The following is a 71,828-nucleotide window of genomic DNA, read 5'->3' as shown; positions in this document are numbered from 1 at the left end:
CGGCTTTCTAAGTCCTGCTTCAAGAAGGCGCCAGCCTGGGGATTTGGCTCAGTGGTAGAGCGCTTGCCTAGCAAGCGCAAGGCCCTGGGTTCGGTCCCCAGCTCCAAAAAAAAAAAAAAAAGAATAGAAAAAAAAAAAAAAAAGAATCTTTGGGGCTGGGGATTTAGCTCAGTGGTAGAGCGCTTACCTAGGAAGCACAAGGCCCTGGGTTTGGTCCCCAGCTCCGAAAAAAAGAACCAAAAAAAAAAAAAAAAAAAGAAGGTGCCAGCCCTGGTTCCTGTTATGAACACCTGACTGAACCCCAAGTCTACACCCGAAGCCAATCCCACTGCAAAAGACGAAGGATCAGGGACAGCTGGCAGCACCCCTAGCCAGAGCCTCTCTTCTCTGCCTGGAGAACCCACGCCAGGGCCTAGCTCCCAGTCCAGGAAAAGTGGGCTTTCCAAAGCCAGCCGATGGCTTTGCAGATCATTTTAACTCTTTACCTGTGTGATGGTTTGTATCTGCTTGGCCCAGGGAGTGGCACCGTTAAAAGGTGTGGCCATGTTGGAGTAGGTGTGGCCTTGTTGAAGTAGGTGTGACCTTGTTGGAGTAGGTGTGGCCTTGTTGGAATAGGTGTGTCACTGTGGGCATGAGCTTAAGACCCTCGCCCTAGCTGCCTGGAAGTCAGTCTTCCACTAGCAGCCTGCAGATAAAGATGCACCATGCCTGCCTGTATGCTGCCCTGCTCCCACCTTGATGGTGATGGACTGGACCTCTGAATCTCTAAGCCAGCACCAATTAAATGTCCTTTATAAGACTTGCTTTGGTCATGGTGTCTGTTCACAGCAGTAAAACCCTAACTAACTTTCACCCACCCAGGGCTTTAGAATTGGCATCTGAGCCCAGGCCCAGGCCCCACAGTTAAGCATTTCCTTTCTTTGGCCCTGAAATGCATTAACAGCAAAGCTTTTACTTTCAATGCTCAGGGCTTTCCCTAACCCCACCTGGCCTTTGAGGAAACTACATTCCTTGGGCTGGTTCTCTTTGATCTTGAAGTCGCTGAACCCAGCCCTCCCAGGAAGGTCTTCTGGCCCAGAATCTCTGCTGTCCTGGAGCTAGGCTGCTGAGGAAGCAGAGAAGGAGCACAGAGGACTGTGGTCTGCTTCTTCTGGGCCTCAAGCTCTCTGCGACCCCATGACACAGTAGCCCTCTAGTCCACGGGCATATATCCTAACAGCTCCATAGAAGATTGAAAGCACAGGCAGCATGAACCCTAGACCCACACATCTATGCTGAAGTTTTAAATGAGGAAGGGTAGAACATTAACTATAACAGAAAGACAGAAACAGAACAATCCTAACGGAATAAAGTCGCTGAAAACTTTGGGATTATTTATTTGTGGAATTTTCCGACTAATGTTTCTGGACTTCAGTCGAGCTCGGGGAATGAAAATGAGAAAACAACATTGAGGACAAGGAGAGACTGCTGTTCTCGGGAGGTGGCAGGCAACGGGCCCCCTGCGGGTACTGAAGCTGGGCATCGCCCCACCATGCTGTGCAGCACGGCTCAGCCATCCATTCACAATCCATTCACCCAGCATGAATCTATCGAGTCCCTCTGGGAGCAGGCAGTCTTCTAATGCAGAGACTGGCTCTGGGGACCACAGGCTGAAATTCAGGGGAAGCTCAGGACTGAGCGAAGTGTCAGTCACTCTGCTTATTCCTGGAAACATGACAAGTAGTTATTTACAGTCCCATGCTGGAGGCCAGAGGGTGGATACCATGTCTAATTCTCTTTTTAGTTTCCAGAGCTTATCTCACTTCTAGTAGATAAGGCTTCCACACGAAGAAAGGCAGACCAAAGGGACGATAGCACACACAGGTGAAGGAGGCTCTGGACCGTGGCTCTTGTCCATTGGGAAGGAGGGAGGGAGGGAGGGGAGGGGGAGGGAGGAGGGGGGAAGGCATCAGCTGTGGGTTGGCAGACTGTTAGAAGCAAGAAGTCTCATGTACAGGAAATGCAGGGGAAAGTGACAGTGGGGGAGGGGAGGCTGGCAAAATGGCTCAGTAGGTAAAGGTGCTTACCGCCAAGCCTGATGATCAAACTCCAGTGCCCACATGGTAGAGGAGAACCAACTCCAGCAATTTCCCCTTTGACCTTTGACCTTTTATCTATTGGCTAGAGAGAAGGGGTCATGAAATGAATAGTTTTAATCGTCAACTTGATACAACCTGGAATCATCTGGTGGGTATCAGGTTGCCCACGGGCATGCCCGGTGGGGGATGGCCTTGATGGCTTTAATTGTTGTGGGGAGACCCAGCCTGAAAGTGAGCAGCCCTTTCCTTGGCTTGGGGCCCTGGGCTGTGTATGCAGAGAAAGCTGGTTGAGGGCTAAGCGTGTGTACTCTTTCTTCTCTGCTCTGTGGATGTGACCGGCCAGCCGCTGTGACCTGACAAATAAGTGTGGATTGAGAACTGCCTCCCAAGAACCAACCAAGCAGACAAATCAGATAAAAAAAATCACAACAACTGGCCAAGGGAAATAGAGCAATTTGGGGAGCTGTGGGATCACTTTAGCCTGGGATTTAAGGGTAGGCGACTGTACCTGCTGCCCCAAACCAAGAGAGTGAGGAAAGGAAGTAGCCAAGGAAGGCTCTTGGAACCCAAAGCTGCTACAATGAAGGGCCAGAAGGGAAAGTCAGTCCATCTCCAGAATAGGAACCACCTAGAAGGGCAGAGGCAGAGACCGAGAGTGAATCCGAGAAGTCCAGCCTCCAAACAAGAACATAAAGGCAGAAAAGTCGATAAAGAAATAACAAAGGGCTGGTTGCAGTGGCCTCGCCTTTAGTTACAGCACTCAAAAGGCAGAGGCGAGCAGATCGTTATGAGTTCAAGGCCAGCCTGGTCTACTTAGTTCCAGGTCAGTCAGGACTATAGAGGAAGTCCTTCTCTAATAAAAAAAAAAAAAAAGAAAGGAAAAGGTTTCTAAATCTGAAAAAAAACAAAAAACAAAATAACACCACCAACAACAAAAACAAACAAAAGACAACTTTCCCATTAAAGGCCTACTCACGATGAAATGGGTGATTCAAAAACTCACACCACAGTCACGTCTTCAACTACTCCCATAGGCAGACATACCCAGAAGTGGGTTCATTAGCAACTTTGGTCTACTGCATTCCTAATGGTGGATGGCCTTGGGGTGTGTAGAGCTTCTCTGTTGTGGGACGAGGCAGAATCAGGCTGTGTAGACTTTCCTTTCCCCTAACATGGTTCTTCTAAAGACGATACAACTAGGTCGGTCACAGCTTACTGGTCTACTCATGCTCTGACTGCCCTGTACCTACAACCGTTCCCTGCCTCCAGCATGGACTGATTAACTATCTTTAGACAACTTTTCTCCAAGGAGAAAAATGTAGATTCTGGAGCCACACCGTCTGGGTTTGAATCTTATTTCTCCCTTTTATGAGCTTGGACAAGTTACCCAACCTCTCTGTGCCTCAGCTTCCCCATCCATAAAATGGGAGCCCAAATGGGGCCACTTCAACCACAGTGAAGAGTCAGCCTTTAATATGTCCAAGGTGCTTAGAATAGTGCCTGTTCAAAAATGAACAGTAGGGCCCTGCCCCGTGGCCATCTTGGAGGCTGGAGGTGACATCTGGAGTCGAGCTCTGGCGGCCACCCTGCCCGCCATCCTCCTTCCACAGCCGTGAGGGAGACCTGGGCTTGGCTGCACCAGAGCTTCGAGTTACAGAATGTCTGAACGGGACACTGTTGGAGACTCTGTCCATGGGAAGCCCTCAGTGGTATACAGATTTTTCTCGAGGCTTGGACAGATTTATCTGTCCTGGCTGGACAAGTCTACCCCCTACACAGCCATCCGGTGGGTGGGCCTGAGTCTTGTCTACATGATTAGAGTTTACCTGTCACAAGGTTTGTACATTGTGACCTACGCCTTGGAAATTTACCACCTAAACCTTTTCTCCCAAAGTGGACCCTTCCTTGATGGAAAAGACTCAGATGACGGCCCTTTGTTACCAAACAAAATGAGGAACTCTGCCCCTTCTTTTGAAGGCTTCCAGGCTTTAAATTTTGGCCTGCAGCGACAAAAGGCATTCCTGCGGCTGTGATTTCGACCCTTCTTTGAGGCTCTCAACGTCTCTCCGAGTTCTGGCCGATCCTGGTGCTGTAATTCATCAGGCAAACAAAGGTAAAGATAACAACGATAAAACCCCACAAAACATGAACAGTAGACGGGTGGCTACTGATGCAATTCAAAGCCTAGGAGAAGCCAACTGAACTGCAGAGCGAAATCAAATTAACCAGAGAGGTGGAAGGGGTATGGGGGCAATTAGTGAACGGCCATAAGGGAGAAACCTTTCCAGTGCCCCCGGCCAGGCACCTTTGGGCACTGGTGACTGGGTCAGTACTTGGTTACATCCCACGGCTTGCATTCATGGAGGGAGGGAGACCTGGACCCCCTGGAGAGGGTTCCCTCTGGTGATGGGATGAACTAGTGGGGAGGTTTCCTGTTTCCGACCCTCTCTGCTGTTTGATGTTCCGCCACACAGATATACTACATATGCCCTTAAAAACAGGTCCCCTTTGACGGATATACTACATCCGCACCTAAAAACAAGTCCCCTTTGAGTCACAAGCCACTAGCTAGGGCTGCCTTGCCAGGGGCATCTAGAGAACCAAGGGGTGAATCCATAGGTCCCAGTGGGAATATTTACACCACAGGAACGGGCAGCTGCTATGAGCCAGGATGCTGTGAGCTCTCCAGGTCTGTGCTCACTTAAGAGGAGATTAAATTCATCCCTCTGCCCTGTGGTGCTTCTGGTTTCCCCAAGTTCCCAAGGACTGAGTCAAGGTGTCACCCTATGGACAGAACAGAAACTTGAGAAGAATTCAGGGGCCATGGATGTCTTTGTTCAAAATATGTGCATTGAGTGTTTGAATACAACCCAGGGACTATACAGGGTGAGTTCTGGTCTCAGCAGCAGGCAGCCTCCTGCCTCTTTGATAAAGTCAAGATCCTGGAAACTTAGCAGCAGCTGTACAGGTGGGGCTGCCTGGGGGGCTTGTTAACCCCACAGCTGTATCCCACATGCTGGGGTCCTGATTCAGTAGAGATTTTCAAGTAAGCCCAGAAAATCTGTCTCTAACGCAGTGATTCAGATGCTGGCAAACTGTGGACCACATGAAGGGTGAGATCAAGGGTTCCTGGGCTGTCTGTGGTTCTCCACATAGAGGCTGTAGAGACACTCGGTGGGTGGTCTGTTATCTCTTCTCTCACTCTGGAACAAACTTGTTTAAAGTCTCCTAGCAGGCTGGGGAGAGAGCTCAGTAAAGAGGGCTTGCCAGGCAAGTGTAAGAACCTGAGCTCCTTCCTGTCACCCATGTTAAAACAACAACAAACAAACAAACAAAAAACAAAAAAGTAATCTGCCCATAGTGTCTTAGTCACTGTTCTATCACCGTGAAGAGACACCATGACCGAGGCAACTCTTAGAAAAGGAAGCATTTGGCTGGGGGCTTACATACAGTTTCAGAGGCATGGTCCGGGTCAGGAAACATGGCAGTATTCAGAACAGGGGCTAGATCAGTTTTACATCCTGATCTGCAGACAGAGGGAGAGAGACTGGGCATGGCACGGCTTTTCTCCTCCAGTGACATCAAACAGTGGCACTCCCTGATTACTAAGCGTTCAGATCCAGGAGTCCTCAGGGGCTCAAACCACCTCAGGTGACAGGAGCTTGTGATATAGTGCAGGGAAGGTAAGGGACTGGTTGACCACTGAGCACCAGGTCCCAATAAAAGATGCTGTTGGTTCCGGAGAGATGGCTCAACGGTTAAGAGCACTGACTACTCTCCCAGAGATCCTGAGTTCAATTCCCAGCAACCACATGGGGGTTCACAACCATCTGTAATCTGATCTGATGCCCTCTTCTGGTGTGTCTGAGGACAGCGACGGTGTACCCACATAAATAAAATAAATAAATCTTGAAAAAAATTGAAAAAAAATTTAAAAAGACCCTGTCCAGGAAAAACAAGGAAGTTGGATGTGGCGTGCCTTTAATCTCAGCACTCAGACAGTGAAGATGGCAGAGCTCTGTAAATTCAAAGCCAGCTTGGTTCCCCATGCCCTCCACTGCTCTCCTGCATCTGTGACTGACTTTAGCCTGTGATTGAGGTAGCCCTGGTGAACTAGGACACTTGAAAATGGATCCACATCTTCACTTACCCTCTAGCAACCCCAGGCCTGGTGGCACAGACACAAGTCCCATGTTGTCAGCATCATGGGTAGGTCATCAAGTGTAAGATCTGTAGCCTCAAAGTCTTGCCTTCATGCTGGCCCTCCTTCTAGCCAGCTACTGGTTAGACTCTGGCAGATCACTCTACACAGTGAGCCTTGTCTTGCCATCTGTCAGGTGGTGCAGTGATACACTGACCTCACAGGACTGTTCTGGGGCATTTGATAAACAGGAGGATGGTATGATGCGTTCAGGACACAGAGCTTCCCTAACACCTTGTGTAAATGTCACATTTATTTCCTCAGATGATCGGATAAGATGAGAGTCATACCAAAACTGTGTCAATACACAGTTTAGGCTGAGCCCAGAGCATTTCTTTCTCTGTTCTGTCTCCAGCTTAGGCCTGAAAACTTCTGGTCTCAGTATAATCTAATTTTCCAAGTCAACTGATAGATCTGGCTTCTCTTGGCCTCTCACTGAATTTCTCTGCTTGATCTCATACTAACTTTGGCAATATGTTCTAATCTTCTGGTTCTCTCTCATTCTCTAGCTCGTTCTGTCTTCACCTGTGTCTAGCTTGTTTTCTCTGCCACTTGTCATTGTAAAACCATCCCGCTAACACACACACACACACACACACACACACACACACACACACACACACATACACATACACACACACACACACACACACCTTTCTCTCCCTGCACTACTCTTCCTGTCCTCATGTGAGTTGGGCAAATCCTATCTCTCATTCTGTCACATCTTTCTCTGATTAATCACCCTGTCTGCTCCCCAATTAGATGTCACTTTCAAACATGGCTGCTTCTTTCTACAAACTAACCTTGCCTTCATTCATCGTTAGGGATTAAAGATGTATACTAAGGGCACTTCTGTTAATGTCCAGTCAGATCATACTGTAATCCAAGATGTGTCTGCATTCTGGCTGGATCATATCCTTGCCAGAACAGACATGTTGCTGGATTAAAATTCCTCTATAACCTGGAGGCCACCCGCACGCAGCTTGAAAAGAAGCAATGGTATGTTTGTGTTGAAGGTAGTTTTATATCAGGAGTAGGTCCTGTTTTCCTCACCAGATGAACAATTGAGGCTGGAACGGTCACCTTCCCTTCCCTGTGGACTTTGTCCAAGAAGATTCCTCAGAGGCTCTGGCCTGGAATTTCCCTTCTCTGTAACAGTGTGCTGTTTTTAAATTTAAATTTAAAATTGTGTGTGTGTGTGTGTGCATATGAGTGAGTACATGTGTCCATGCACGCATGTGTGCATGTGTAACTATGTGCAGGTGCATGTATATATTAGTAATTGTGTGCACATGTGTGTGCATACATGTGTACACATTCATGTGTGTTAGTATGCATGCATGTGTGCTTGCGTGCATCTGTGTGTGTGTGTGTGTGTGTGTGTGTGTGTGTGTGTGTGTGTGTGTGTGTGTCTCATGTACGCTTTACTCTTGGAAGCCAGAGGAGTCATCAAATCCCCTGGAGCTGGAGTATAGGCAGTTGTAAGTGGCCTGGTATGAGTATTAATGCGTCTTAGGAACTGAACTTGGGTTGTTGAGTGTCTGAAATTGCTATTTATTTGTTTATTTATTGTTTTTTTTAGACAAGGTTTTTCTACAGAACTCTGTCTATCCTGGAACTTATTTTGTATACTCACAGAGCCTGCCCCTACCGCCCCAGTGAGATTAAGGTGTGTACCACTCAGCATAGCTTTTTACTTAAAGGAGAAATTTTGTCTGTCTGTCTTTCCATGCACTTCATGTTCCTACTGCTACCTACAGCACATATTCTGTCAAAGTTTTGTTTTTAAGACTTACATACTTTTAAATTGTTATGCATGCGGGTGTTTTGCCAGCATGGGTCTCAGTGCACTATGAGCATGCAGTACCCAAGAAGGTCAGAAGGGGGCGTTGGATCCCCCTAGAACTGGAGTTGTAGCTGCTATCTGCCACATATGTGTTGGGAACTGAACCTGGGTCCCCTGTAAGAGCAGCCACTGCTCTTGAACCCCTGCAAAAGGTGTTTTGAAAGGTGCAGTTATGTCAAAGATTATGTTTATCCCAGGGGCCACCACATGCCCTGGGCCACCCCAGAGTCTAGTCCATGAGAACCATTCAGGAAATATGCTATACCTCCTGAATGGGTACTGGCCAGAGGGAAGGGTGGGTGCAGGGACTTGGAAAGGAAAGGAGAACCCAAATACTTGTCTAGATTTCCCCAGCTGACAATAAAGTGATCCTGGAAGAAAGAGAAGTCACCATAGCCAAAAGCCTGGCTGGCTGGCTGGTAGACTGTGACCCCAGCCAAGCCAGGGCCTGCCAGTGAGAGCCGATTTGACTTCTGGCTGCTCCTCACTGTCCACAATCATCCTTTGCCTCGTGTACCTGAGCCCCAGTTTGCTCTTTGTGTCTGTTCTTTCCTGGAATTGCCAGATGTGTGTGTATATATCCATGCTAACCTTCAATGTGATGTCTGTCTGTCTGTCCAGGCTAATGAATACCTTTCAGGGCAGGCAGGTCTCACGGGGTTGACATATAGTGAAACTTACTCATGTACACGTTTGTATTTAACTGGGTGTTCTGGGTGTTTTGTTTTGTTTTACCTGAGCAGGCAGTGCCCTCTCCAGATCATCCAATGGACAAATTCTTGTCCAAATGTCATTGCTGCTGCTCGCATGCTCCCCACCCCAAAACACACACACAAGCCAGGTGTGAAAACACAGCGCAGTTGTGGTGAAGGGTGGGACCCTTTACCAGGCAAGCAGACCGGGAAGATTCTGCCCTTGTGGATATGACATGGCTGCTGTCTTGAGAGGTCATGGATAAGAATGTGGTCTTGTTACAAAGTTAAACTTCCCTGCTGTTTCCCAAGTCCTGTGTTTTGTTGTTAGGGTTAAGGGTTGTTAGGGTTGAAGTGTGAGGCTAATGGTTAGATAATTAGAGGGTTCGGGCTAGGGGTTAGGATTAGGTAGGGTTGGGCTAGGTAGGGGATTGCATTAAGGTTAAAGATTCAGAGTTGGGGATTAGGATCAAAGGGTTAGGATATTGTCAGGGTTATGCTCAAGGTTGCCTTTGCGGTGAGCTAACCCAGTAAGGATGGACTTCCCAGCTTCCAGATATGAACCAAACAAATGTCTGTTTCCTTTCCGGGCCCTGTCACATGCACTCGCGCGCGCGCGCGCGCGCGCGCACACACACACACACACACACACACACACACACACGCCTGAAATAGGGCTTCTCTATGTAGTCCTGGCTGTCCTGGAACTCACGCTATAGACCAGCCTGGTCTGAGAGATCCACCTGCCTCTGCCTTCCAAGCGCTGAGATTAAAGTAGTGCACGACCCCTGCCCAGGATCTCTTCTTTCTTCCTCCCTTTTTCTCTCCCTCCCTCCCTCTGCTTCTCCTAGACATCTTTCTCTCAACAGAGTCCCACATAGCCATCCTGACCTAAACTCACTCTGTAGCCATATTAACTCTAAACTTCTACTGTCCCTGACTGTTTCCTAAGACTGCTGGATGACGGGTATATACCACCATGCCTCATTTTCGGTACTTCCGGGAATGGAGTCCAGGGCTTGTGCATACTGGGCAAGCCTCTCACTCACTGGTTCATATGTTCATCTATATAAGCATCTCAGCCTCTGGCATTCTGCTTTAGCAGCACAGAAGGGAAACCTTTCCGGAAACTTCTCTATGATTCTCTCTGTCCAGACCATCCCACTTTGAACCTGGGACCCGTCAGGTACCAAGTCGCGGCTTAAGGCTGGTCATCTCTCTCCCAGAGTGTTCCACAGCACGCTCTGGTGGCCCTGTACCTTCAGATTCTCAATGGAGAGACAAAAGAGGACACTGGGTGTGGTTTCTATCTCTGTGATAAAACACCGACCAAAAGCAACTTGGCTAGGAAAGGCTTTACTTCAACCTAAGCCTCTGAAGCCACACTGCAGAAATTCAAGCAGGGCAGGAATCTGGGGGGCAGAAACTGAAGTGGAGGCCATGGAGGAGCCTGAATACTGGCTTGCTCAGTCAGCCTTTATAGCACCCAGGACCTCCACCACAGAGGTGGCACTGGCCACAGAGAGCTGGACCCTCACACATTAATCAAGAAAATGCCTACAGGACAATCTTGTGGGGCATTTTCCCAGTTGAGGTTTCCCCTCGAAAAATGTCTTTGGTGCAAAACTAGCCAGTCCAGGGACGTAGATCTGCAAAGATTTTGTTATGAGGGAACTTGAGCAGACAAGGCGCCTAGAAGCTAGGTCGACAGGCCGTCTCCGTCTTTACATTTTCAGAGTCTTGGTGGAGGCCTATGGCTCTCTGGGGTCTGGCCTCACGAAACCCCTCTCACAGATCCTTCTGAAGCTGTAGGTGGCATGCGGCATGTGTCGGATGTGTTCCGACAGATAGGCAAGGCTGCAGCACCCTCCCCCCTCCACCACGCATGAGTCATCGGCTCTGAAGGAGTAAGGCCGTGGTATCAGCTCTGTGGGGCTGCTGGGTAGGGAAGCTGCTGTCTTATCTCCACAGCCTGGCTGCTCATCCCATGACAACAAACAGCCAAGAAGCCAACTTGTAACCAAGTCACCTTCCCTTGGCCTGCTGCTTCTGGGACAAATTTTGAGATTGTTCTCATACTGCTGGAAGGCTTCAGAACTAGAAGTCTCCAGAAGTAAGGCCCAGGCAGGCAGGGCCCACTAAGCCTGCTGCACTCCCAGGTTGAGGATTCAAAGGAATGCCTTCCAGAGCAGACACCTCAGCTACGGGGGAGGGGGAGGCATCCTCCAACTGCAGGGATTGCCGGGAAGACGCTAAGTGGAGGGGAGTTGGGAGAGGGTGGGAATGATCTTGTTGGTCAAGTGCCGAGAACCCTCATAAAGGACTGTGGGGGTGTCTAGTCTGCCAGCTATGCTGGAAGGGGGGAGTGGACGAGGTCTAAGGGAGGCGGATAAGGTGACTCCATGATGTAATTACATGCCTAATTTCCCCAGCAGTGCCAAGGCCGCGAGGCCTAGCTGCTGAAGCTGCTATAATTAGTGGAGATAATAATAATAATGATAATAATAATTCCTAGATACATGTTGCCACTCGAGCAGAGCTGCTGAGAGAGTGGGAAGAGGGAAAGAAGAACACATTCTCCAGATGGGCTTGCCACATTCCCAGATGGGTATTCCAGGGCCCAGACAGGGACAGCATCTCATGTTGCTTCCCTCGCCCAAACCAAGGAGTCTTTGAGGGTACGCAAGAGAAGTGACTTAACCATGCATGGGTCTGTACTGTACCTAAGTGCTCACAGATGGCCCCTGTGAGGAACGTGGACTGTAAGGGAGCTCTCCATACTCTCTCCAATCCTCCTTGGGATGAGAACAGGTTGTGCCCAGATATGGTCAGCAGCTCCAAATCAGAACTAGGAACTCTTGCTGCTGAGCCTTGACCATGAGTCTTACCTTTCACACCCCTGTCCCCAGCCTGACTCCTGGCTAGCCCCGAAGAGAAGCAGAGGTGACCCAGGAGTGAAGCAGACCCTGTGCAGACACATTAGGGACATTCTTCTTCCTTGGCAGGAAGTCAAAATATAGGTTAGAAAGTCTCAGTCACAGAGCCCCAGGGAGGTCGGTGAATGTGTGAAGGGAGACTTCTGGGTTCTTTGGAAAGTCAGTTGTGTCAGATGGTGTTTTTCTGGGGCAGGCATGTGAAGGAACATTTTCTGAACTGGACACAGGTGAAAGGATGTTCTGTTAAAGCAAGCAGGTGAAAGGACTCATGATACATGCATCAGATGTGTTCTGACCGATAGGCAAGGTGCAGCACCCTCCCACTCCACCACGCATGAGTCATTGCCTTCGCTAACAACACGATGTACTGATTCGCCTTACATTGCATAGTGGAGCTCCATTTGTTGGGACTCCACAGAGAGAAAGGCACCAAAAACCTTCTGGGGGTGTGCTGCAGTTTCTTGCTGCTTCTGAGGACTTGGGCTGATTGGCACAGTGGTGTCAGCTGAGGCAGCCTCACATGGAGTTTTGCTAAGACAGACTCATGTGAGGAGACAAGACATGCTGAGGCCAGACCTGTGGAGGACACATGATGTTTGGAGAGAATAGAAATAGGGCTCAACAGGCCGCTTGCATAGCTTGCTTAGCAATGCTTCTTGGTCTCGAGTCTTCGAGGGTCTGATCTATTTGTTGAGAGAGGCACGGCGGAGAGCTTCTCCTGGAGTCCCTGGTGGTCCTAATTCCTCCCATTGACTCGTGCCCATTCGGCTGAGGCCTGGCTGTCTCTGCTAGGTTGTGTCACTGCTGCTGATACCCCGACACTATTGAACTGGACTGCTGGTGTATATATATATATATCCGTGAAGTGTTTGTGAGTGGACCAAGCTGCTGCTGCTGACCTGTGAACTGAACGACTGATTTTCTCACAAAGCAGATGGGAATCGCTGCAAAGAACCATTTCTAAACAGGTCTGCTTCCTCTTGGACTGAGTGCACACCACCCTTCCCAGGCCTTGAGACCTTCCTTAGAGTCCCCTCAGTCTCTTCAGCAGTCCTGGAAGTCTTTCCCTGAGAACCACCGCAGTAATGAGGAAGTGAGGGTCAGGGCAGTAGATAACCTGCCACAAAGGATAGAGGCCTAGAGTAACTGGATGGGTCTACCCTTGGGGCACAGCAGGACTCCACCCTCCACCCCGGACTCCATGATCAGATTCAGGCTCTCTTAAAACACTTACATGTTGCGCCCCTTGGGTGGAATGAGAGGGGTCGCTGGCCACAGAAGGAGTCATGGCACCCTTCTGCAATGTGACCGTCAAACTTCATGCCTTCTAATCCTGTAAAATGACCAGTGTATCTGCTGAGAGTCAGACCCTGGGGAAAGCAGGGAAGAATCTTCCCACCATGCCTAGTTCAAGGCACTCCCTGCCTTGCCTCATGGGGCACATGGAACCATGTCTCCAGACAGAAAAACTGGCAAAGTCGAACAGATTAAGGAATCCACCATCTCCTTGGGCCTGGGGCCATAAAACTTTGTCCAGACACATCGTCTGACTAGATGAAGACTTTCAAGACAAACAGACGCTGAGCTCCACCGATGACAGCCTTGAGTCCTTCCGATGACAGATAAACTCTTTTGCCAGAGCCTAATGGCTACCGAGCTCGGAGAAACTTACTTGGGAGTAAGGAAAGCATTATGTCAATCAATTAAATGTTGTTTTAGCCCAGTGTTAATGCCCTTACAAACTCTGTACAAACTCACTCTCAAGTTTGATCCACTGAGCAATTAATTGGTTCAATAATTCCCTGTCTTCCCAGCCCCCACCCCTCACTACCCCTCTGGCTTTTATTGTGTTTTCTTTTAATGCTTACACCCCACTCCTCCCAAAATGTGTACTACAAATAAATAAGAGACAGTCACTCTGGGGTTGGGGATTTAGCTCAGTGTTAGAGCGCTTGCCTAGCAAGTGCAAGGCCCTGGGTTTGGTCCCCAGCTCTGAAAAAAAGTAAAAAAAAAAAAAAAAGACAGTCACTCCAATGACACCTCCCCTTTAAGAAAAAGAAAAAAAAGGAGGAGTAGGAGGAGTTGTGGGTCAAGTGTCACCAGATAGAAAAACTGGCAAGGTCAAGCAGATTAAGGAAGCCTGGCAATTCTCCCGAACTCCGCCCTCCCCACCCCCACCCCTCGCCCCCATCACTTCCCTCCCCTTCCCAACTCCTTGAGGTTCCCAGAGGCATCTGGGTACTCAGGAGTTTGGGAACACAGCCTCAGCCCCAGTTCAAGATGTTTCTCATGGGGAGAAGCACAGTCTGGGGTCCCCATCTTAGGTTGCTTTCTGCCTCCCCTGAACAGGTGTCAGCGTGCCTCACACCCTGATGGCGGAAAGGAAGGAACATAGCCTAGCATCTCTGTGCTTCCTCTCCTTGAGCTGTGTTCACGTACCATAGCAATGAGGTGAAACGAAGACCCACATTGCCTCAGTTTCCCCCCTTTAAAAATGAGAGTGGTTTCCAATACCTTTGATCCCCTTACCTTTTACCTCATCCTTCCTGGTGTTGGGGTGGGGAAGGACACAGAAGCCTGTCGTGGGGCTCCTGTACTCAGAGGTCTCAACATGAACCATGGGAGGCTGTGGACTTTGAGGTCTCCAGTCAAAGAAGACAGAAGCAGCAGCCCACCGCTGTGGGAGGAGGTACCACAGTGACCCAGAGTACTGCCTAGAGAGTATCCCTAAGGTTGAAGAACAGACCCCCCGGAGCATCTGTGGCGTCAGAGAAAGCACTGCAGAGGCTTCTGGGAGAGTCTGCCACAGAAACACATGGACGGGCTTGAAGAGCAGCTCTGAAGCCAAACCCACTCCAAGTGCCTCTCAACTTTGGAAGGAGAGCCACTGCCAAGCAACAACTAAGCTCTGCGTTCCTCCAAGGCTCAGAAATGTGTCCATCAGCTGCACCAAGGCCTGTCAGGGGCCGATTCCACCAGGCTGGGCAGCAAGGCAGCAGAGAGAAGCGTTGGGAAACAAAGCTGGAGGAGAATCAAGAGTCCTTCCCACAGTCCCACGCATGGCAAAGCTGCCAGCAGCTCCCTGCTTGGCTTCTTCACTGGACAATAGGAGGTAGAGCAAGCTACCCAACACTCCCTTCCTCTGCAAACCCAACCAGATGTCCCCGTGTGCCCTTGCATTCCGCCCAGCTCCCTTGCTGCAACCTGTGGAGTCTGCTAACCAATGGCGGGGGACCTGGGAGCCAAGGTCAGGGGTGGACCAGGCTGAGAGTAACCTCAGCTAGCCAGCGCTATGGCCCAGCCTGTCAGGATAAGGCAGGAAGCTCACCAGGGATGAGCTGACAACCTTCCCTCCCTTACCTCCAGGACTCTGCAACATGGCTGTCCTGCAGGGACAAGAGCAATGAATGCCTTGTACCAGTGCAGGTACTGACATGCCCTGTGTTTTGTATCTTATAGACACCCCTGGCCACACTCTTTATCTTGGGCTAGAGTCCCCTGAAGTTCTCTCTTCACCCATAGCCAGAAGGATCCAGAGGTCCTGGGTCCCTAAAGAAGACAGTCAGAGATTGGTGACTCCATAGCATTGGGTCCCTAACTGAGGCCAGCGAACAGGCTGGCTTGCGGCTGCCTCAGCTCCAGCAGCCCCAGCCTCTTGACTCATGTAGCTAAGACTCCGATAGACAGATCTCCAGCCATCTGTCTGAAGAGCTTAGTACCAGCAGTATGCTTACTAACCCAAGCTCTCCCAACCCCAGGCTATTCACTTCCCCCGAGGCTCTCCCTTCCCTCTCCCCCCAGGCTCCCTCCTCCCTCTCTCATTGGGGAAAGTAGGGCTTAGTTCAGGAGTCACAGAGCTCAACCAGTTGGAGCTGGAGTCTCAGCTCTACCACCCTGGTGTGACCTTTGGAGAGCAGCACGGTCTTCACCAGATCCCATTCCTGATGTCAGTGAATGGGGCTAACACCGACTCACCCATAAACCGGCTCATGGTGTCTCACATGTGGTAGGCAGCTCCTGAGTATGAACTCAGTATTGTGGTTGCTGCCTCTCGTGTGAGCTACTGGGATGACAGATGGAGGTCAGGGTTTGTGGCAAGCACCCTTACTCCCCGAGCCATCTTCATGCCTACGGGAGAGCTTTTAAAGATAAAACTGAGGAAGATTGCATCAGATATTTTGAAGCAATAAGTGTCTGCCACGATGATTAATAATGGGAGTGATGTCAGTCAGAGGCTGAACAGTCTTGCTCAGTAGGCATCCCTGAGGTGCAGTGGCCTCTGTGCAAGTTCACAGTTGGCCTGAGACAGAAGCAATCATGCTGGAGCAGTCCTTCCAGGTGACCGCAAGGCTCCACTCTCTTTCCTTTGGGTCTGGTTAGAATTGACACAGCAAGTCCATTCTGACAATATTTACTTTGACCCATTCTACAGATGAAGAAACAGGGGCCTAGGGACCATTAGATTTTCCCAGGGTGACTCAGCTGGGAAATATCCCAGGGCTACACAATTCAGTTTGTGACTTTTTTCTCTTTCTTTTCCCTTTTCCTTCTCTTCTCTTCTCTTCTCTTCTCTTCTCTTCTCTTCTCTTCTCTTCTCTTCTCTTCTCTCTCTCCCCCCCCCTCTCTCTGTGCATAGAGGAGAAAGGTTAGCCTCAGGTGCCACTCCTCAAAACCCCAGGAGTCTGCCCATCTCTGCCTCTCCAGCTCTAGATTTATAAGCATGTGACACCATGCTATTTACACAAATCAAGCTCAGATTCTGAGTGTGTGTGGGTGCTGGGAATTGAACTCAGGTCCTCTGGCAGAGCAGCCAGTGCTCTTAACCACTACACCATCTTTATAGTGTCATAATGTGGTTGGTTTTTTTCCCTAAATTTCCACACAGAACTTACACAACAAATGTAACGGAAAACCCTAATTTTCCTTTCAGTCAGACCTTGACGGTCAGTATTGGTGCTGTGTGAGGAAGAGGACTTTGTCATGTGACCCAGCCTCCTGCTCTCTTTCCTCACCGATCACGGTGTTAGTCACTCGAGCGCTGGACAGAAGCCATTCACGTTCATACACTTACTAAATCTCGTTCAACATGTTTTACTTCCTTCTTTCTTCTTCTTCTTCTTCTTCTTCTTCTTCTTCTTCTTCTTCTTCTTCTTCTTCTTCTTCTTCTTCTTCTTCTTTTCTTCTTCTTCTTCTCATGTGGTTCTCCTCAGTTTTGTTTTCCTAACAAAACCAGAGGCTTCCTGGGAAAGGTATCCACTAGCAGGCTCACACTAAACCGAAAGAAAACTCTTTGACAAGGACCCCATTTCAGGCCGAGGCTCAGCTTGAGTCTGAAAGTCTGTTCAGCTGTTCCCCTTCACTCCCTGGCTTCCTTCACAGGCAGCCCCACTCCTCAGGAGCAGAGGAAGGCCACAGTGAAAAGCCAAAGGGTTTCAGGAACTCATCCTCCATCCATGAGCTAATGGGTAGCTGTTAAAGGCCAAATCAAAGGCTCTGTGCATGTTAGGCACTGACACGTGTCCCCAACTAGGATCAATGATAAGCGACATATAACACGTAATATAGCTTCTGTTCAGAGACAGTCTCATGTACCTCAGGCTGACCTCAGATTCACTGTGTAGCCAATGATAGCTTGTAACTTAATTTTTTTTCAAAGCCTACTTTTAATGATGGTTCTTAAAGGCTTTAACCTTTCTGTTTGCCCACCACCCACCAGGGGTAGTGGAAAAGAAAGGATACAGGAAAAGGGGCCCTGTTTAGAAAGGTTCTTTGAAACAACTCCCATCTGTGTGGTCTGGAAATGGGCAGTTCAGCTCACAGGTCAGCAGTGGCAGCTCGATTCACTTGCAAACACTTCACGGATACACCAGCAGTCTGGTTTGCAACAGCAGTGACATGACCTAACAGAGACAGCCAGGCCTCAGCCTTGGCACACGTCAGCAGGAGAGAACCAGAGGGACGCCAGGAGAAGTTCTCAGCTGTGCCTCTCTCAGCAAAGCAAAGTGAAGATCAGCAAAGATGAAGGACCAACAAGCTTGCACAGCCGGCGCTCTAAGCAAGTCTAGCTCAGCCCCTGTCACTGTCCTCCGAGTCCTATTTATACCCTCCAAACATCACACGTCCTCCACAGTCTTGCCTCAGCATAGGGGTCTGTCTCGGCTGACATCACTCTGCCAATCAGCTCAGCCCAAGGAAGCAGCAAGAAACTGCAGGACACCACCAGAAGTTTTTCGGCACATTTCTTTGTCTGGAATCCCAACAGATGGAGCTCAACTACGAAATGTAAGGTGGACCAATGCATGCACTCGTTATCAAAGAATCCATTGTCACGTGCCCTTTCACATGCTTGCTCTAGCATGTCCTTTCTCCTATGTCTGCTTCGGTGAAACCTTCCTTCAGGAGTCTGCCTTACACCTGTGTCACTTTAATAACAAAACGTTCCTTCACACGTTTGCCACAGAAAAACACCATCCAACACAACTGACTTTCCAAAGAACCCTTAAGTTTCCACTTCAGTATATCTGAATGCCTTGTCCTCCTCCTTCTATCTCTGGGATAGGATTAAAAGCATGCACCACCATAGCAGTTTTTGTTTGTTTTATATTTTTTTTTCTTTTTCTTTTTTTCGGAGCTGGGGACCGAACCCAGGGCCTTGCGTTTGCTAGGCAAGCGCTCTACCACTGAGCTAAATCCCCAGCCCCTTTGTTTTATATTTTAAGACAAGACCTCACTATGTAGCCTGCACTGGCCTAGCATTGATAATCCTCCTGCCTCTGCCTTGACCACCTTGTACCACCTTGCCCAGCCAGGATCAATCAATCTTAGAGTAACAAGTAGCGATGCTTACTTGTGCATAGACATAGAACATAGCTATGTGGAACTTGTAGGCATAACCCATTAGTGTCTCCAAGGGGACCAGGTAAGAGCAAACTGAAGCTGTGGAAGTTACTCTGAAGCAATAATCCTTAGCCCCAAAAAAGAATACCAAGGTGTCCAAGGACCTGTGACAAAGGTGGCCGCAGACCACTGTGGGCACAGATGTCACAGTAGACATCCCTGTCTGGTTGCTGTGCTGACAAACCGTCTTCAGCGATAGTTCATCTCCTCAAGCACTTCTTCATGCCTCCTGCCTTTATTTTTTTAACGCATGTACTTTTGAAAGGACTTGACATTAGCAACTTCATTTTGCTTCTGTTGTAACTTCCACAGTACATATGATGGAAGTCTTTGCTCTGTATGCTTCCCATAAATATCTCTCTTTCTGTGTGTGTGTGTGTGTGTGTGTGTGTGTGTGTGAAAGAGAGAGATCGAGAGAGCACATATGTGGTGTGTGTCTACATATCTGTATGTATACATGTGTTTGTGTGAATGTGTATGCGAGTATGTATGTGTGTGACTGTGCATAAGTATGTGTGATTGTGTGTGTGAGTGTGAGAGTGTGTTCTCAGATGTGGTGTGTGTGTGTTTGTGTGTTTGTGTGTATGTGTGTGTATGTGTGTGCATGTATGTTTGAATATGTGGTGTGTGTACAGGTGTGTGTGCATGTTTGTGTTTGCATATGTGGTATGTATTTCTGTATGTGTGTACATGTGTGTGTGCACATGTGTGTGTGTATATATATATATATTGTGTGTGTGTGTGTGTGTGTGTGTCCGTGCATTGCATGCCTGCCACTGCCACAGCACAACTGTGGAAGTCAGAGAATCACATGTCAGAGGATGAGATTTCTTCTACTATGCAGGTCCAGAGATTGCACTCAAGTCCCTGGTCTTGGAAGCCTATGTCTTTACCTGCTGTGTTGCTATTATTGCCCCTCATGAAAATACATGTTGAATGCTAAGGACCTTACGCTGTGTGAACAAACACAGTCTGAATCCACTGCTGTGAGTGATCCAAAGTCCACTTCACAGAGATGGGAAATGAGGTGGAGTTTGTCAGGGCTTGGTTGATACAAGTTCAGTTTGGGCTGGTGAATAAGGTCTGAGGTCATGTGACATCATGAATGGCTTCATGTCACTGAACTCAGCCAAGGTTCACTAATCCCAGCACAGGGTATGCAGAGATAAGAGGGTCAGAGTTTCAAGGTCATCCTAAGCTGCATGTCCAGATCGCTGGTCTCTTTCTTTTATGACTACTGGGGCAATTCTGGGGAAGACTGGCCCCAGGTTGTAGCAGCATTAGGAGGTGGTGGAATCTTTACTAGACTGAGATATGGGGCCAGCATTCAGTGACAGAAAGATGCGTAAGGGAAATGTGGTGTACACACAATGGGATTTTTTTTCTCAGTCCTAAAGAAGAATGAATATTAAATGAATTGAGTTAGTTATGTTTTCTTTTCTACAGGGTTCCTGGATTTTAGAGAGATGAATAAATCAAGTATATGACATGGAAACAGAAATTAACTCTCTGGGAGATAAAGGAGACATGTTTGTTTTCTGAGATAGTCTCCCAGTATAGCCCTGGCTGTCCTGGAACTCACTCTACAGATTAGGCTGGCCTCGAACTCACAGAGCTCCTCCTCGTTCTGCTTCCTCAGTGCTGAGGGTGCATGTACCACTACGGCCAGTTTAAAGAACACACTTTTAATGCACATCTTGGCCTGCTTTCTACCTCCCCGACCCTCACTATGGTTGACCCTAGAACACAGAAACTAGAGTCTTGGTGTTTGTGCAGGGGGTGTAGAAAAAGTGTAAATGCAGTGTGTGTATGAAATCCTAAAACGAGAAACTTGAAATAAAAAACTTAAAGTAAAAGGTTTGGGGGCTGGAAAGATGACTCCATAGAGAGAGGCTCCGGCTGCCAAGCCGATGACCTGGGTTTGCTCTCTGAATCTCACTGGTAGAAGGAGAGAACTGATTCCCAAAAGTTGTCCTCTGACCTGCGCATAGGGGACAGGACCCAACACCACTCCCCACCATCCACATCCACAAATAAATAAACAAAATGTAACAAATGTTTTTACCTCAGCACAGGAGGCAGAAACAGGCTGATCTCTGTGAATCCAGGGTCAACCTGGTCTACACAGCAAGTTCCAGGTCAGCCAGGGCTACATAGGAAGACCTTACCTCAAAATGCATGCAAACAACTCCCCCAAATAAGTTTAAAATAATTAAATAATAATAATTTAAAATAATTATCTTTTAATTAAAAAGGGATTTTTTAAAGGTATTTCTTCCTTCTCTCTAGACCTTGGGGATTACCATGTGGCCATTTCCGTGACTTCCATGGGTAAAGCCCATGTGTAGAGGACCACCTAGTGTCTGCCTCACAGCATAACATCCATTTGTGTTCTGAGTGCATGTGTGTGTGCATGCGTGTGCATGCATGTGTGTGTGTGTGTGTGTGAATTTTTACACTCTGGAGCCTTTGATAGGTGGAATTTTGCCCTCAGAAGAATACATGCATACACATCAATATATACATACTACATACTACATACATGATACATACATACATGCATACTTTGTTTTTAGTCACCCCCTGATGTCCTCTCTATAAACTTTTCTCCCCTCTTGCAGGTTTTTTTTTTAGCCCTCAAATAGTCCCCTCTGCTTTCAAGTCCCACATACTCAAATGTGCTAAATCTTCCTTGCCTCCAGCTTCTGCGTCAGCCTCGGCCACCCCTCCCCAACAGGGCTGGGCTGAGTCAGACCGAGGCTCTGACTCCCAGACACCTTGAATATTGGAGTTATAAACTCACCGCACACCTGCTTTTGTGATCTGTTCAGCAAAGCAGTATCTTTACGGAATGTCCGTGTTTATGTGTCTTCTGAGTGGACTAAGTCAGGTCAGGTCCCTAGCACCCTGGCCCATCTGCCCCAGAGTGCTTCTCTGCCCAGTGAATATTGCCACACTGTCAGTGAATGGCCAGGCCTCAAGGAGTCAGGAATCTAAAGGTCGATCGTGGTGTTCTTTTCATTTTATTAACCCCGTTCAATGACTCTGTGGAGTGTACTTCCTTGTTTTAATTTAAAAACACTTGTTTGTTTGTCGTTTATGTGTATATTTGTATCTGTGTAAGTGGATACTATATGTGCACGCATGCCCTCAAAGGCCATCAAGAGGTGTTGGATTCCCCCGGAACTGGAGTTACGGACTGTGAGCCACCCAGTGTTAGGAAATGAACCGCATGTCCTCTGCCACAACAGTAAGTGATCTGCAGCCCCGAAGAGGATGCTCTCCCTACCCCTCATCACAGCTGAACTGCTGCCTTCTTGGGGCTTGACGCAGATGGGAGTCTCTGTAGCTGGGGCATAAGGGAACTGCCACAACACAGCCCTTGCCGAGAGGAGAAAAATAGAAGGTGCGAAGGAGGGCTTGTTTTATTTTGTTTTGTTTCCATTTTTTCCCCAAGTTGACAGAAAGCTAGAGTCACTTGGGGAGAGGGAACATCAATTGAGAAAATGCCCCCACAAGATTGGCCCGTGGGGCAGTTTCTTGATTGATGATTGATATGGGAGGGTCCAGATCACTGTGAGAGGGTACGCCACTGGGCTGGTGGCCTAGGGAGTGTAATAAAGTGGGCAAACAAGCCGCTAAGCAAGGCCATGGAGGGACACTGTCCATGGCCTCTGCTTCAGTCTCTGCCTTGAGTTCCTGCCCTGACTTCTTTCGTGGTCGAATGTGGCCTGAGAGTTGTAAGTGGAACCAACTGTTTCTACCCCAAGTTGCTTTTACCCCAAGTGGCGTTTTATCACAGTAATAGAAAAGTAACCAAGGCAGAAGGTTCCAAAACTGACTCAGCATAGAAAGCAGAACCGATAGATCCCAGTCCCCAGCGTTTTCCAGGATTGGCCATACAGGCTGTTCCCAGGCTGTTCCCATCTCCAGAGGTGAGGAGAGTCAGCACGTGGTCATGCATGCCCCAACATGGCGCCGATGCAGTGGAGCCAACTGGGTGAGACTTCCTTCTCCGAAAGACCAGCTGCACGCAATGAATTGTGGGAGGAAGAGGTCCTGTGGTCTGGACAGCTGGGGCTGCGAAGACTTCACTACCCCGCCCTGCTGATGAAGCACAGAGTATCTGATCCCTGCAGACGCTCAGCATCCAGTCCCACACCAAGTCTGTGGCGAGGCATTTTCCTGTGACAACCCATTGAGGAATTCTAAAATGTCCCAATGATCATTTTCTTTCCATTTTCTTTAAGTCAGAGAGACTGTGCCCCAGTTTGGGTTTCTGTGGTGAGAGTGGCTTGGACAGCTGGCTCATAAAATCACAAAGAGATGAACAGCCAAGATGAACAGCTAAGCCTGTCCTCCCTCCAGCTTAGGTGGTACCCCAGGGAAGAAAAGAAAGATGTTGAGGAGTCTTTGGTAAGCATCACTCCTACATGATTCCAATCCTCCTGCCTCAGCCTCCTGCTGGGATTACAGACATGGGTTACACATGGACACCTGATTTACATGCAGGAGAGCTTTGTGTATGTTAAGCAACACTCTACCAACTGAGTTCTAGCCTCACATGCTCTCCTCTTAAACGCAGACTTCCAAATCCACCCGGCTTTCTAGGTGGGGGTGGCTTCCATGAGCCTGTGCTGCAGGCAGAAGGGGACAAGTCCTATGCCACCCCTGCCCAAGAGAGCTATGACCATGTTCCCAAAGACTGACTTCTGAGAGTGCGGAGGCTCTAGGAACATGCTTAAAAATGAAAGACAGGGGTGATAGGGCCACCGAGCTCAAGACGTGGCCTGGGCTTTCAGTGGCAGATCCGTGACAGCTGTCTCATAATGACAAAGGGCTTGGCAAGTACCCTAACTCAGGAGACTTATAGATGTGGCCAAGAGTCCTACTACCTCCAGCTTGAAATGTCCCAGCCAGGGTTTCACTGGTTGATTTCCAGTGAAACCTGTTTCTTCCTGTTTCGCCTGTTTCCTCAACTACAGACTAGAGGAAACCCCAGCCACTATGAGAGACTAGGCACCTAGACCTGAGGCAGAGCCTCAGCTCAAAGTCCACTGGGTGCCCTGTGGCTTCCTCCACTCTCTTCCCACCTGGGAGGCTGCCCTCACATGCTCCTTCATTAAACCAAGGTGGAGGCCACAGCCCAGAGTGAAAGCAGGGCGGCATGTAGAAAGGTCATTCGCTGCCCCATACAGCTATATAAGGTGCCTTGCATGGTTCCTGTTGTCTACATGTCAGAGGATATACTAAGCTTCTACTGGGCGTCCTCAGTGGCCAAGGTGCTGGGAACCTGCTCCAGGTCGAGGCATAGTTCATTCAGCCTAGCTTACCCCTTAACAGCCTTGGCCAGCCTCAAGTACTCCTGCTACCTGTGTCCACACTTCACATAGCATCTGCTGAGGAGAGAAGCTGCCCTCATAGGCCACCTGGGGAAGAAGTCTCCTGGGTCCACCCAGGCCTGGCATCCAGCCCCAAGCTGACTGCCAGCCAGCTTCTTGTAGCTCATTTGCCTATCACTGGTTGTTTGGGAGGGTTCTGGGAAGCTGGACTCCAGCTGAGGGAATCTTTGACATCAGGACTCATGATGCCAGAGACTTTGGACTCTCACAGTTTCCTCAGGCACTGTCACTTTACTGAGCTGGTTTGCAGCAAGCCATCCTCACCTGTCTCCAAGTCTGCCCAAAGCTGCCACCGTCTATAAGCCATGCTGCCCAGTTTGGGGAACGGAACCCAAGTCTGTATGTGTGCTAGGAGAGCACTCTACCACTGAACTGTACTCTCCCAGCCCTAGTTACACAGACACACAGACACACACACACACACACACACACACACAGATACACAGACACATGCACACACTCACACACACAGACACATGTGTATACATATATGCACATGCAGACACACACTCATGTACACACACTTGCACACACATGCATGCACACATACACACAGATACACACAGACACATGCACACACAAAGATACACACATGTACACACAGACACACATTTGTGTGCACACACACTCAAACACACAGAGACACACATGTACACATATACATGCACACGCAGACACACACTCATGCACACACACTCATGCACACACATGCACACAGGCAAATGCACACATACACACACAGATACACACAGACACATGCATACACAGACACATGCACACACACACACTCGCACACACAGAGACACACATGTATACACACTCACACATGCACACACAGACACACACACTCATGTACACATATGCACACACAGACAAGTGACATACACACAGACACATACACACAGGTACACACACATGCACACTCAGACACATGCACACATACATGCACACACACTCAGACACATGCACACATACATGCACACACACTCAGACACATGCACACATACATGCACACACACACTCAGACACATGCACACATACATGCACACACAGATATACACATAGACACATGCACACACACACAAACACACACACACACACACACATGCACTCAAACAGGATGTTCCAGTATTAGTGAACATGCCATGATGTGCTCTAGAGGCAGGTGCAAGTGGGTTTTGTGAGTGTTTCACACTCCTTACATCGTCCTCTGTGTTGTCACTGTAAGGGGAGTCTTTTGCAACCCACTTTCTGATTGGTTAGCATGGTACAGGAGGGCTATAAACATGTGTCTGGCTGCTTCTCATTTCAGTGTGGTTGGTTCTTTGCAAGCTAATAAAGGTATGATAGTGTCATATGTGTGTCCCTGCCATGGAAGCCACCTGTGCTCCCCAAAGACAGTGTGGGGTCAGCTTCAGGTCTCTTGGCTTGCTGCTTGCTGCCTGAAGTCTTCCATGGTCAAGGGCAGCAAGGTCCCCAGGCTGGCCACACCCTTGGCCACACCAACCTAAGAACCCAGCAGGTGGCACCATCGGCAGGCATGGCAAGTCCTTGGGCTGATTTGAATGCAATCACTTCTGCTGACCCAGATCTGAAGAGTCTATGATAAATTCTGTAGGCTATCAGAAAAATGCTGTTCACTTTCAAAGAAGTCCTGGACAGCCCCCAGCACACTAGGGTCTGTAAAGCAGCTCTAACACTGTGGGCTAAGCAGGAATGCTTGCAGCAGAGCTGAGGGGTGAAGCTGGGGTCCTTGAGTCTCAGTGATCGTGGCTCTCTGTTTTTTTATTTTTCTGAATGAGAACAGAACCCATCCAGGCCGGTTGCCGCCTTGCTAGGGAGCTACTGAGACCGTGCGTGTGAAAGGCTCTGCCCACTGCAGCTGAGCTAAGACTCACACCAGGAGAGGGGCGTGATGAGGCCCAGCCCTGAAAGGCAGCAAAGACATCTGGGTTTCTTCGAGAGCATTATCAGCTCCTATGCCACCAGCTGCACCCTGTGAACTTGGCCTTCGCCCCCAGGAGCAGCAGATAAAGGTCTTCACCGTGCTCGGTTTCTGAGGTTACGGGGCTCTTACGCTGACCCAGCCCAAACCATGATTAAGTGGCTGGAGGTTGGAAAAGAAGTGCTGGGCTTGTGGTTCACAGAGACCAGCCTCTGTGGGATCATAAACATTAATAATTAATCTTGCCCGATGTGATGGAGGAGAACAGCCAAGAGCCTCAGAGTGACTGGCTCTCAGGTGCCGGGGTCCCTGGCTCTGTGGGACTTTTGTAGCCCTCCCTGCTGCCAAGAACTAACCACCATAGCAGCAAATCTGCACCAGGACAACCGAAGGTCATCCTAACTAAGCCACACCCTTCACAAGAGACTCCAGAACATTCCAAGTTGTTTCCAGCACCTGATACCTCCTGTCCTTTCGTACAGCGTGTCAAGGGCAGACATGTATCAGCATGCATGTGCGTGTGCCGTTCACACATTTGTGTTGGGGAAGGGGCTGGGTGAAGAGAACAAAATAATACACATCCCTGAAAACAGCATTCCCAATACACAGGGCAACTACCCTTCCCCAGGATGCTCTGTAGTCCGCACACGGACATGTTCCATTCCAGGGCCGAGAACAGAACAGCGCACTGAGAAATCACTACAAGTGCTTCGAACATTCTCAGACCGTTGCTTCAGTTTGCATCTGAGTGATTCCCTTAAAGCTCATTGAAGGGTGGTGGGTGGGACCTTCAAGAGATGAAGATTAGACTGACAGATGCCTTTAATCCCGGCACGGGGAAGTCAGAGACAAGTGGATCTCTGTGAATTTCAGGCCAGCCTGGTCTACAGAGCGAGTTCCAGCACAGCCAGAAAGCCTGTCTCAAAAAAATAAACAAAAAGAAGTGGAAGTCAGGTCACTGAGGACTTGAAGTGTGTGTGTGTGTGTGTGTGTGTGTGTGTGTGTGTGTGTGTGTGTGTTGTTTAGGATCAAACTCAGGGATTCCAGTACGCTACTCAAGCACTCTACCACTGAGCCAAATCTCCAGCCCCACTTAACCCGTCTCAAAGCCCTTCCTTCTGCAGCCCCCATACTGCTCGATTTCCTCCTTCCAGGATGCTTCAAGGGAACCCCCAGTGTTCCCCGCATTGGTAGGTCCGGCCTCCTCTTCATGCGACTTTGTCGATGCATCAAGAGGCAGTGTGGGGCTGAGCTCTGTGCAGGGCTGACGAGGGCAGCTTCTGTATTAGGGACTGTTCCTGCTGAAACGCGGATGTTCCACCCAGGGAGCAATGGCAGCTTCTGTTCCCACTGTCTCTACATGGTTCATGAGGGAAACGTCAGTGCTGGTTAATTAACTGGGTTAAGAGAAGCATTCAGTAAACTGCAAAGTTCAACTTTAACAAGCTGTTTTCCCTCCCAGGTCCCTCTAGAAGGGGTCATCAGGAGTGCTGTCACAGGGGAGCCATGGCCCCGGCTGCTTCACAGCTCCATGCTCTGAGTCTGTCCTGTCCATGGACTGGCCTAGACCAGGCTGTCACTAGACACCCTGAGGACCTCTGTTGCTGGCGTGGAGGGTTGAGTGTAACTTTGCTTTAGACAACCTACTGGCCACTTCCTCTGACCCTGGAAACATGGTTGGGGTCCATTCGGCCCCTGATGGCCCTCTCCTGCCCAGTTTTGCCCCAGAAACTCCTACCTGGCAGATAGAGAGCAGGAGAGTCCTCTAGTTCCTCTGCATACATGATGCCAAGGGCTCTGGGGTATCAAACCAAACCCTCTCATCCCTCCCATAGACCAGAGTGCTCAATGGATCGGGGCATTGAAAGCCTTCCAAAGCCTTTCTCCTCCATTAATTCAGCTCATACCCACATGGGACTTCAGTCTGGGGCAGAGACAGAGGCATTCAGTAGGGGTCTACTTTGTCCCCAGCTCAACCCACCTGCTTTGCACAGCTCCTCGAGCCCAGCGGACTTTCGGCCCCTCCTTCACAGTTGGGAAATTACCAGTGAGCTGTCTACCCTAGAGCACTTAGGACAGATTATCTGGCCCACCCTGGACCTGTTGAATTGAGCCCATATTTTAGCGAGATGTCCAGATGATACTGCCAGGTCTGTTGCAGCTGGAGATGCAGCAAAGGCTTATGCTACTCCCTGAGCTCTGTCTCTCCTGCCTTACCTCAGAGAGCGGTCTGCTCCCTCAAGGTTTGGCTCTGGGTGTAATTACTGCAATTATCATGTTGGATGCATTCCTGGTTTCACTCACTCTTTTCCCCCTTAGTTTAAATATTTGCATTTTATTATAACCCATCTATTATAACCCAAGCCCTTTTGGATGCTTCCCAGGGCAGAGTGGAACACAGTTGCTCAGGAATATTCCAGACCCTTGAATACAGTTCACCTTTTCTAGGACTGATGTTCTGTTTACAGCTGAGGGGTTGAAGCTCAGGGTTAGACAATGTAAGCAGCCCGGGTGGCTGCTGGGTGTCCGTCCTCCCCACCCCTCCCTGGCAGCTCCATTTGCTGAGTCAGCCCAGCAGCCACCTGGACATTGTCTTCAAACAGAAGGACACTTGGCTGCTGAGAGGGGAGGAGGGGCGCATGGGTCAGAGGTGTCCGGGCCTGAGACTTTGCATAGATGCCCGTGGGTCTGGCAGTACGTTCAGTGGGTGGTGGGAGAGCCCTGGCACATGGGAAAGAGATGTGCTGGCTGGGCTAAGGGTAAAGAATCCCTAGGTCTCAGCCACACGCTGTCAGCCACTCGGTCAGCCAGCATGCGCCTCCCTGGGTGAGGCTGGTTTCAACATCTTTCTGAGAAATCCACCCAACAATGCGGGTCCTCATTTTCCACATTACTGAGCATTCCCGGTACAGCATGCATTCTCTTCATTCCTTTAAACCCATTCCAGTTGGGAGCCTTGCCTCTGGTCCCACAACAAGACCTGTCTGTAAGTGGGGCATATTTCAGGGGAAGGAGCCTGGACAGCCTGGGTGTCTTAGGCCTCTGGCCTGGGCTTTGGAGGGAGTGAGATTCCACATGGCAGACAATAGCAAGGAAAGCAGGAGAGAGAGAAATCATCCTAGACCCATCCTCCCAGAGGTTTGCTTTAAAACCAGCAGCTAACTCTGCCCCACCTAAAGCTGCCCAATCACTTCTTTCAGCGCCAGGTCTAAAGGCCACCTGGCTCGATCACGCCACCCTGGCCCATCTTGCTAAACCACCTAATCCACCCAGTTGTCTCGGGTCGGGGGGTTGTTGTTATTTTTAAAATTGTATTTTGTGTTGTTTTTCTGAGGTAGGGTTTCATGTAGCCCAGGCTGGCTTCAAACTGGCTATGTAGCTGCAGATAACCTTAAATGCCTCGGCCTCCAGTGTTGGAACCACAAGCATGGGATATCACCCAGGGTAGGTGTTCACCTTAACCCATGCTAAACTCTGGAAAGAAGTCACACTGTGATAACCTGCTATCAGGATGGTTATGATCAGAACAGCAGGGACTGTGGAGAGTTGGAATGTTGCAGGTCCAGAGCAAAATTATCTTGGGTCATTTTAACCCAATAAACAGTCACATGTTGCCCAATAGGTGTGGGACCTATTAGTGTGAACAGCACTAGCTTCTTCCAGCCCCAACACTAAGACCCTCAGAAGGCATTTGAGGGTGACATCAGGGATTCCCCTGTTGTGACCCGTCCACCTGACTATCTGTTTCTATAGAAACTCCATGAAATTCTTACCAATGGAACATGGCATTTGGGGTAACCTGAATCTGTGTATCTGGGCCACAGTCACTCATTTTTGGCTCCAGAATAAACATCTCTTGACTTTCTGAATGGAAAGCTGTTTTAGCTTTAACACCCACTGTGGGAAACAAACTGCTGTTGCCCTGTGAGGCCAGAGAGGGCAGGGTCTTCTTCCTGCTCGAGTCTGATCCTTCACCAAAACAGGGTGACTTGGGAGTCGGTCAGTCACCAGCTGTGCCGCTTACCTGTGACCCGTGTGCCTCAGTTTCCCTGGGACCTCTGCGCAGGAGTATTAGGACGCAAAGTAACTGGGGCTGGTGCTCAGTGGAGCCAGCGCCTCCCGGCTGCTGGGCTCGCAGCGCTTTGGCGCCACCGTGTGGCCGCCTCTGCCATTGCTGAGGCGCTGGTGAACCTGGGGAAACTTTAAGACAGGTGAGGGGAGCAGCCCTTTCCTTCTAAGAGCTTCCTCTCTGGTCCAGGAGATGGTCCTGGCTTGCGTTGGTTTCTCAGTGGCAGGACGTAAAAGTTGGCTGTGTATTTCCAAGCCTTCAAGGACCCTCTTTTCGCTGCCCTGCAAGCCCCCTTCCTCCTGCACGGCCTCCACAGTCCCTGCCCTACTGGGGTCCCCAACCCCTGCTCTGCCTGTCGAATGCCAATGTCCCTTTTCCCCAAAAGTGTGCACACACCTCTTTTGACCAGCTTTATTCCATTCCCTAGCACTTATGGCTGACTCTCCCAGTTGCCTACCACCACAGATCTAGTGCGGGATCAGGCTCTCTCCACAGTAATGGGTTAAACGTCAGCCTTTCAACATGGTAACTCAATAACTGTCCATTGAGTAAATGAATGAAAGTTAAGAGTCCAAGACAGCCTCCTCTAGCTTTAAAATGAAGTGGGAAAGGTTATTTCTTAAGGGCTGGTTTTAACGTGTGGTTGAGACTGCTGACTGCTCTCCTGGAAGGTCTTGTGCCTTCAGTTAGTCTCTAACTCGACAGGATTCTCGGCTGGGGCCTGGGTACAGGTGTTAGTGTTAGGCAGCTCTGACCAGGGTGAGTCACAATCCACCTGTCACTTGCTCTGCCCTTTGCCAGGTGAGAGACAGGAGGTGGGTGGATGCACCTAGCCTAGGGCTAAAGCTCCTGGGGAGGCCTTGGTAGGGGCAGCAGACATTGCACAGGGCTGGTGAAGGGAGAGCAAGTCACAGGTCTCCAGCTGTTGAGACAGACAGATGGATGGACAGGGACGGACACACACACACACTCTGCTGGAGGTTGAGTGCGTAGTCTGCCTGGCTTGCAGCAGCACTCTCCAGGAACGAGCCAGTAGGAGCCACTGGACTAACACAGGGTCAGGCTCAAAGCACTTCCACTTAAAGCTGACATTGCCCAGGATGAAGACTAAGTTCCCCAGTTTCTTAGGACACTCAACAACACGTGTCAGAGCCAGGGAGGCGTGGACCAGGGTCCTGCACAGTCCTTCTGGACTGAGTCTTGCAGATGCTGCTGTGGCAAGGAGGCAGACTCAACACTACACAGACCAGCCTATGGGGAATCTCTGTGCTTGGCCAAGCATCATTTCCAGTATGAGAGCTGCATTCCACCAGTGTGCTGTCTGTATACTTAAGGGAGTTATTTATTACTGAGCCTTCCATAACTTGGTCTCTATTATGCTCATACAATTAGCAATACCAGGGAAATGTTACATAAAAATATGGTGGGTAAAGTTTTTCATGCTCAAATAAGACGTTTTTTAAAATTCTGGACTAGGAGGTGGCTGAGGGCCAGAGCTGAGATTCCCCAGAATGCATGTAAAAGCCGGGAAGGCATGACAGCTGCCCACGACCACAGGATCACTGTGGCAAGTGACTCAGATGCCAGCCGGACTCAGTGAGCTCTGGTTCAGGGAGGATTCTGCCTGAGTAAAATGGAGATGAGAAAGACAACACAACTGTGACCCACACAGGCATGCGTCTGCCCACACACACACTAAACAGCAAAATGCAAAGTAAGTTGTCTGTGTAGGTGGTGTACAGGCCAGCCCCCAGACAACCCCCCAGAGTGGTCACACTCAGTCATGGACTAACCATGTGACTTTCAAGAACATCTCCGAACAACAGGGTGCTGATAGCTCACACCTTAATCCCAGCACTCGGGAGGCAGAGGCAGGCAGATCTCTGACTTCGAGGTCAGCCTGGTCTACAGATTGAGAACTAGGACAGCAGGACTACATAGGGAAACCCTGCCTTGAAAACAAAACAAAAACAGGAATGTTTCTAAACACTGTCCAGAGTTCCCTGTGCAGCGACTCAGTCTGCTCAGCAGGGCTGGCTGAGCAGATACAAGAGAGTAAGTCCCACCACAGCCTGCAGCAGAGGAAGACATAGCTGTAGGAAAGTCAGTTTTATAGCATGGAAAAATGGGACAGATGACGTCCAGAATAAAAACAAATCACAGACATCGTGTGCTAAGGACACGACTCGGTCAGAAAGGTACTTGCTGTGCAAGTGGGAGGAACTCAACTCAGGGTCCAGAACCACATAAAAAGTTAGATGCAGTAAAATGTGCTTGTAATCTCAGCACTAGGGAGGCAAGACAGAGGGGGAGAACCTTGGGATTTGAAGGTAGCCAGCTTGGCAAAATTGCTGTGTCCTACCCATACCAGGGAGACTCCTCATCAAAAACCATAGTGGACAGTGCCTGAACAATGACACTGGAGTTTACCCTCTAGGGGCTATGTGCACCTGCACACAAGTACGTACACACATACACAGATGCACACACAGAATACAAATGTCACAGTGATTAAGTTCCACAAAATAGATTTATATTATATTGGAAAATTTATAAATAAGATGACTTGTTAATTATAAACAATTGTATCCAATCAAGTTTTTCTGAAGTTCAAGAACATTTAAAACCTCATACTTAGAATTTTTTTGTATACATAGATTTTACTCTGAATAGCTATGTCAATATCATTATAGACCAAAGGAGAAAGAAAGAAAAGGTGGGATAACCACCACACTGAGTTTCTGGTTTCTAACAAGACTTCCCACCTGGCAGATTGTCAGGCCCTCCACAGCAGACAAGACACTCACCATATTTTATCATCCCAAGCTGCTACTGAAGTCAAAGTTGCAAAAGCTCCTTAAGCATTGCCGCTGCAGCTGCCAGGGATCCCAGTGCTGCAACAGTGAGCAGCCCCTCTTTCAGCTGCTTCAGCTGCAAGTGCCAACAGCAGAGTTTACATAAAGCACTAGAAAAGTCAACTCTGGCAAGTTACACACCCAAGCAAGCTAGTATAGCTCCAAAAAGTAAAGGACACAGAATTTTAAAATGCAAGGAGTCTGCGTGTTTAGCCATGAAACAGATGGCATTAAAATACTTCTGACCTCCTCTCAGCCAGCAGCACTTACTAGGAAAAAGGAATCCCTTTCTGCTGAGGCCTTCAGGAAACTGTAGACAAACAGCCATCTGGCCCTCACAGAGGTGAAGGCTCGCATGGCTCTCAAACACAGACTGCATGCATGCACACTGTTCTTTGCTGAAGCAAAGGGGCTGTGGACAGATAGCAAAGGAGACCCGCCCTTTTCCCCAGTAGCCTTAAATAGACCAACTTTCTGAAGACAGTTCTCCAACATTCAATGTTTGGGGACCACATGTGTGATTTAAAATATATAGACTCTGTGGCATTTCCGACCATTCAGCTCATACTTGAGGGCACAGACAGCACTTAATAATGTTATCAACTGACATTGAGGTCAGATACAGACAGAAGGGGACAGGCCATGCACACAGTGGGGAGGAAGCTCTCAGGGCTCCCAGCAGCCTGTCTCTAGTGCAAGCCTTGTCAGTCTCACTGGGTGCTGTGCTAGAACGAGTTTCCCCAAGGTGAGTAAAGGCTTCAGCCCTTGTTCTTCCCTCCCAAGTCTAATCTGCATTTTAACTAGCACCAGGAGCATCTTGGAACTGGAATGCTGGTGAGTGGCTTCTCCTCAGGCTCAGGCCAGAGGCTGGGTCTCTCCCTGTAGCATCACACACTGATAAGCTCACCGCACCTCTGACATGGACGGAACCCTGTGGGCCCTGCCCTATTCCGTTAGCAGCAAGATCACATACCTGCTGAAGCCTCACCTGCAAACTGCCATGAAGGCCGCATCTCTCAGTTGAGCAAACCTCTCCAACTCCTCCAGGTTAAATGTTCTTTCCCTAACATTGTTTCTCCTAAGATCTATGGTATCTATAGTGTCCCATCTCATATTTCAAGTAGTAATCGCACACAGGATCAAAAGCCCAAGCACTCAGCAAAGACAGCATGCTTTCTACACAGGGGGATTAGGAAGAGGACATGTCCATCTCGGAGACCACAAACAATCCCAGGGCCATGCTCACCACACACACACACTACAGCAGCTGAGTCCAATCTCTCGTGCGTTGTCAGCACCAGTGCTGACCCGGCTCCATGCCTTGCTGGCCTAACGCATGCCCAGGATCTGCCTGCTCTTTAGCTGGTAGTTCTTCTCAATATCAGACAGGGCTTGAGCACGCAGCTGGGCAGCATGAAGCCTCTTCTTCAGGTCCCTGCACTTGGACTTGGCGAGCTGGCTCTCGGAATTCTCACTCCTTGTGGTGTTCTCCTTGCTCTCCCCATGGAAATGAACCTTCTTCTTCAGTGCTGAAGATGGGAGATCAAGTTCTTTAGAAAGAAAAAGAAAAGGTTCTGAGTTACCTGAGGTCAACTGTATCACACAGATCAGCTGATACCTGTGAGACGGTCTCTGGAACAGGTGGTCAAGGACTCCCCTGGAGCTGGAGTTGCAGGCAGGAGGGCTGTTTGTGTGTGCTAGGAACCAAATTCACACCTGCTGTTACTATCACAAGTATTGACACCAGCCACAGCTGAAGAGAAAAAGATGACCAGCGTCCAGATTTAAGTTCCCATGGTACACATTTTTTTTTGCAGTAAGTGATTTTATAGTACATGACTTTACATTTACGCAGTAATAAAAATTCATGAAGTTCTAACTCCAATGCTGTTGCTTGTCCTTGGGAAGAGCAGTGTGGTGGTTTAAATAACGGCTTCATAGGTGCATATATCTGAATGCTTAGTAATCAGGGATCGGCACTAACTAAAAAGATTAGGAGGTTTGACCTTGGAGGAACTCCCAGCAGATGAAAACATAGCTTAGCTACTTGACCAGCACCACACATGCCACCATGATGGTCATGGACTGAATCTCTGAAACTTAAGCCAGGTAAATGCGTTCTCTGGTGAGAACTGCAAGCAGTGTGTGCTGTTAACCAATGAGCCAACGGCTGGCCGGCCCTTTTCTTTTGGAGTCTGGAATTCGCTATGCACAGTAGCTGGTCTCAAACTCACAGCAATTCTGCCTCAGTCCTCCAAGTGCTGGGATCATACTTTACTCAGGACCTCTGCAAGAGCAGTCCGTGCTCTTAACCACTGAGCCACCTCTCCAGCCCAGGATCACAGGCTTCTGTCACCATGCCTGTTAAGCCATACTATGATTGAGGTGTGTGGTAGTTTTAAAATACCAGGATGTTTGCTTGAAAACGTAGAAACAGTTTTGGTAACATAACTGTCTTGGGGTTTCATGGCTGGGAAGAGACACTATGACAAAGGCGACTCTTCTAAAGGACATTTAATCTGGGGCTGCCTTACAGGTTCAGAGATTTACTAGTCCATTATCTTCATGGCAGCACGCAGACAGGCATGGTGCTGGGGAAGGAGCTGAGAGCAAGGAGGGACTGTCTGTGTGCCACACTGGGCATAGGAGACCTCAAAATCTGCCCCCACAGTAACACACTTCTCCAACAAGGCTAACAGTGCCACTCCTCACGGCCAAAGATTCAAACACCCAAGTCTGTGGGGGCCATACCTATTCAAACCACAATAGCACCATACCTGAAAAAACTCGAAATGTATAATTTTGAAAGTGTTCCCATTTCAAAAATTTAAATTTTACCTATCACCTATGCCTTTCGGTTTGGTGAGTGAAGTTGAAATGAAATTACAACTCCTGTCAGGTCTCTCGCCCAGGGACTCAGCTGCTGCAGCAGCAAAGCCCATTCCACTCAGGAGTGGAAACTCAATGATGTCACCCTGAGATCTGGGAACTGTAAGGCCCAAGGCCTACAACCCACTCTGGGGGCCACACTGAGGTGCACGTCCCATGTGAGGTGGTGTGTGTGAGGTGGTGTGTGTGAGGTGGTGTGTGTGAGGTGGGGTGTGTGTGTGTGTGTGTGTGTGTGTGTGTATGTGTGTGTGCAGCTCACAGGCATACCTGAGCCGCCAGCCAGACACAGGAGCCTGTGCTCCTTCAGCAGGCTGTAGTTCTTCAGCAGACTCTCGGCTCTGGCCAGTTTGTCCTCGGCAAGTCTCTCTCGAATACAAAGTTCACGTTCTTTCTCTTGAAAAAAGGAATGGAAAAGCAACACCAATGACTAAGGAGCTCTGGCCACAAACATCTCCTGCAGCCTGGCGGTCCTATCTCCTCCTCTCCTCACCCCACTTGCAGGCTGGGAAAGTTCTCAACCTTCCTAATGCTGGGACCCTTTAATACACTTCCCCATGTTGTGGTGACCCCAACCACAACAGGATTTCTGTTGCTACTTCATAACTATAACTTTGCTATTGTTATAAATCACAATATAAATATGACATGCAGGGTCTATTTTCATTGTTACAAATCGAACATAATTAAAGCAGTGATTAATCACAAAAATATATGTAATTACATATTGTGAAATATTTACTCCTAATTACAAATAAATGTAATTTTGTCTTGAAGCATGGGGTGGCATTGGTAACGATCTTAACACAACAGTAAACTATACTTTGCCACACTTTGCAGCAGCTCCAGTAGAAAGAAACCTCACTGCAAAGGTTGGGATTGCTGCTCCTCACCCGATCAGAGCTCTTAGGCCGTCTTTGCAAGAGCACAAGTCTCTGCTCTGGCGTGCCACTGCTGCTGCTGTGTTTGCTATCCCAACACCACCAAACCAGACTGCTGCTATGTTCATAAAGTGTTTGTGAGTAGCTTGAGCACCGCTGATGATTCTTGTGAACTCAACTGCTGATTTCTTGACAAAGCAGGTGAGAGCTGCTCCAAAAAAACAATTGCTAAACAGGTCCACTGCCCCTGTATCCTAACAGCCTTTCTTTTCCACTATCTCTGGTGGGCTAGAAGGAAGGGCAAAGCATTTAAGAACCATCTTTAAAAACAGGGTTTAAAAAAATTAAAAGACTGGGGTTGGGGATTTAGCTCAGTGGTAGAGCACTTGCCTATCAAGCACAAGGCCCTGGGTTCGGGCCTCAGCTTCGAAAAAAACAAACAAAAAAGACTACAGGGTATAGCCACAAACACTTGCTCCAGAGTTCTGTAGCTGGGCATTGTGAAGGAATCGGCCCTCACTGTGCCACTCTAAGTTCAGTGGACAAACTCCTCTTGTGCTGTAACAGCTTCGACTTTAGCAAGTGCAAATGAGCATCATGCAGACTTGGAAAAGACAATGAAATGTCTTGTCTGTAAGCATGTGCAAGTGTTCTCACACAGAAATTATCTCTGTAATCTATTTGTCTGAATCAATGTCATGTTCCTCCCAAAAAAAAAAAAAAAAAAAAAAAAAGCAGGTAAGGTAGGCAGCATGTACATTTTATTTTTATCCTTTTATCCATTTATTTATTTGCCAAAGCTGAAGTTCTACTACTTGGAACAATCAGATCCTCCAGACAAATGGAGGCATGTTCTATTTGGTCCTTGCAGTGACAAATATGGAACCTAGAAAGTTACTGTCTGCAGTCACTTCTATATTACTGCCAAGTGCTCAGCCCTGCACTGAGCTTTCTGCCTGAGAACGCTTTTCCTCTTGACAACCGTTTCATCATCTCAGTGTGAGTAAGCAGAGCTTATTTGCAGCGTCCATCCATGCGTCCGACTATTTTAAGGGCTCACCTTTACAAAGCTGACTCAGAATGCTTTTCATTACCTTTCATTGTTGTTGTTTTGTTTTGAGACAGGGATTCTCTATGCAGCTCTGGTGCCCTCTGAGACCCACCTGCCTCTGCTTCCTGGGTGCTGGGGTTAAAGGCACGTGCCACCATGCCCAGCCCTTTTCACTACTTCTCATAACTCTGTGGCAGTGTCTTCATGGCTAATATTTGCCAATGAATCATACAGTGAGTTCTGATGATTTCTGGTGACTCACTCAGCTCCAAACATTGAAATCCAGATCTACCTCTTTGCATAGCCAGAGCACCATCTGTGCAAATACCAGACCTTCCCAAGAGCTCCTATGCTCCTTCAGAAATGAACCAATTGTGCCCTGCAGTCGTTTCAAGAGCCTTGCGAAAAAGGAAACTGGTCTCTAAAGTTCCATCATTAATGTACCTCATGTAAACCAGTAAAGGAAAAGCCTGCATCTGTGGACTCACAGAACTGGATACCAAATACTGAAGTGGAGCAAATTTACTTTGCTAGATTGTCTAATTAAGAACATCAGCAGATGTGTTAGGCCTGTCTCTGGGCATCTTGGGTGTCTTCTGTGTGTCCTCTGCTGCATGGTAGAGGCCACCTCTGGGTGGCTTTCAAGTCTGAGCTCATCAGCTTTGTTTCTAAACAATCCATATGCTTGCCAGGAGGGCACTGACGCATGCCCGCTACCAAACAGGAGAGCACAGACACACACCTGCTACCAAAATGGTACTTTATTTTGCTCAGCTTCCTAGATTTGGCTGATAGAAATTCACAACAAATAACACACTGTGGCCCCAACTCTTACTGTAATTACTGAGGTAAAACCACACTGTAGAAAATTCTCTCTATATTCTCTCCATGACCATTGTCATGGGATGGTTTTCTAATAGAATTTCTAATGAAATCATATATATATATGTATGTATGTATGTATGTATGTATGTATGTATGTATGTGTGTGTATATATATATATATATATACAATCCCCAGGACCTGCAACTAAAAAGAAAAAGAAGGTTCCAATGGCCTGTGCATATAAGTTCTTCTGTTCAGTCCCCAGCCCCACCTTTCCACTGCAGTCAGTTGCTGGCTCCCTGGCTCCCTGGCTCCCTGGCTCTGGGCACTACTCACGCTCCAGGCTGTCCTCCCGAGCTCTCAGTGCTCGCTCTCGATCCTGCAGCTGCCTTTCCTTCAACTTGAGCTCACTCAGCACAGGGCTGGAGTCCTGCAGCTTCGAAGGCTCGCCTGAGCGCCGTCCCCTCCTCTCCAGATTTCTCCTTTGCTCTTCTGCAACCAAGTCTGCTATCAAAGGGCTCTCCAGAATTTCCTCCACTGAAGGTCGATGGTAGTCCTGAAGAAAGTGTGGCAGGCAGATCAGAGTCATCTTAAGAAAAGCAGCTACGTTAGCAGGGTAAACAAAAGACAGTTCCTGCATCGAGAGATATCTGGTTAAACACCTGGAAACACAAGTTCACTGGTCACAAAGTGCTAGGTCTGCACCAAGACACAGGTTTATCTTCCTGTTTGATTTTAAGGAGCTGGCTCAGGCCTGCAGAACTACTCACACCTATACACACACTGGAAATCATTGGGCTGCTCTGCAGAAGTGGGACCTGCTTCTCTAAATACCAAGGACATCCTCACAACCTTTAGTCTTACCAGTCTGTCCCCCGCATGCCCCACCACACCCCTCCTGCATCCTCCACAAAGCCCCAGCTCCCCACTTCACTCTCTCTCATCAGCTGACAAAGACCACCTGCCTCCTGTCCCACCAGCCAGCTAGAGAACCTTTGCAGGATATTTTCACCCTGTTGACCTTCCTCTCATACTCTGTCATCCCTTACAGAGAAGGGAGAGTAACAGCCCATTCTGGTTCCTTCCTTACTCTCACTGCTGCTCTGAGATCGGCCTTTCCTCAGTCCTTCCATGCCACGACCCACTGGTCACTGTGGCAGAAGATGTGAGGCTGTGGATGTTGAGGAGACGTGTCTCCACACCTGTGAGCGTCCGCCTGCGCGAACACGATTTTAGCCAGAGAGACTGACGGCTTCTTTAGTTATCATCCATCTTTACACAAGAATACATCTCCAAAGTTCAGAGTCTGAGACAGAGCACACAAGGCCTTGCAACCATTACCTTTAAATTCAGCATCCGAGTGATGAGGTCATTCAAGCCATCAGAGTAGCGGTAGGGGATGCGCCGGAACCTCCCTTCCCTGATTTTCCCCGCTAACTCTTTCTGGTTGAAAGCTGTAAATGGAGGCCTGGGATTTTAAAAAAAAAATTAAAAGAGAAAGGAGGGAAGAGATAGAAGGGAGAGAAGAGGGCAAGGGAGAACAGAAGTTATAAAAATGTTCAATGAACACAAAGGACAGGAACAAATGGGCGACTGGAGTCCGCTCTGCACTCCACTCCCTCATCTGGGACTCTCCCTGGCTACAGTTAGTGTCGCCGCTGTGCGTGTGACAAGGCCGGGCTGCCATATTTTAGGGATGAACAGCTCTCTGACTTGGGCTATGTCCATGTTCTGAACATTCTGCAGCACTGTGGCTTCCAACTACTAGACCCAAGGACAGCCCAAACTGTCTCCAGTGTGATGGAAAGTCTTTCCTCCATCCCTGTACAACTGTGGTCCTGGGGACCAGCTTGGCAGTGCTGGAGGAAAGTGTCAAGACTCAGTCCTTCCTGTTCTCCCAACCCCAGACCTTGCCCGCCCCTGCTGTATCTTCTTTGTTAGCCTGATCTATAAACTGCCCTCCAGCACCCATTTTCCTGAACACAGCAGGACTCGGCCCGACAGGTTCCATTCTAAATGTGTAGAAGTCAGGTATTTTGCTGTTGCTATTGTGACAGGGCCCGGTGAGTGTAACCAGAGTGTGAGCCCGAACCATGCACACTCACATTAGTGCACACAGCTCATACAGCAGGCAGCCCAGCGACCAGATGTCCGACTTCTCATTGTAAGACAAGCGGCTTATTTGCTCCTGAAGGAGAGGATAACAAGAAAAGTAACAAGGAAGTGAGAGCTTGTTTTGTTTCAAAGTTTAAAATTTCCAACCCGAGGGCTGAGCCAGCTTGGCTGGTAGGGTGCTTGCCTAGCAGGCACAGAGCCCTTTGCTGGATTCCAAGCACAATAACCATGGTGTGGTGGCCCACACTTGTAACCTCAGCACTTGGAAGGTAGAGGCATGAGAAAATGATGGGCTACAGACACATCTCAGCAGCCAAGACACGGCGCTCCTGCAAAGGGCCCAGGTTTCTTTCCCAGCACCCACATAGCAGCTCATAACAATCTCTAATTCCAATTCCAGGATCTGATGCCCTGTGTCATCCCAGGCACCGAATACACACGTTGTAGATCATTCCAGAAAAACATTTATACATTTTATAAATAAAATTTATACATTTTATAAATAAAAACATTTTATAAATAAAATCTTTAAAAACTCAAAAGTAATTCTCCGCTATTCAAATTCTAGGGAGCCCTGGGTGTAGGATTTACTATCAAAAACAAACTACGACAACCAAAATGAACCCCACAATAAATAAATCACTAAACTGAAAACAAGACAGAACCTCAACATTTGGTAATATTCAGTTTAGAGGAAAACATGGGGCTGAGATGGCTCAGAGTGAAGAGCACTGGCTGCTCTTCCAGAGGTCCTGAGTTCAATTCCCAGCACCACCATGGTGGCTCACAACCACCTCCGATAGGATTTGATTCCCTCTTCTGGTGTCCATGAAATATATAAAGTAAAATTTAAAAGAGAGAGAAGAAAAAATGTTAAATTTTCTATCTGTAACAAAAATTTTCAAAATTTCACATCCAAAAGGCTGATGTAGCTTAGACTACAGCAGCCAAGATGGTGGTATCCACTTTATCCTCACATTTACACTGAGAGAGGGCAAAGGTCTTGTCCTGGCAACTTAACGCACAATTCATTCACTCACTCTCACAAATAAAATGTTTGATATTTACAATTCAAAGGCAACCATGAGAGAGCTCTCCTTGCTATCCTCAAGGGAAGCAAACACCATTTTGTTCTGTTTAGAGACAAGGGTCTCAGACACCTGCCTCAGCCTCCAAAAGCTGGGACTACACACAGTAGTAGGCACTGACTAGAAACTCCATTTTAAAAATCAGAGGACTGGCTGTTAGAACACATCTTTAACCCTGCTCCTGAGAGGGGGGTTCAGGAGTTCGTGGTCATCCTTCATCACAGCCAGCCTGGGCTACTTGAGACTCATCTCAAAAATAAATAAATAAATAAATAAATAAATAAATAAATAAATAAATAAGGGCTAGGGCTAGAGAGGCGGCTCAGCAATTAAAAGCACTGGCTTACAGGTGACCCAGTACTCACATAACTGTTCACAACTGTCTGTAACTCCAATTCCAGGGGATCCGACAGCCTCAGACATACACACAGGCAAAACACCAATGCACACAAAATCAAAGAAAGGGGCTAGAGAGATGGTTTAGGCTGAGAGCCTATTAGCTTACCAGCTCCAGGGGGAACCGATGGCCTCTTCTGGTGTAGACAGACAGACGCACGCACGCACGCACGCACGCACGCACGCCCTCATTCCGCTGTCATAAAGCGCAGCAGCCGTAACTAAGCCTCTCCTTACTTCTCCTGGCTTATGTCTCAGGGAAACTGAGCTCGTTTGGTCACAAAGGCAGGTAGGAAAAGGAGGCACAAAGACCGTGCAGGTGTTAACCTCTGGGTGATTTCCCATCGTAATCAAGCTTTCAGTATGAAACACGACTCCATGGGAAAACAGCCCTGCTCTGAAGATAATCACAAACTCACAAAGTTTTAGACTGTCACTAGTTCTACTAGTGTGTTTTTTTCTCGGGAAAATTCTGGAATTCTCTGTGAACTACTGAAGAATACTCTATCTGCTACAATTTTATACATTAACACAGCAATGTTGTCCCTTATAGACTTGAGGTTGGTTGGTATTTTGTTTGCTTTGCTTTTGTTTTGAGACAGGGTTTCACTGTATAGACCAGGCTAGGATTAAAGGCATGCCCTGACCTTGACATCTAATGACAGATAAGACTGCCATGCCCTTGCCCCAACAACTGTTCTACAATCTAATAATCAGGAATACTTCATACAAGAATAGGCACCAAAAGGTGCCTCGTGATGACGAGACATTTGGAAACGCTCTGTAAACGCAGAGTGGTAACGAGAACAGGACAGGCAGAATCCAATATAAACTAGATGCCTATGTGAGAAGGCCTGAGCCTCACCAAACAAGGTTACTGTAACAGTAAATACTGCCCACCTAACAGCATCTAACACCGCCTAGGACACAAGTCTCTATGTATAGATCAGGGGAGTCTACACTGGCTTAGCTCAGCTGGGAAGACGCACCCTAAATGGGAAGACATCATTCCCTGGGCCTGGGTTCTAAACTCATAAGCAGTAAGCACCTGAGCATCTAAGTTCATCTCAGCTTTCTGCTGATACAGGAAGTGTGACCAGCGGCATTTTACCTGGGGTCCAGGATTCTGTATGTTAAGAAAAAGTACTCCCAGGGAGTCTGAGGTCACCACTTCAGGACTGACATCTTGGGAAACACTGTTGCCTTTAAACACTGTTTCACTGACTCCTTGGGAAACATCTTTGTGTTAAACACTATTTGTAACCCTGGCATTTAAAAACAAAAGCTAAGCAATGTGGTATAGGCAGATCTCCGAGTTCTAGGCTAGCAGAACTGTCTAGCTAACCTGGGTCATGAGGGACACTGCAAGACCGCTCGGTGGTTTAAAGCACCTGCTACTCTTACAGAGGCCTGGGTTTAGTTTGCAGCCCTGACATGACAGCTCAATCCATCCACAACTCTTGTTCCAAAGAATCCAATGTCTTCTGACCCTCTTGGGCATTTGGCACAGACAGGTACACTTACATACATGTAGACATAACACCCATACACATAGATAAGTCTTTAGTTTTCTTTTCCTTTTTAAAGCTCTAGTTGAATACAGAGGAACTGTTTGGCAGGAAGTCTCTTTGGAGAAAAATCTAAGTGGGGTTAGAGAGCTCAGTGGTTAAGCACTTGATGCTCTTCCATAAGACTGGAGTTCAATTTCTAGTATCTGGTCAGCACAGTTGCCTGAAACTCTGGTCTGAATGTGTGGAATGGGTGAGTCCAGTCCCTCCTCCGGCCTCCATCGTACACACACACACACACACACACACACACACACACACACACACACCATTCACTCACAAGACACACATATTATGTATACATAAATAATAACATTTAACAAATATGTATTATATATAAAAAGAACTTGGACTATAACTCAATGGCATAGCGCTCGCCTCAAATGTCTGAAGGCCTAGGTTCAGTCCCCAATATCAGGGGAATAAAGTAAAAACTCAAAACTTAAACTGTACTGTGAATCCTGGGCTATTTAGCAACCCAAGCCTCGTTTCTTTACATCTAAATGCTCCACTTAAGATACTAAAAAGTTAAATTCAGATGTGGTAGTTCACACCTTTAATTCCAGCACTTGGGTGGCAGAGGCAGGAGGATCACTTTGAGTTCAAGGCCAGTCTGATCTACAAAGTGAGTTCCAGGATAGCCAGGGCTACACAGAGAAAGAAACCCTGTCTCAAGGGGAAAAAAAAAAGTTAAATTCTAAAATACTCACAGGAGACATGTAATAGGGTGTGCCAACAAACGTCTTTGCAAAACTTGTGTCGTGATTCAATATTCTAGCTAGCCCAAAGTCCCCAAGCTTGACATTGTGCTTGCTGTCCAGGAAGACATTGGCTGGCTTTAGGTCCCGGTGAAGTACAGTGTGGCCACCATCGCTCCTTCTGTGACACTCTTTCAGGGCCAGTGTCAACTGAGTCATCACTCGAAGGACAAACTCTTCCTCTAAGTATTGTCTGGAGCAAAAGCAATCACACAGTTCACAATCCTGAATGAAATCATCTTCAATACCGGACAAATCATTTAAAGTGTACAAACACAGAAGTAAATTATCTTTGGCATGAACTGTGGGAACTGATTTGCTAAGGACTTTCCAACCTATCATGCAGCCACCAAACAAGCACAGAAACATTCTACCACATTATTAAGGATTCTGCCCCTGTTCTCGACAGACTGTACTTAACGACCACCAAACTAGACCCGTTCAGCTTACCTATCCTTGGTCCCCTTTGTAATGACACTAGCCAGGTCCCCGCCCTCACAGTACTCCATGACAATGTATAGGGTTGTGTTGGTTCTGTCGATAATACGATCGTAGTAACGGACGATGTTTGGATGTTTCAGCTCACGAAGCAAGTTCACTTCAGACACAAGCATTTGTTTCTCCACCTCTGTCATGGAGCCATAGTCAAGTTCTTTCCACACCAGGATCTGAAACACAACATTCTCAAGGTGTGAGGCTCTATTGTCCTCGGAGACAAAGGATGAAATTTCCAAGCTGAAAAACTTAACACTATGTGGCACGTTCCCGGGTCTCCGGAAACTCCATGCAGGTGTGTCAGCGAGGGAGTCCAGACCGGGTTAATTTACTGGGAAGACCCACCCTAAATGTGGGCGGCACCATCCCCTACGCTAGAGTCCTGGAAGGCCTAGGGCGCAGCGGGAATGCAGAGCACGTGAGCTCGGCTCTCGGCCCGCCGCGGATTCGCGCCTCCAGGGGTTCCCAGCCGTGGCGGCCAGCCCACGAACCCTACCCTTCCCTTCCCTGGAGGCTACAATCCGATCCTCCACGAAGAGTTCAGGTGGCCGCCCTGCCCCTTCCCAGCGTAGGCGACGCTTGTCCCTCCCTAAGCCCGCCATGGAAGGGCTGCCCGGCGCCTCACCTTGCCGTCGCTCTTCCTCCGAATCTTCTGACAGCGGCCGTAGGAGCCGGTGCCGATGCTGTGCAGCACCTCGTAGTCCTCCACCCGGGACGGCATGACGAGCGGCCACCCCGGCAACCACACTACCGCGCCGCTCGGAGTCCAGGCTCGCCCGCCGCACGCCAACAGCGCCGACCCCGGGGACCCTAGTCTGCTTGTCGGAGCGGAGCAACCGGCCGCCCGGTCAACCGTCGCGGGCTGCGGCCTCGCCTCCTATTGGTCCACAGTGAAGGTGCATCTCAGCTCTGATTGGCTGAGAAAACACAACACTGCTAGGCATCTTGGGAAAATGCGTGTCGCTAGGCAACCGCGTCGGCGTTGGTGTCTGCGTTAGTGAGCTGCTCTACGGAGTTCGCGCGGCGTCGAAAACCCCAGGGACCTGGGACCGCGCAAAGCCTGTTGGGGCTTCGGTAATTCCATTCCTCCGCTGAGGTCGCTGTGGTAACGGAGGTCCAAAGATCTCAGACTGGAGACGCTGGCCTTTTGACCTTTCCACTTTGACCCCCCAGCCTTTTCCGACTCATGTGCCCGCAGCCCCTGAACGTAAACCGGTACGTGTTGTGGTACTGTGAGGGACACAGTGAGTGCACCGAGCACTTTACATTCCTCACACTTAGAGAGCAGGAATCCTTGTTCCAGCCCGGCATGGTGGTGCGGGCAGGCAGATTTCTGTGAGCTGGAGGCCAGCCTGGTCTACTTAGTAACTTGAAGGAAGCTAGAGCTTTGTAGATGGGCCCTGCCTTACCCCCACCCGCGAGAAAGACACCCCCGGCCGAGAGAGAGAGAGAGACAGAGACAGAGACAGAGACAGAGAGACAGACAGAGAGACAGAGACCCACAGAGACAGAGAGTTGGCATGTGTTTTCTGGGCACAGTTAGCACAGTCTATATCTCTGAACATTGAACTGAGAGACCTGTCACATAGAAACGTATCCAAAGCTCAGGGATCAAGTATGGAAGCATCCAGAACACAGTGGTCACCACACTGTCAAATTTTACTTCTAAGACATCTACCAAAAAAAGTGTGTTAGGAAAAGAAGTGTTCCCAAATAGCCTATCAGGGGAGCTGAATGCAGTTTACTGACTTCAGCTCACACAGCCAGCCCTGCTTTGACTTGGGAAAGGGGAGCTAAAGGTCTCCATCCGGGGCAGCTAGAGGATAGCGTGCATTACCAGAAAGCTAATAATCTGTTGCATAATTGGGTCATTGTTCTTAAAATATCTGTTCATGGTGTGATTGAAAAAGAACCCAATGTCCTATTAATAAGAATTAGAAACTTCCTTATGTTAAAAATAAAGAATTTATTTCGTGTACTGAATTTAGTATAAGCTAATTGGATTGCCAGCCAGGAGAACTTTTAAATTAACATTCAAGGACATTGTCTCACCTCAAAGGAGTAGGATTAATTTAGATCTCAGAAATTATATAAGGAGCTACAAATGGCTGAGGTCATTTATATGGTGCGTGCGGTATACATTATGTGTGGTATGTGGTGTGATGGTGTTTATGATATGTAGAGTGCTGTATGTGATATGTGTGTTATGTTTGTATGTGTGGTATGTTGTATGTGGTGTGTGTTGTATATGATGTATGTGATGTGTTTATATGTGGTATGTGTTATATGTAATATATGTGGTATGTTGTATGTATATATGTGTATGTGGTATGTGATGTTTATGCTGTGTAGAGTGAGATATGTTGTGGTATGTTGTGTGTGTGTGTGTTGCGTGTTGTCTGTGATGTGTGGTGTACGTGTGTGTACGTGTGCACTGACACTCCTGTTGAGGTCGTTGGCTAGCCTGCTTCATACCCAACCCTTCATTTCCTTTCTGGACAAAGAACTCTTTGCTCCAAACCCAACACACTTTCTGAGCTTCTCAAAACTAACTTGATAACTGCTATTCCATTTGTCAGAAATTCCACTTGGATCCCTACTTCACGCCTTACCCCATCACGGTTACTGTTGATTGTCAACTTGACAGGCTGTAGCATCACCTAGGGGTCAAGCCTTTGGACACACCTGTAGAGACGGTGTAGGTTAGGTTAGCCTCTGAGCATGTATGTGAGGGTTTATGTTAAATTAATTGAATGGAGAAGACATATTCTAAATGTGGGCAACAACATTCTTAGGTCCTTGCTTGGTTTCTTTTCTGTTGCTGTGAAGAAACGCTATGACCAAGCCAACTTACAAAAGAAAGCATTGAAATTGGGGCCTTACAGTGTCAGAGATGGAGTCCATTGTCATCATGTCAGGGAACATGGTGGCCAGCAGGCATGCTTAGCACTGGGGCAGTAGCTGAGAGCTTACAGGTTGAGATGTCAACCATAGGACACACAGAGAGAGAGAGAGAGGGGGAGAGGGAGACTGCGTCTAGCATGGACTTTTAAAACCTCAAAGCCCACCCTTAGTTAGTGGCACACCTCCAACAAGGCTACACTTCCCAATACTTCCCAAATGGTTCTACCAAGTAGGGACCAAGCATTCAAGTATATGAGCCTCTGGGGACCATTCTCATTCAAACCACCACAGTCTTGGACTGCAGAAAAAAGAAAAACCCAGCTAAGCGCCACATTTGTTTATCTCTTCCTCCTTCCTTTTTTGTTTTTTGTTTGTTTGTTTTCGTGACAGGGTTTCTCTTGTGTAGCCCTGGCTGCCCTGGAACTCTCTCTGTAGACCAGGTTGACCTTGAACAAAAGATTTGCCTGCCTATGGCAGGCAGCACCATGCCTGGCTGTAAAGTTTCTGCTTTTCAAGCAGACTTGAACTGTGAACCAGTTATACCCACCTTTCCCTGAGCCGTTTCTGCCCAGGGGGTTTACTCAAGGCAACAGGATGCTCCCTCCATTACGTTTATCCAGAGGGCACAACTTGTCCTGCAAGGTGGAATTCCAACCTTGTCACCTCTGCTTTGAGAAGCCTCATCCAAGATGTTTGGAGACCAGTGTAAATCAATTCTCTCATGATATCTGTGATTGTGTCCTAGCTGAACCTCAAATGACTTGCGGCCAGTATAAGTCCTGGAATAGAGGGGACATACAAAAAACAGCTGTGTTAAATGAAGACGCAGTAAGGCCTGTTTTAGGACTTATGCAGAGAGTTGTCGTGAACATTGAGGTATTCAGCCATCAGACATCTCAGCTCTGAGGCTGAGCCTACACATCTTGGGGGAGCTGTCCTGGGAGTATGGAGAGAGGCCCTAGGTGAGAATGTCCAGCCACAGTGATAACCATAATAAAAAAGGGCAGGGTGGATTCGTAGGACAAATCGTAACTACTGACATGGGAAAGGGTAGGGTTTGGGGATTCCTCTCAGCGGTATAGAGTTTATCCAACAAACACAGACCCTGAGTTGAGTCCTCAGTATGGGGTCAGGGGATGGGGGTGGGAGACAGGAATCACCAGAGAACAGACAGAAGAGTCTACCCTGTTCTGGTCAGCCCTCCTGCTCCGTCAGGGCTTGGCTCACACTATTCCTGCCCAATCTGCTTCTGCTGTCAGTTCTCATGGTGTCATTGCAAGTGAAGGATCTTTCACACTGTGCCCTGGGCCCACAGTGCACTTCCTAGGCAGGCTCTGGGCTGCTTACCTGTATCACATCTGAGTCAAGCTCCTGATTTTTGTCCTGAATTTGCTACTTTCTTGTCTTCCTTCTCTTAGCTAAAGGTAGCATCCATTAGTTTTGTACCCTGAAGGATCCCCGTCCCTAAGACACCGCAGGCTGTCCTCCTCTGGGAGCCTCTGTGTGCTGACGCAGAATGCCCGCTAGGGGGCTGTACACCACTGCGTGATAAGGAGCAGCTCTGCCCCACCAGCAGACTCCAAGCCGGCCTTGGAGGATGTCAGGTCAGACATTTTGTGAGTGAGTCTCATCTTGGGGATTACTTGGGGCAGTTTGAAATCTGGGCTTATAGCAGTGTTTAAAAGTTATTACTAAGGATTTCTACAAAGAAAAATAAAGGGGGGGGGTTCTTTGTAACAATCGGACAACATCATGACTGTCTCAAAAACTGAAAGTAGGTACTCAGCCTACCTTTCCCGCATCAGCGCAGCCCCCACCGCTCATCAAAGAGGCCTCCTCTCTTCACAGCAAATGGAGCCGGTCACAGAAACCCACAACTGGACACAATGCAGACATCAACAGGTCAGGGGGAGTCCAGCCCCAGTGCACATGTGTACACAGCACCTTCGTTTATGGTTAAGGAAAAACAAACGCAGAGCGAGCAGAGAGCAGAGAGATCTGAGGAGCCAGAGGACCAAGACACCTGCTGTGAACAGCCTCTCCAGAAATGGCTGCAGAAGGAGGAAAAGGCCAGAACAATGCCAGTATCTGTGGACACGCTCACATGGAATCGGGAAAGGTCTCTGTCCTTCCTCTAGACAAAGAAGGAAAGCAGCTAACAAGTGTGGGGAGGAGAGGTAGCCTCTCCCAGGAATGTTTGTCATCCTTGGCACACACAGACACATAGCTGCTTACACACACAGACAACAGGAACAGACTCAGCACGTGTGTTTATATGTGTCTGCATGCACATACACATGTATGTGTGTAACAGTAATAAAGAAAAAGGTCCACCGATTGAAGGGGGGTGGGGAGGATGGGAGGGGTACAGGTAAGGGGGAAGCAATGAGATTTTGTTTCAATTGAAAACATTAGAACTGTAAAGCTGTGTAAGCTCAGTAATAACTCGAGGGGAGGAGTGCTGGAGGGGACGTGGATAGCAGCAGGGACCCTGCAGACGCTGCCAACAGGACAGATCACAGCCTGGGGTAGATGACAGGCAGCTATGGAAAAAACGTGCTGAGATCTGGGCTGGGAACCCTATGTGTGGTCAGAGCACCGCAGTGTTTTAAACAGGCAGAATTTCAGACTTGTACACAAGAATACAAGTCAAGGAAAGTCAAATTTCTGTTTAACACATGGATAAACTTAGACTTCATTAATCATACATGATTTTATGTTATTTGTAATACTATAACTTTAAAAATGGTTTCACAACTTGTGTGTGCATGCTCATGTATGGGGGGTGCCCTTTGAGGCCAGAAGAGGGTGACACATCCCCTGGAGCTAGAGTTACAGGCATCTGTGACCACTCATCTTGGGTGCTAGGAACCACACCCTGATGCTCTCTGCAAGAGCAGCACTCTTAGCTACTAAGCCACTTCTCCAGTCCCTGTCCCTAAGTATTAATCCTATCAATTGGATAAGAACATAAGGCTAATCACAGAGGGTAAGGGCTGCTATGGTCTGAGTATGGGTCTCAACACCCCAAGTTCACATGCTGTAACCTGGTCCCCAATGTGCAGGGCTGGGCCCTTAGGAGAATTAGGTCTCAAGGGCTGTACCCTGTGGTTGGGTTGGTTCCCCTAGGGCATGAAGAGCTTGGCTTCTTGCACCCTGTGAGGTCACGTTAAGGTCATCAAGGAGGGCAATCCTCGAGTGGTTCTGCCAGCATCAGATTTCTCAGCCCTGTAACTGAGGAATAAATGTATGAATCACCCAGTACCAAGCGTGTTCTTATAGCAGCCCAGACCGCAGGTAGCGACTAATGTGTTTGCCGGAATGTCCAGAGCTTTCAGGAGGAGGCACTGTGAAATCGCAGGCACGGGAACTGCAATTCTAGGAATTAGGAGCTGTGTGGCCCAACCCATCTCTGGGCTCTGCAAAAATAAAGGCTTTAATCTGGAAGACCTTAAATGACCCTTCCAGCTTTAAATGCTATGTGCTTCTATGCAAACATGTCCACAGCTGCTACAGGGTCAGAGCACAGGGCAGCCATGCCCCTGGGTCTGTACTAGCTCCCTCCACAGCCATCCCCCACCCCCGCCACCCCGTGTGTGTGTGTGTGTGTGTGTGTGTGTGTGTGTGTGTGTGTATGTGTGTGTGCGTGTCTGTGTGTCTGTGTGTCTGTGTGTGTGTCTGTGTGTGTGTCTGTGTGTGTGTGTGTGTGTGTGTGTGTGTGTGTGTGTGTGTGTTGTTTAGCTGGCATGGTGGCACACACCTTTGATCCTAGCAGAGGCAATTGGATCTGTGGGTTTGAAGCCAGCCTGGTCTACATATTGAGTTTCAAGAGACCCTGTCCCAAAAACAAACAAAAATTGTCTTTGTTGTTTTGTGTGAAGGTGTTTTGTCTGCATGTGTGTCTGTGCTTGGCTCCTTTGAAACAAGCTGTGAGATACCAAGTGGATGCTGGGAATTGAACCTGGGCACTCTGGGAAAACAGCCCCTATCTTCTTCATGCTTGACTGTAACCTTCAGGACAGAGGCCTGTAGCCCCTAAGTGCTACAGGTGCTGCAGAAGGAAAGGGAGAAGGCAGTGTTGACCTAGAAGGGGCTCCAGTGGGAGGAGAACATGCCACTAAGCCATTTCCTCTATGCAGTGTGGCAGCCGCTCTGCCCAGACCCAGAGCAGAAACAGACTCTGAGAATGGCAGATGTCTCTGGAAGGTGACACTTAACTCTTTTTTTAAAGATTTATTTATTTCATGTATATGAGTACACTATAGCTGTCTTCAGACACACCAGAAGAGGGCATTGGATCCTATTACAGATGGTTGTGAGCCACCATGCGGTTGCTGGGAACTGAACGCAGGACCCCTGGAAGAGCAGTCAACACTCTTAACCACTGAGCCATCTCTCCAGCCCGAGACTTAACTCTTAAAGACTGGGGAAGAGAAGGAACCATGTGTGGAAGGTACAGGAGCCTAGACCACCCTCGGAGAGGAGTTAGCAGTGCAGCAACACCACACAGCAGCCTCGAAGTGGGGGTCAGATATGACGTGGTAACCATCTGTGAGATGGGTAAGCAAGGAAGACAAGTACTGGCTTAGGGGACCAGACTGGTGGCACAGGGAGAGGTGAAGAGCAAGCCTGAGCTTAAGGGCATGTGGGAAGCTGGCCAGTGACAGAGGAGCAGAGGGGGGGAGGGAGGAAGGCCAGCCAGAGGCTGCTGTGGACAGGGGGAAGAAGAAAAGTCAGTGAGTGAGACTAAAGGAAGGTGTGTGTGTGTGTGTGTGTGTGTGTGTGTGTGTGCGCGCGCGTGCATGGGAGTGGCCAATGTGGAAGCCAGAGCAAATCAGAGCTGACACAAAACACTGGGTCTCATTCTGAGAGCACATAGACCTTTCCCAGAGCAAGTGGGAAGTGGCAGCAGCTAGAAGCAGGAGTCACAGCAAGGTCAGATAGCGAGGGAGAGCTGATGGAGTGTGTGTGTGTGTGTGTGTGTGTGTGTGTGTGTGTGTGTGTGTGTATACACCCTAGGTCACCAGGATCCACCTGGTCACCTGTTGGCCCTCCATCCTGCTCCAGAGACCTCCTCCCCTCACTGCCACCCTCCCATGACATTAACCCTCAAATAATTTCATGTCACACACTTGTATATGCACACCATGAGGCTGCACACACCTCCATATCTCTGCTGACTGCTGACCTGAACAGGGTCCAAGTGACTGAGAAAGCAGGAGTGGGGTGGTGGTGATGGTGGTGTAGAAAACACAGCTGAGAGCAAAGAGGGGCCAAGAGAGTTGAACAGGGAACTTGTTTAGACATCAGTGAGTGGAACCAAGCTCCCAGTGTAGGTGAGTTGCACTTAGAGTCCTTCTGGAGTGGCACGCTCCTGTGTTCCTTCTCAGGGTGGAGCTTTTTTAAAGATGTATCTTTATTGAATATGTATGAATATTTTGTCTGCATATATGCATGTGTTCACATCAGATCCTCTGGACCTGGAGTCAAGGATGGCTGTGAACCGCCATGCGGGGCTGTTAGCATAACCTGGGTCCTCTGGAAGCATTCTTAACCAGCTGGGCTGGACAGGGTGACACTTTTGATGCAGCCTCACAGGACAACCTCAGTTGCCTTTAGACAGAGCATCCCAGGGCAAAGACCAGAGAGAGCCTGAAGCTGCTGCCTGTGGTGCTAAGTCCCAGGCTGATTCCCCAGCTCTGAGGCCAGGTACCAGATGGGTGTTCCACTGACCTGGTGACAAACAGCAGAGGCAAGCTACCCTGAGTGAGGGCCAGAAGGAAGAAAGCTGCTTTCTGTGTGTGAGCTTTTGAGGGAATCTGAACCAAATCCAGCACCAAACTGACCAATGTCCCTGTTATCAGTGATGCCAGAGGACTGATGTGTGCTCTGAGAGGGATTCACTGTCCCTGCTAGGCAGAGTGGGGCCCTGGGGTTCCGAGCTCCTCCTCCAACCCTCAGGCTGCAGCCTACCTCTGCTCCACAGCTGGGAGAGACAGAAAACACCACCTGGGTGTCCCTCTCACTCGGAGGCTCTGTGAGGCTTGGTTGCCCTGCAAGCATCTCTTAGGGAAAGCATCCCCAGATGCTCTGGCGTTTCCTCTGGCTTCTGCTTGGCTTGAGCTTGGTGGACTCTTGAGCCTGGACTATCAGGCTCAGCTCAACAAAACCTGAAGAGGGAGAACAGGCACAGCTCTATTTACCCACTGAGACAGGTGTCAGTACCTCCCCACTGCCAGTGTCATGCGGGCATTCTCTCCTCTCTACCCTTTCACTTCCTCTTCTCTCTCCACTGCTCTCTTATCTCCCACCTGCCACTCTCAGCTGTCTGTGTAGGTCAGAGGCTGTTGGGCGCTAGAGAGCAAGGAGACTTCTCTATCAGCCTGTCACCTTTACTGTCAACAGGACTCACTGGCCTCAAGCAAAAAGAGTAGGCCCTTTCCTCGCTGCCAGGAAAGATGTAGAAAGTCCTTGGAGGAGATCTGCCTAAAAACCTCCAGTGAACGTGGACTCCTGCCTCTGCTTGCTTGTTTGTAAGAAAAGTGGCCGGGGGGCTGGGGATTTAGCTCAGTGGTAGAGCACTTACCAAGGAAGCGCAAGGCCCTGGGTTCGGTCCCCAGCTCCGAAAAAAAGAACCAAAAAAAAAAAGAAAAAAAAAGAAAAGTGGCCGGATCTCTCTCTCTCTTGAACTCAGAGCGCAAACCCAAAGCACAAAGACGGCAGAGGTGATGACACTGAGTAACTGGCAGAACTTCCATACAGTCTTCTTATGGAGCCCAGGCTGGCCTCGAACCCATGATGTAGTCCAAGCTGGCTTCTCGTTCCTCCTGCTTCAGTCTTCCAAGTGTGGGACTACAAATGTGTAAAAGCACAGCAGGCTAGAAACACATAGTTAGAGGCAGGAGAGGTCGTCAGCAGTTAGAAGAGCTTGCTGTTCTTCAAGAGGATCCAAGTTTGGTTCCAAGAACCTATATCAGGAGGCTCAAAATGCCCTGTAATTCCAGCTCCAAGGGATCTGTTAACCTCTTCTGAACTCTGTGGCACCCACGTGCACATGGCACAGGCACATGTGCAAGCACGCACACACAAATGAGAGAGAGATGCACACACAAACACACACAGATGCACACATAGACACAAATGCATACAAACATAAAATAAATTCTACAAAGTAATAAATATATAAAAACCATGTTTTTAGTTAAAAAATACTCTGGTTTTGATGGGTATTTTAGTGTATCCAGAAGTTTGAGAAGATGACTGTCAGACACAACTATTCAGGCCTCTCTAGACTGTGGAACCAAGGAGATTCTTCTCACCACCCTGGGCAGCCAGAGGGCAGAGGAACCCAGAGAGCTGAGCCCACAAGCACTTGCGACCTGGTGGTCTGCGGAGCTGGCTGTAAGAGCAGCTCACATCAGTAGCTCACATGCCCCACAACTTACCATGGCCATGGTTGGAATACTGCATATTCCCATTTTCTAGGAAAGAAAAACAAGGCTAGAAGTGGTTAGCTCTCACCCACCAGGCCCCATATTAGCTCTCATATGAAGCGCTGAGGAAGCACAGATGTGACACAAATGCCAGGATTTCCCAGGTTTGGCTTCTTCATCTCTGAGGAAGACCTGTCCCCACCCCTACATCCAAGCCATGAGGTCTGCAAGGAGACAAAGCAAGGGCCTGAACCTGGCTCACTGGGTGTGTTCCTCACAGAGGCTGCAGATGGGCCTGTGTGTGCACTGGGGAAGGGATACAGGTGAGGACCAGGGGCGTTTGGAGAAGCTATAACCTCAGCCTGCTTTCAGCATGACTGTTTACCACTGAAAAGGGAAGTCAGACAAGACCCAAACTGATGGAGCGTAGTGGGTCCCGCCCATCAGGAGAAGCCCCTCAGGACACACCTTGAGAAATGGAAACTCTGTGCCCTCCTCACAACTTTCCTATAAATGTAAAACTCTTCAAACACGAAGCATGCAGGGTGCTCGCCCAAAGCCTGGGACAGATGCAAAGGTAGAGAAAGAGAACAGAACTCCACAGAATTATCCTCTAAGCTCCACGTGGACACTGGCACGCATGGGGCCCTGACTTCAATGCTGAGTACCCAAGTTAAACAACAGACAAACCTGTGAATGGAGCGGGGCAGTGGAGGGAATCTATCCACCACCTCCATGCGAACTTTGTGAGTATCTTTTAAAGTAGGTGTTGTCATCCTGGGAGCCTCCGATGGCTGACAGCATGTTTGTGACAGCTAGTTCCCACACAGGAAGGCCTGCGGGGCTCCTGACAGGCCACTTTCCTCCTCTGGCTGAGCTAGAACAGAATGCTGTTCTGCTCCCTGGCCCAGATTCTGCATCTCCAATGAGGATACCAAGCAGGTGAGACCAGACTGCTCAGAAACGGAAGAGCTGGGGCAGCACCCAGCCTGCCCAGGCCACAGTAATCAAATCTCTACGGAAAAAAACAAAACAACAAAAACCAAAAACCAAAGTCACCTGTATTTCCATCTGGTTTATGGGTCAGAAGCGCCCCTGGACTCCACCCACAGGGATACGATTCATTACAGCACCTTGGGATTCTATGTACCTGGGAAACCCATGCACTTCAAGTTCTCAGAATCAAACCATAGCTGGCCAGAGTGTGGCTGCACTCCAGGGAACATGTGACATTTCTGATGTGATGTGTCCTTGCGGCGCGGCTGGGCTCATGCTCATAGCGCATGCAGGGTGGAGACAGGACAACGATCCCTGGTGAGGTACTTGGGTCACAGCACCAAGTAACATCCCCTGCAGGCCACCTGGGCAGGAAGGCCATGGAAACCTAAGTGCTGGCTCTGAACAATTGCCAAGGAAATACAGTGGCTCTCAGTGACAGAGCACCTGCCTGGCTTGGGTGAGGTCTGGCTTCCATTACCAGGCTTGAGAGGAAGGAAAGTGAAGAGGAGCAGAAGGGAGAAGGAGCCTACAGCCGACAGATGTACGTCTGTAATGTAGACATCTAAGCACACGGTGCACACAGAGTCTGACTGTAATGGTCTGACTACCGAAGCCTGCTCGAGTGGGAAACCCTTCCCCACACGCAATCTTCAAACCATTCTCTGATTCCCTTCCTTCCCATCCAATTCACAGCTCACCAATTAAAACCCCACTTGAGGGCTGGAGAGATGGCTCAGTGGTTAAGAGCACTGACTGCTCTTCCAGAGGACCTGAGTTCAATTCCCAGCAACCACATGGTGGCTCACAACCATCTGTAGTGAGGTCTGATGCCCTCCTCTGGCCTGTAGGCGTACATGCAGGCAGAAGGCTGTGTGATATATACATAATAAATAAATATTTAAAACCCTACTTGAGTCAACCATAAATTTAGTCCACAGGGTCCTCAATGCTTTGAAAGCACATCCCCATGGACTCACTCTGAGAGCCCTGGCACCATGAGCATGTGTCCACAATCTTAGTGTATCCGCCCCGAGTGCCTCTCCAGACTCTAGAGAGCCTAACGCTCATCCCTTCACAAGCACCCTTGACACGTTTCCAGCCATCTATTTCAAGATTTCACCTCACCGGGACATGGCTACTCACAGTGACCAAGCAGCATGCTTCCCCTGGGACTGTCCCACATCGACACACTAGAAGTTTGCATTCCGGGAAAGCCCTGAGGTCCAGACAAAAGAGATGCTCTGCTGTATCAACTCCTGACCCTGTCATAGGGAAGCAGTGCTGGTCAGTGACTTGGTCAGCCCTCCCATGTAGTCCTGGGTGGGCAGAGACTTACAATCACACCTGCCTGCCTCTGCCCTTTCTGGGACTCGAATATATTTTGTCCCCTCTGAGGTACAAAGTATATTCAGAGGGTGGGAATTTAATCCAGTGTTTGATGGCACAGAGACGGATTAGGTGATGACCAAGAGGACACCAAGGAGAAGAGACAGACCAGAGGACACATGTTCATGTGAATGCATACAAACAATCTCTCCCCGCCCACCATGATACCCTTCCTTGCCTTAGGTCTCTAGAAGTAAGGCAGCCATTCATTGGCTGATGATCTTTAACCTTAGAACTGTGAGTCAAAATAAAACTTTTCTTTAAAATTCACCCAGTGGTAGCTGTAACTTTAATTCCTTTAAACCTTATTTTTAATGATGGTTCTTAGACGCTTTAAGCCTACTTTCTTTTACCCTACCTCCCACCAGAGGTGGTGGAAAAGAAAGGATATGGGGGAGGTGGACCTGTCTAGAAAGGTTCTTTGGAGCGACTCCCATCTGTGTTGCCTGGAATTGGCTGTTCAGTTCACAGGTCAGCAGGCAGAAGGAGCTCGATCCACTCAGAAACACTTCATGGATATACATACCAGCAGTCCATTCAGAAGAGTCAGGTTAGCAGCAGCAGTGACACAGCCTTGCAGAGACGGCCAGGCCTCAGCCTCAGCACAAGTCAGCAGGAGGAACCTGGAGGAATGCCAGGAGAAGTTCTTGGCTTTGCCTCTCTCAGCGAAGCAAAGATCAGCAAAGACACAAGACCCACAAGCTTGCGCAGCTAGCTCTATAAGCAAGCCTAGCTCAGCCCCTGTCATTGTCCTCCAAGTCCTATTTATACCCTCCAAACACCACACATCCTCCACAGCCTTGCCTCAGCACACGAGTCTCTCAGCTGACATCACTCTGCCAATCAGCCCAAGCCCAAGGAAGCAGCAAGAAACTGCAGCACACCGCCAGAAGTTTTTTGGTGTGTTTCACTCTATGGAGTCCTGACAAATAGAGCACAACTAAGCAATGTAAGACAGACCAATACATGTGTGTTGTTAGTGAAGAATCCTTCATCATGTGTCCTTTCACGTGCTTGCTTTAGCAGACCATCTCCTGTGTCCGCTTCTGCAAAACATTCCTTCAGGAGTCTGCCTTAGTCTTTCACCTGTGTCCACTTCCACTAAATGTTCTTTTACGTGTTTGCCCCAGCAAACCACCATCCAAGCGACTTTCCGAAGCAATGTAAGTTTCCACCTCAGGTAGCAACGCACTATTCTCCACAGAAAACAGATGGCACAGGTCTTCGTTTCCACATAGAGTCTTGCTATACTGTCCAGGTTGGCCTTGAACTCAGACTCCTCTGCCTCAACCTCTAGGAACTGGTAGCACTGTTGTTCTTAGGATCTTGGGCTAGACCAAAGAGCCAAATTGATACAAGAAAGATTAGCAGGAAAAATGTATGTATTAGTACATGGGAGGGGGCTGGAGAGATGGCTCAGTAGTTAAGAGCACTAGCTGCTCTTGCAGAGGACCTGGATTTGGCTCCCAGAACCTGCATGGTGTCTTACAACCATCCATAACTCCAGTTTGGATGCATACAAAATGTTTATATACATAAAATGATTTTAAATGCATGGAGAACCTTGAAAGTGAGTGCAAACCAGAAGGAATGGCCAAACAGAAGGCTTTGGTTGGTTCTGCCAGAGGTAGGGAATTGCGTTAAGTGACACCGAGCGCTGGAGAAATGGCTCAGTGAACACGAGCACACAATGCTCTCTTTCCAGCATCCACCTCAGGCAGTTCACAACTGCCTGTAACTCCAGTTCCAAGGGATCTGGCATTGTCTTCTAGCCTCTGCAGATACACATGTGGTGTGCATTCATACATGCACATACGTAGAAATAAAAATAAATCTTAAGGAGAAGAAGAAATGACAGGACATGAGTCCGAGCTAGGGACAGCACTTCCAGCGGAGTCCTGTGAGCTGTGACAGTATGAATGGGCGGAAGGGGAGCTATGCTCTGTGGCTCTGGCAGTGCGCTCCCCGCAGGGGGCAGCCATGACTTGCTACTATGTAGGGAAGAAAAAAAAAACCAGCCCTGCTTTCTGTGCGTACACTTGCCCAAGTGGGTCAGCAAGAGATGGCCAACACCCCATACTGGGCCAACACCCCATGCTGGCAGGTCTGCAGGCAGTTGGTGTTTCTGTCAGCAGTGCGCGTGTTACTGGGCTCCTGTCAGAAAAGCAGCCCGGGCCTGCTCTGGCTCTCCTCCATCAAAGTCTGGTCCTCAGTGTGGTGCTGAGGATTCCCCTGCCTCACTCAGGGGAGGTGGCTTCCTGCCAAGGTACCCAATGTGGACTCCATCTTCTCTTGAGACACACTTCTGAGGGAGTCCCCCTTTCAGCTTGGCCTCTTGACGCCCTGCCTGCCTTGGGGCTCCGCCAGCAAGAAGGCTGTCATCAGATGCAACGCCTTCAGCATGGCTCAAGACTGGGAGCCAAAACAAATCTCTTTTCTTTAAAGCTCACCCCACTTTAACATTTGTTGTTTGGGGAGGCCAGTTGGAAGCTGTCCCGGTGTGAGCAGATGCCAGCCTTGGTTCTGGGCAGCAGATTTGAAGAGCACCAGGCGAAGCTGCCACATAGCCCTTCCTCTCTGAGAGCACCAGGAACCGGTGTTGGATAAGCCTGCTCCAACCTGCACGTTACAGAGACAGAGTTGGCAGCTGGAGCACTATTACCAAGAAGTCTTTTCAGCCCAAGGGTGGTGACACACACCTTTGACACCAGCACAGCGCAGACCGGGAGGCAGAGTCAGGCAAATCTTTGCATTCAAGGTCATCCTGAACTCTCTACAGAGTGAGATCCAGGACTGCCGGGGCTACACAGAGAAACCCCGTCTAGAATCAAAACAAAACATAAAAAAACAAATGAGAGAGAGAGAGAGAGAGAGAGAGAGAGAGAGAGAGAGAGAGAGAGAGGAGAAGTTATTTTCAACAACTCACCTTCACTCCAGTGATACCCTAAAGCCTAAAGTTTAGGGAAAATGAAAGGAAAGAAAAGAGAGGGCTGGAGAGATGGCTCAGCAGTTAAGAGCACTGACTGCTCTTCCATAGGTTTCGAGTTCAAATCCCAGCAACCACATGGTGGCTCACAACCATCTGAAGTGAGATCAGATCCCCTCTCCTGGTGCAGTTGAAGATAGCTACAGTGTACTTATATATAATAAATCTTAAAAAAAAAAAAAAGAAAGAAAGAAAAGAAAGAAAGAAAAGGAAAGAGAAAGCCTGGGCTATGGCAGCCACCTCCTCACTGGTGGGCAATGATGATGTCTGGGATTCTGTAATTTGGGGGGAGGGTCCCTTGGATGGGTCTGATGAGCATCCAGGGACAAGACCATTAGAGGACCTTAAGCCCCTCCTCAGCCCAACTGGCTTTGTGGTCACGTGGGACACTTGCACCTTCCAGGCACTGAAGGAGGAGATTAGAAATGGTGGGCTGGGGGTTGGGGATTTAGCTCAGTGGTAGAGTGCTTGCCTAGCAAGCACAAGGCCCTGGGTTTGGTCCCCAGCTCCGAAAAAAAGAAAAAAAAAAAAAAAAGAAACGGTGGGCTGTCGAGGTGTGTGTGTGTGTGTGTGTGTGTGTGTGTGTGTGTAGGGACATGCACATTATGAAAGTCTGCAGAAGGAAAAGCCCTCAGGAGGCTCTGAGATTGCTTGGTGTCTGAATATAGAAAGGCTGACCCCGTTTCTGGGACGTCGGTGAACAGTGTTCTTCGTGGTGCAGATGTTCCAGAAGGGGCTGTGGAACCCATGGGCTGGATAACCTGGGGGGTTATTTGTGTCTTTTCTTCCCCCTCACCCACCATGACTTTGAAGTGAGCCCCTAAAGATGAAGACGGAGTCCCGGGTGTGGGGTGCTAGTGCTCGAAGGTTCTTCACAGACACATTCCAAACAGAGCTCTCCTTAATCTGCCCTGAGGGATTTCCAGAGCTTAAAGAGGGGCTAGCAGCAATCAGACTGAAGAGGTGACCCAAAGAGGACAGACAGTTCAGGGAGGTCACAAGCTGAGAGAGTGGGGACAAGTCAGGAGGCCCTCTCCCAGCCCAGGCTTCCCAGCAGACTGGAACCTCTGCCCCTCTCCAACTGTAGTTTTTTCCCTGTGCTGTGAGTTGGCCTCTGTGATGCTCCCTGGTTTCACAAAGCCAGTTTTCTGAGGGGTGTGTGCCTGAGGTCACTGCACACACATGCCCTGACAGAGAACTCCACCGGCCGCTCTTACCAAGGACCCGAGCCAGACCAAAACTGGGAAAGGCCCCTTTTCCTCCCCCTGTGGAGATCAGAGGCAGCCCACTTTCAGAGACAGCCTGGGAAGGAAGAATGGGTCAAGAAAGAACTTCAAGGGTTGGAGATTTAGCTCAGTGGTAGAGCGCTTGCCTAGCAAGCGCAAGGCCCTGGGTTCGGTCCCCAGCTCCGAAAAAAAGAACCAAAAAAAAAAAAAAAAAAAAAAGAAAGAACTTCAAATGAAAGTACCTGGCCCAGTTGACAGAGTACGTGCCTAGCACGCAGGAGGGAGCTCAGCGTCTAATCCTCAGTATCGCACTAACTAGGCGTGGTGAATCAGACCTGTAACTCCAGCACTTAGGGGGCGGGAGGATGAGGAATTCAAAGTTATGGAGTCAGTAGGAGGTCAGCTGGGCTATTCAACCTTGTCTCAGAACAAACAGGCAAATAAAAACCCACAAACATTCTTAAAAAGCAGAAAGAGCGCTGGAGAAACAGCCCAGCAGTCATCAACACTGCTGAGCCTGTAGATGACCCAGGCTCTGGTCCAGACACAGACTGCACCTGCCATCCGCAACTCCAGTTCCACCGCCCTCTTCTGGCCTCCGCGGGTACTGCAGGCACATGGTGCACATACACTTACTTAGGTTGGACAACTCATCCATCCATTAAAAGTAAATCATTTTGTTAAGGGAAAAGAAATAAAGATGAAAGAAAAAATGAAAAGAGGGGAGCTGACCTGGTGCTTGAGTGATGGCGTTTGGCCCAGTGAGACCTGTGCCCCCGGAGTGACCTTCTTTTCTTCCTGTGTTTCAGAAAGGAGGTGAAGAGTGTTGTATTCTTACCCATGATGGAAACTTCCAGAAAGGGAAGCTTAAGCTCTTGCTCTTGTCAGGGTGCAGTATTCAGGGCCCATCTATGCAGCCCTCCATCTGCCTAGGGGGTGTGGGGGCTTCAGTTTAGCCCTCTGGGCCCTCAGCTTTCCTCTTCTAGACTCAGGGATTCCAGGGTGTGGAAGCCTACTGCCCCCAGCACCTGACCTCTTTCTTCCCCAGCCTGAGGGACCACCTCCTTGGAAGATCTCCCCAGATCCTCCCCCATTTCTGGCTTCCAACATGTCTTCCTCCTAGATGTAAGTCTTATCAACAGAAAAAGATGCATTGGAGCCCTGACCCCAGGACCTCAGTGTGTAGCCTGACTCAGAGCAGGATGCCCACATTTAGCGTATTTAGTCAGATAAGGCCATTGGTGGGCTCTCATCCGATGCTGCTGCCTTTCAGAAATGGCCACACACAGGGAGAAGGAAGAACACACAGGAAGACAGACCATGGTGCAGCCACAGGCCAGGCGTGGTGGTAGTTATTTCTGTACTGTCAGAAGGTACCCAACAAAAGTGACGTTACGTATGGCGGGGTTTATCTGGCTCACGATTGAGAGTACAGTCCATCACGGTGGGGGTGGGGCAGGACAGTAGGGGTGAGCAGCTGTGACAGTGCGTCTGCAGTCAGGAACCACAGAGACAAGCTTGCTGGTACTTGGCTTGCCTTCCTTCTCCTGTTTGCTCAGCCCAGGACCTCTGACCATGAAATGCTGCCGCCCACATTCAGGCTGAGTCTTCCCAATTAACCAGGTCTAGAAACACTCTCGGGCATGCCTGGAAGTCTGTCTTCTGGGTAATTCAAGATTCTGCCTAGTGGACAGTCAATATTTATCATCACGCCAGACATGTCCACAGTCTCGGGAGAGGTCTAGGATTCTCCCTCACTGCCCTTGTCAGCTCTGCTGGCCCTGAGCCTTCAAAGCCACACACTTCTGTCACATAGCCACCCACCCACATCTGCAGCTGTTACAGTAAACCTAGCAAACGGTGGAAGGCTCCTCAGTCCAGATAAACTGAGGTTGGGACCCACAGGCCACGCCTTTCACCTGCTCGGGGGAGCTGGGTTTTAGAATGCAGGGAAGGGAGGCAGGGCTTCCCAGGAGCCACCACCAAGCTACAGTCAACCAACCTCCTTCATCTTGTCTCACTCAACTCTCCTCTATCTCTCCTGGTCCTCCTCCTCTTGCTCCTCCTCCTATTTTACTTCTCTGTGTAGCCCTGGCTGTCCTAGAACTCACTCTGTAGACCAGGCTGTTAACTCACAGATGCCACTGCCTCGGCCTTTTGAATGCTGGGATAAAAGCTGCCTGTTATCATGCACAGCATCGTCTCCTCTATACCCATTTGCTTCCCTGTTCTCGTCGCAGGTGTCTGTCAATGTTCTAGATGTTGGGGACTGAAATAAGAGAGTCTTGTCTTCTGGGGTGAGAAGAAAAGCCGGCCACTGAACACAGCTGAAACCAGAGTAAGAACCATGAGGTGATCTGAGCTGTCTGTGGATCTTATTTCCTGCTTAGCCCTGACCCCAGTGTGCTTGAAGGCTGTGTCCCAATGGGGCCAGCTTGGCTTACGTTAGGCCTAGAGTGACCTTATGTGCTATTAAGCATGTGTTGTCCTGGAAGCTGTTTATTGAGTGTGACTGTTGGTGCTGATGTCTGTTCCTCTGGAGAGCTGCAGGGGCTTGATTTCCCAGATTAGGACGGAGAAACCAACATAGCAGAGGAGTATGAGGGACCCAGGCTGTCTGCCTGAGGTCTGGAGCCCCCTGTACTATAGGGTAGCATCCTCAGGAGCAGAGTCCTGGAGCAGCAGCCATGTTAGGGAACTTTCAAGAATTTCGGGCTCTGACTGCATCCAGACCTACTGAACCAGGGACTCTTTTGCCTGGCAGAGTGGTCAGTTTCTATATGCCCTCCTGGGGATGAGGATGACCCTGCAGACTGATAACACTATCAGACAGAAGCACAGGTTGGGGACAAGCAGACATATTTGAGAATTAGCTTACAGAGGCTTGGTTTTCTTTACTAAAGGAGTAAAAATAACCCCAATCTCAGCACTGACTTCTAAGAATTGTGGAGATGACATTTGGTAGTGCACGTCAAGTGCTGGGGCCCTGGACAAGAACCACAAACACCGGCCAGTTACAGTTTTATTACAACAGTGACCTTCCCCATCTACAGCATCGGACACTTAGAGATCAATCTTTTGGATAAATGGCGAGGTCATATTGCTACCTGACTCTTGGCCTATTGGATGTGAGGGTTTATGGGACAAAGGTTGTCAGGAATCTGGACTTCAATTTAGTCTAGGAGCAGCAGCCTGTAAGTCAAGTTGCAGGGGCTATCAGTCATCAGGCACCAGGAAGTACTTTGTTCTGGAGTGATCTGAACAGGAAGGGTGTGGGTAGGCAAGGTCGGAGAGGAGGGACTCTGAGGGTGAAATGATAAAAAGGTGTCTGTGGCAGAGAGGACCCATGGTTTTCCAAAGCAGAGTTTGCTCCATACCCACCAAGGCCTTCCTTGGTGGAATATCATGAATGTAACCTGAGTACTTCCTGTTACCTCACGGAATGTCCCTTTAAGCACTTCAATTTGTCATCCAGTTAAAAGATTGTTTTCAACCACGATGAAGCCCGAGACCTGAATGAAGCTTCTGCCATTGCTGGGGACAGCTGCCCTAGCAGGTTAGACAGGCCAAGGGAGATTTGCAAACCACTGAACTCACTTCCAGAACTTGGGTGTCTTTCCTAACCAACTCCCCTGCCAGTAACTTCTAAGGGATGATACTGCAGGAACCTCCCTTGCCATTAAGGTCTCTAGGGGGTGACTGCACCATCATTCTGCAGCCTCCAGTCTCCTACAGCAGGCCCAGGCACAACCTTCACAGAAAGCAGAGTTTCCTCACCTCCTTCCAAGAATTCCCTGGGGCAAAGATGGCTGAGTCACTGGCCAGTGTCAGACCCAAGCTCTCCCACAAGGGAGGAACAGAGGATAGTTATGGAGACCTTGCATTCTAGGATGAGGCCCTGGGCAGGAAGGGACCTAGAGATCTTCCCTAGGGCCTGGGATTATGTGCATCCCCAGGGCACTTGCCTAGACAGACTCTGACCCTTCCTCTTCCTCGGCACAGATAATCAGCCAGATTTCCAGCCTATCTGAGTTCCCCACCAGGCCTTCCCACATGGCTGAGGAAGCATTCCAGCAAGCTACGTGCCAAGCGGAGGGAGGGAACACTTTCATTCTTTCAGAACACACTCATTCAGCTACGAATGCTCCCTGGTCCTTCCGACTCTGTTGGCTGGATTCTCAAAAGCCACTCATGGTTCCTATGAAAAAGGAAGACCGCGTGAATAATCGTCTGGACTGTATCTTGGCGTGAACTGTGATTGTGGAGAGGAAACTCCCCTCAAGCCAGGAAACTCCTCCCAAGTCATAGCTAAGACTCATGGGAAGTTGAAGGTGTCGGTTATGTGTCAGCCTCTCTGTGCACTCGGATCTAGAAATACCTGCTACACCTGTTTGGGAGAGGGTCAGATGCCACTTGGGGACAGGTCTTCCTCCCTGCCCCTTTGCTTCTGAGAGAGCCTCACAGAATGAACCCTGTTGCTGCACCATACACAGGCTTCTGACACCTTCAGCATATCTTATTCTCTTGCCCCTCAATTGCCCCCAGGCTTCTAGATGTCCAGTCTCCTCTCCCCCACTGTGGCTTCCTCTTCCTCCCTCCCTCCTTCCCTTCCTTCTTCCCTTCCTTCCTTCCTTCCTTCTTCCTCCTCACAAGCATCCCCAGCAGTATCCCTCTTTCCCACAGAAAGCCTGGTGCGGGCTGTAAACACAAACATTAACCATGCTGACCCTCTGTGGGATGTTGTGAAGGACTAGTGGTCGGTCCCTACAGCTACATAACATCTGCTCATTACCCTCAGGGACAGCTTCCAGGATTGCCTAAAATAAATTAGCATTTTATTTGCATGCTACCTACCCACTTCCCCTGCATATGTTAATGTTCCCTAGGCTACTTACTAAGCTTGTGCAATGTAAACCTACGTTAACATTCTGGGGGCAATCATAAGAAAGAGTTCAGGAGTAACCACAGCATATATCAATGTATAACACGTGAAGAAGAATGTCGGTCCAGGGTTGGGTAGAGAGAGCCCTTCACATCAGAACAGTTTTATTTATCTATTCATTTACATGAGCACACTGCAGCTGTCTTCAGACATACCAGAAGAGGGCATCGGATCCCCATTACAGATGGTTGTGAGCCACCATGTGGTTGCTGGGATTTGAACTCAGGACCTCTGGAAGAGCGGACAGTGCTCTTAACCACAGTAGCCATCTCTCCAGCCCAAGCATCTCTTTTATGTTTGGTTGGTTCTAGGACATCTTGTAGAGAGTGTTTTGGGAAAGGGTTGTAACTATGTAGCCCAGGCTGGCCTTGAATTCCCGATCCTCCTGCCTCAACCCTTCTAAGAGCTGGGGTTACGGGTATGTATTTTTGAGGCACAAAGAACATTCATTATGCTGCATGAGTCACTGCTGCCTGTCTGTAGACGCCTCTCCAAAAGGAAACCCTGGGAAATGTCAATATTGTAAGGCTCGAAGTGAGTCCCAACTACTGGGAGACCCCCAAGTGAGACGGGAGAACAGAGTTTGATGCAAACGCAAGAGGTTTATTTTCCTTCGTGTCGGGGTCAACCTTCAATCAGCCCCTCGTGGGGGGTGACTAGAGGGCAATCCCAAATAGCTATAACAAGCAGTTTTTATAGTTTTTAGGGGTACGGGTTACATCAGCAAGGTTACAGTTTAAACTTATTGGCTAAGCATACTGACCTTTGAATCTATTGGCTAGCAAGCATATGACACACATTCGAACTCTATCTGGGACAAGGGGGTCAGGTGACTATCAGTCAGTACACTCTGCGGTTTTTCCAGAATGTTCCTGCTCCTCCCAAGAACTGTGGGTGGAGAATGCAACTTGGCCTAGACTTGACCTGTGACAGTGGGTGTAAGGCTGGCGATAGCCTTCAGTATATACTCCAACAGGCAGGAACCTCAAGCAATTACATAAAATAAGTCAGTCACCAAAGGGCAAAGGAGGTATTTGGCTGAGTTGTTAGAATGTTTGTAAAACATGCACAGGGACTGGGTTTCATCCTCACAGCAAGTATGGTGGAGCCAGCCTCTGATCCCAACACTTGAGAGGTGTAGGAGAGGCAGTTCAAAGGCATCCTTGGCCATATAGCAAGTTCAAGGCAGCTCGGGATACACAAAACACTGGCTAAGAAAAGAAAGAAAGCAATGACAGATAAACATAACAGTTCACTCATAAAGGCATCTAGCTTTCTCAAGTTCATGGAAATGCACGAGAATGGTGATTGGCAGAGCAGGGAGGTGAGGGTGGAGTCACTATGGGTAGAGTCTCCATATTGGAAGATGAAAAAGGATTGCATATTGGATCTACCATAGAGCAGATACTCAGCACTGTCCACTCTACGTTAAGACTTGTTAGGTTAACAAATTGTATGTAATGTATGTATGTATGTATGTATGTATGTATGTATGTATGTATGCATGCTATGAAAATCATTAAAATCTCCCCATAGGAGCATGGTAAGGGTTTGCTGTGTCAGACGATACACAAAAACGCAGCATTAATGTGTCTCAAGTAGAGATCGGAGAGGGGTTCGACTTGATGGGCTACTGGGACTTGGTTGTATGTGAGCGTCTCCCGGGTGGTGCTGGTTTTGAAAACGTAAAGGAGTCATGGAGAGCAGCTGAGGCTTGTTATCTGCAGAGACCAGGAGAGGCCATTGGTGAATACGGAGTCTCAGTGGAAGCAGAAGACCTAGGAGTAAAGGAGTCGTGGAGAGAAATTGAGACTTGGCACCCTGTGGGAATGTTAGAGTCCACAGAGAAAGCCCAGGAGTGGTGGTTGTTAAAGATGCCACTTGATAGCAGTACAGACCCCAGCATTTTGGAAATACCAGGGGACAAGTGCCAAGGACAGTAGCTGTGAGTGGAGCTGGCTGAGCCGTGGAGACATGCTGTGTGTGCTGTGTGTGGTAAGCTCTTGGGAGCCTAGAAGACAGTGAGTCGGACGCTTAGCTTCACATCGTTAGATTTTGGTTAGATTTTGGTTTTGTTTAATTTGAAAGTAACTGGGTCCTGGTTTTTCCCCTTTTTGGAGGAAGAAAGTGTGTAAAACTTACTATATTTTTTTTTATTTTAAGGAGCCCACAATTAAGAGACTTTGGAATTTTAGAGAGATTTTAAGATGTTTTGAAGATGCTCAACTTTTTTTTTAATTTGAGGGAGATTTTATTTATTAATTATTTGGGAATCTCACATCCATCATGTGTGTGCTTGGCTCCCAGTCTTCCCATGTCCACCTCTTCCCCATAGCATCCTTCCTCTCCAAAAAGGAAAGAGGAAACCCATTCTATGCATCTATACACTCACTGCGCATGTTCAAATCCCTAGCAGCCAATCCCCTCAAGGAAGATGAGTCTCTCTCTGCCTGCATCTGTACGAGAAGCCAACAGCTTGAGGAGGGGTAAGGCCAGCTTTCCCCCACCCACACACATCCACGTGGACTTCGGTGGTGGTAACGTGGGCTGCAGACATTAACATGGTCCCTGACTGCAGATGCTGACCTTTTAAAGTGTTTGTGTCTTTAAAAACTATTGGACTTGAAAAAGTTAGAATGTTCTATATCGTGATATCAATATTAATATATGATCTTGGGGATAAACAAGGAGAGGTTATTGAAGTGGAAACTTAAGGGTTTTTTGGAAAGTCTGTGTGTCAGATGATGTTTTGCTGGGGCGGACATGTGAAGGAGTGTCCTCCTGAAGCTGACACAGGTGAGAGTATGTTCTGTTAAAGGAAGCACGGGAAAGGACAGGTGATGAAGGATTCTTCACTAACAGCGCACATGTATTGGTCTGTCTTACATTGCTTAGTTGAGCTCTATTTGTCAGGACTCCATACAGAGGAACATGCCAAAAAAAAAAAAAAAAAAACTTCTGGTGGTGTGCTGAAGTTTCTTGCTGCTTTTGAGAACGAGGGCTGATTAGTACAGTGACGTCAGCTGAGACAGACTCACATGTTGAAGCAAGACATGAGCAAGGCAAGACTTTTGAGAGGACGGACACGTGATGTTTGGAGGGAGTATAAATAAGGCTCAAAGGCTAGTGATGGGGGAGGGGAGGGAGGTTTGGTTTTCTTGCGTAGCTAGCTTTGCAATGCTTCTTGGTCTCACATCAATGATCTTGGTTTCTCATTGAAAGAGTCACAGCAAAGAACTTCTCCTGGTGTCTCTGGTGGTCCTACTCCCTCCTGCTGATTTACCAATTCAGCTGAGACCTGGCTGACTCTGCTAGGTTGTGCCACCGCTGCTGATCCATGTTTGCTATCCTGACACTACCAAGTCGGGCTGCTGGTGTATTCATGAAGTACTTGTGAGTGGATCGAGCTGCCGCTGCTAAATCTGTGGACTGAACTGCTGATTTCCTGACAACATAGATGGGATTTGCTTCAAAGAACAATTTTTAAACAGGTCCATTTCCCCTGAATCCTAACAACCTTTCTTTCCCACTATCTTTGGTAGGTTATGGCCTAAAAGAGAGGTTAAAGCATTTAAGAACCATCATTAGAAGTAGGTCATTGGGAAATCTAAGCCAACAGGTTATGGCTTAATAAGTGATGTGTTTGTGTGTAAGTTGACAAGGGCTCCATTGTGCTGCAAGTTTTTGCCAACTTGACTCAAACTTAAAGCTATCTGAGAAGAGGGTCTCTTAAGAAAATATCTCGGTGAGACTGGCCTATAGGCAAGTCTGTGCAGTACTGTCCTTGATCAGTGATTGACCTGGGAGGGCCAGTGACTGTGGGTGGTGCCAACCCTAGTTAGGTGGTCTTGAGTTGTATAAAAAGCAGGCTGGGCAAGTCACAAGACCACGCCAGTAACAGCACCCCTTCCTGGCCTCTGCTTCAGTTCCAGTCCCCAGTTCTTGCACTGACTTCCCCTAGCGATAGATAGAGTGTGAACCTGAGAGTTGTAAGCTGAAATAAACCCTTCCCTTCCCAAGTTGCTTTTGTTTGTGGTGTTTTATCACAGCAAGAGAAACGGTAAGACACTGTAAGAGAAGAAGATGGCTTTGAGAGGGTCACAGATCCCCTGGGCCTGGTGTTCTCTGCCACTCACACTGAGAATAGGGTTTTTCTCAGGAGACCACATTCTTCACAGGTCCCTGCAGGGCAATCACAGAGCCTCCTCCAGAGGGTGAAGAGCCAACACGTCAAGGTGCAGAGAGCAGGTGGGATGGGAGGCAGCCTGCTGGGTCCATCCAGGCCTGGGGATGTTACAGAGCTGGGGGTTCCAGGGCTGATTGGGCCTGAGAAGCACATCGGTCCCAGACCTATGTCTGTCTCCAGCAGTGTGCAGAGACATCACACCAACGCTGGAAACACTGGAGCCATCAGCTCTCGTTTAAGCTTTTGTTTTTCTGCCGAGGTATGGCTGATGCAAGACAAGCAGCACATATTTCAAATGCTTTGAGAGGTCTTGGCCTCTGAACGCATCCTTGAAGCTGGGGTGTGACAGAGAATCCACATCTCTCCCTCCTCGGGTCTCTACCGTAGACCCAGTCTGACTCTGATCTGCCTTTTGATGCGGGAGACTCATACTATAGAATGCTTATGTGTAAGCTGTGGTGCAGGACAGCCCATTTTTGTCTGGCATTGATTATTATGAGATTCATCCAGGCAATGTGTGTTGGCATACCATTCCACTGTGTTAACAGTCATGCCCATTCGATGAAGGTGGATGTGCGGGCTGTTTGTGTTTGGTGCCATTCCAGACAAGACCTTTGTGCGTGTTTGTGTTTGAGTCTTTGAATGGCCGCATGCTCATGTCTCTTGGATAAACCCCTCATCATTCAATAGCTGGGCCATCTGGTAGATCTGATTGTTTTGGTCCCTAAATACTGAAGACAGTCCAACCAAACTTTCTACTCTTGTCTTTGCTGCCTCAAGG

General features: G+C 48.7%; 1 protein-coding gene and 1 long non-coding RNA gene across 2 annotated transcripts; one reads left to right on the top strand and one right to left on the bottom strand.

Moving 5' to 3' along the window:
- Nucleotides 1-32,582: 32,582 nt before the first annotated feature.
- Nucleotides 32,583-45,828, bottom strand: Nek2 (NIMA-related kinase 2). Its single transcript, NM_053691.2, is given in 8 exon segments — nt 32,583-34,471; nt 36,078-36,203; nt 38,902-39,121; nt 39,907-40,033; nt 40,671-40,753; nt 44,443-44,683; nt 44,941-45,158; nt 45,611-45,828. Coding segments are annotated over 8 exon segments (1,332 nt in total). The 5' UTR covers nt 45,707-45,828; the 3' UTR covers nt 32,583-34,250.
- Nucleotides 45,829-45,958: 130 nt separating this feature from the next.
- Nucleotides 45,959-50,646, top strand: LOC120096356 (uncharacterized). Its single transcript, XR_015636294.1, has 3 exons — nt 45,959-46,200; nt 49,308-49,493; nt 49,738-50,646. It is a non-coding gene; the product is annotated as an uncharacterized LOC120096356 (long non-coding RNA).
- The last annotated feature ends 21,182 nt before the right edge of the window (nt 50,647-71,828 follow it).

The sequence above is a fragment of the Rattus norvegicus genome, chromosome 13 (assembly GCF_021556685.1).
Source record: "Rattus norvegicus strain SHRSP/BbbUtx chromosome 13, alternate assembly SHRSP_T2T, whole genome shotgun sequence".
Lineage (NCBI taxonomy): Eukaryota > Metazoa > Chordata > Mammalia > Rodentia > Muridae > Rattus > Rattus norvegicus.
This window is presented reverse-complemented; position numbering and strand designations above follow the sequence as displayed.